The sequence below is a fragment of the Carcharodon carcharias genome, chromosome 8 (assembly GCF_017639515.1).
Source record: "Carcharodon carcharias isolate sCarCar2 chromosome 8, sCarCar2.pri, whole genome shotgun sequence".
NCBI lineage: Eukaryota > Metazoa > Chordata > Chondrichthyes > Lamniformes > Lamnidae > Carcharodon > Carcharodon carcharias.
In genome coordinates this window covers 21576867-21648955 of record NC_054474.1, presented here as the reverse complement: position 1 = coordinate 21648955, position 72089 = coordinate 21576867, and the positions used below count along the sequence as shown (strand labels likewise).

Here is a 72089-nt window from a genome sequence, read left to right as displayed (position 1 = left end):
TTCCCCTCCAAGTCACTCACCTGCCTGACTTGGAAATATATCACCGTTCCTTCACTGCCACTGGGTCAAAATCCTGGAACTCCCTTCCTAACAGCACTGTGAGTGTACCTATACCACATGGACTACTGCGGTTCAAGAAGGCAGCTCACCACCACTTCTCAAGGGCAACTAAGGATGGGCAATAAATGCTGGCCCAGCTAGCGAAGCCCACATCCCGTGAATGAATTTTTAAAAATGCGCCCCCATGCGAGATACCAGTGGCTGGGGGAACTGAAAGGGGGTGGGACAGTACAAGGGTGGGAGGGGATTAAGGCCAGAATTCTAACTTCAGGAAAGAGCACTCAAAGGAATGAGTGATGAAGATGAGACTGAACAAGTCTCAATTCTGACAACCACTTGCTAGGCTTAATGATAAACAATCCCCACTTACATGTGTTTTTTTTCTTGGGATGTGGGCATTGCTGGCAAGACCAGCATTTGTTGCCCATCCCTAACTGCCCTAGAACTGAATGGCATGCTTAGAGTCAACCATATTGCTTTTAGAGGCAACCATATTGCAGTGGGAGTCACATGTAGGTAAAGATGGCAGATTTCCTTCCATGAAGGGGGTGTTAGTGAACCAGTTGGGTTTTTGCAACAGTAGCTCTATGGTCATCATTACAGAGACTAGCTTTCAGTTCCAGCTTTCAATCAATTGAATCCAAATTCCAGCAACTGCCATGGTGGGATTTGAACCCATGTCCCCATTGGTCTGGGCCTGCTAGATTAATAATCCAGTAACATTACCACTAGGCCATCATCTCTCCCTAGTCAGGTAGTCAGGTCACTACCTAGCATTGGTACATCTGTGACCCAGCGAGTGAGTAAACAAGTTACAGAGGAGACCAATCCAAACAAAAAGTTATTTGAAAACACTTGGGTTCCAGATCTCAGCACGTCAGCCGCCCCTGTAGAGACCACACGTAGTGTTATGGGGCATTGTCCGGACTTTTAGAGCTGCATAATAATTGTCTTTAATTTCTAATGAATTTTTTATACAAGGGTTTTACTGGATTTCTTATGTCGATATGTGATGTTTTTTTAAAGGGAGAGGCAAGTCCAAGTTGATATTTATAGAGCAGGAATGTGATCGTCTCAGCAACCACAGGCTGGAATGTGACTGTGTGTGAATAGTTGGATGTAACCACCAGTATTAATCATGTTCGAGATTGTGGTGGAATTTCAGAATAGGTGGCCATGTTTAGAGCATAGTTTGTGTGTCCTGGGGCTGCAGGTGTTGTAAAGGAATTTCCTGCTGTGTTTAAACATTAAACTTTCTGCTGGCGCTGGTGATTCTATAAAGTGCCCAACTTCAGCCATTAAATCAGACATCTCCTTGATAACAAAGCTTTCCACATTTTGTGAACAAGTTTATTTGGCTTAAAAAAATAGGTGCTCAGGTTCTCGTGACTGCTCAGGCAAAGGTAAGGGAACCGTTCAAGTCCCAAGGTTGTTTTACTCTGAGCAAAGTGATCTCAGTCCTGTTCCTCTACTGATAATAACCAGAGAACACTGCAGGGAGTATTTGCATATAGGCATTGCACAAGAACAGCTCCAAAATCAAATGTGATGGTCCTAATGGTTGAATACCACGCCAGTATTCAACGACTAGGCTTACATTTGAGGAATAGCCACTTGGGGTGAGGTAGAACAAAGCAGCCAGCTCCAACGGGACAGCAAATGTTCAGCAAATTCAGGAAAGGAGTGGAGAGACTGGAACAAAATCTAACTGCCAGCCAGTTTTGGAATACAGTAGAATTTTTGATACATGCCTGTACATATATTTTAGAAACTCGGTAAGATCTGGAAATTCAGCTCTAAATATTTCAAAAGAATCAAGACAGGGGCACATCTATCAAAAGTTCAATTAGATTGGTCCCTGGAATGAGAGGGCTATCCTACGATGGGATGCTGAGTAAATTGAGACTATACTCTCTGTAGTTTAGAAGAATAAGAGATGATCTCATTGAAACATATAAGCTTCTGAAGGTAGCTTGATAGGGTAGGCACTGAGAATTTTTTTTCCCCTGGCTAGGGACACCAGGATAAGGGCCTGATCATTTAAAACCAAGATGAGGAGAAATTTCTTCACTCAAAGGGTTGTGAATCATTGGAATTCTCCATCCCATAGGGTTGTGGATGCTCCATGTTGATTACATTCAAAGCTGGGATAGATGGATTCTGACTTCTCAGGGAATCAAGGGATATGGGGAGTGGGCGGAAAAGCAGCAGAAGATCAGCGCTGATCATATTGAGTGGCGGAGCAGCCTTGAGGGACCCGATGGTCTACCCCAGCACTTATTTCTTATGGGCAGGAATTTACGGGACCATCGCGGCACGAGCCGAGTCATAAAATACGGCGAGCTGCTCAAAAGTCCATTAACTTCGGCAAGACCATAAAGTCCCACCAGTGTAAAATTCCGCCTTATGTTCTTATTGTAGCTGCCTGATAAAAACAGAAGTGGAAATCAAGGCGTGCACAGAATTAACCAAAACGAACTTCAAATTCTGATATTTATGAATGTAAGAGGTTTAAATGGGCCAGCTCAGAAAGAGACTATATTTGTTGGCGAAACAGTACTAAGATAAATACTAAGCACTAAGATGGCCTTGTTCTCAAATATTTGGCTGACAGAAACAGCTTAAGAATAAATGTTTTATTTTCATCTGCTTTTTTTTCTTCGTTGTCTAAAATATTGTCCTGAATGAACAGACTGGATGTGGTAACCAATGTTCCCTCCCATCATTCTTTATTTTGCCTGACCCGCTCATTGCACTGCGCAGTACATTCGAAACTGCTGCACAGTCACACATTCACATGTCAGAAAAGGAATGTTGGTTGTACATGGCCTTTTTATTATACTACATGGTACATTCCTGATTACTGTGGGCTGCACTCCCGTACAGCTTAGAGGGAACCTTGATTGTAAAACGTTTCTCCTAAATGCTCATGCCCCTTGTGAGAGCCCATAGTACAACTGTCAACACATTGTTCATTCATGGGAAGCCATTATCTAAAAGAGATATAATTGTGTTAGAAGCGGTACAGAGAAGATTCACTCGACTCATTTCTGGTATGAAGGCCTTATCCTATGAAGAAAGGTTGAATAGGTTGGGCCCATTGGAGTTTAGAAGAATGAGAGGTGATCTTATTGAAGGGTAAGATCCTGTGGGATTTGATAGCATAGATACTGACAGGATGTTTCCACTTGTGGGAGAGAATAGAACTAGCACACACAGTTTAAGAATAAGAAATCTCCCTTTTAAGGCTGAGATGAGGAGAATTTTTTTCTCTCAGAGGGTCATTAGTGTGTGGAATTCTCCTCCCCAGAAAGCATTGGAGGCTGGTTCATTGACTTTATTCAAGGCAGAGTTAAGCAGATTTTGATAGTTTAATGGAGTCAATGGGTTGTGGGGGGCAAATAGCAAATGAGAGCTGAGAACACTACCAGATCGGCCATGATCTTATTGAATGGCGGAGCAGGCTCAAAGGTCCAAAAGGCCTACTCCTTTTCCTATGTTCCTATGTTCTTCCCCTACCTCTGTCCTCACCTGATAACCACATTCCAGCAAAGGACACTTGCCTACAGACAGGGTCCTAGCTCGCTCTTAAATCATTTGCAGCAACTTCACAGTGAACATTGACACAAGCATGTCAGCCAATGAGTTGAAGGCAGGGTTGGGGGGGAGAACTTGGGGTTTTAATTGACAAAGTCTCAGAAGTTGCAGCAGAGTCTCCTGCTTACAGAAGGATTATTTCACCAGCACAATGAAGTGAGTGAATGATTGTTACATAATACAATATGCTGATATCAAACCCAGTTACTTAGTCTCCAGGCATTACCCAATATCTTCATTCTGGTGATGTCACTGTATGCAGTCATTACATAATTGCTGAAAATCCTGGTAAAATTCGGCAGGTCTGACAGCATCTGTGGAGAGAGAAACAGAGTTAATGTGTCGAGTCCGTATGACTCTTCCTCAGGGCTAAAGAGAAGTAGAACTGTGATGTGATGGATTTTATACTGTTTAAGAGCGGGTGAAGTACACCTGCTCCACCTCCCCTTAAACAGTATAAAATACATCACATTTCTACTTCTCTTTAGCTCTGAAGAAGGCATTTACCAGCATTTTCCATTTTTATTTCAGATTTCCAGCAACTGCAGCATTTTGCTTTTGTATTATATAATTGCCTATTGATAACCAAACACTGAAGCATAGGTAACTTCATATTGGAGAATGAAATCCTCTGTTAACACACCATGGTTTGAAGCTAGTAATCTTTGCTATAATTACTGAAAACTAATCAGTACCAATAGATTTTAGTCCAGTTACACATTCTTAGAACCTTAAATACAGTTCTTCATGGGACATTTTTTTGGCCTGCATTGCACACCGAATGCAGTTGAACTCCTAACACTATACACTGTTTAGTATTTTATTTATTATATCTGGAGTAAAGTATATTTTCATTTTATTCTACTATAGAAAAAAATAGTTACTATCGCACCGGTCATGTGATTTCACATAGTTGCAGCTCCTGTTTGGCGATCACCTTGATTACCCTTTCACCTACATCACATTCGTACCATTCTCAGCACGCTTGGCACTTAAGTTTAAAACCATTAAAAGAAAGACATTAAATAAAATAAACTATAGATTGTATATTCTAAAAAGTAATAAAAAGTCCGACAGTGATTTCAAAGTAGTAATTCAATCTTGTGGTCTATGATTTTCATGAACTGTTCAAATTCTGTTCCTGTGGTTAAGGATATGAATTACTACCTTATAACTGATTATTGGACATATATCATCTTACTTATAAAACACCTGCTTTATGTTTAAGCTTAAGAATCTCATTACAGTTCAGCTGAAGGATTGGAGTGGCAGGTAATGCTGGGAATGAGGAATGGGGTTATCACACGATTAATTGACAACCAACTCAGCAAGGCCAACACTTAAGAGAGGCAAACTATACTGAGCAGTTCCCAGGCTTGATTTGGGCCTACAATGAGTTACTCAGCTCTGCTCTAAGGCTGCATCATATTGGTTCCCTCCCACACTGTGAACTTGCCTACTAAGCACCCCGAAGGCTGTTAAAGTGCCCTGAAGACGCAGTTGAACATTGGACAGATTGGCTCTGTTTTACCCATTTTTAAGTTGTGTAGTAAGTAAATGTCTGACTCTGTTTCTTCTGGTTCTTCCATTATATGAATTTCATGATTTCTGCCTTTTTATTTGAAAGTTTGTCTCAAGCTGTCTTTGCAATACTGCAAAATGTGCTCCTTGCGATGGCAGCGGAAACATTCGGATCATTTAAATTGTCATTCGTTTGCAGGCTGTCTGGTTCCATTTCTGCCATTATTAATGTGGGTTTTATCCGTTAATCCATTGTTTTTTGCTGGTCTGTTAATGGTGGCTGTTTCCTGTCTTTCCATGGAGGCCTGAGCACCCATGCCATTTCTAACCGGTGCCTCCCTCCCAATGTGAAGGACAGCGCCATTTTATGCTCCATTGATTGCTCCTGAACCCTTGACTGTGCTTTCCATTGCAAGCGCCAACTCCAGGGCCTTATTGAAGTCTAAATTTGTGTCTGACAACTACCTTTTTTCAATGGCACCTTCGTTAGCCCCACATACTAATCGGTCTCTTAACATGCCATTAATCAACATCCCAAATTCACAGTATTCTGCTAGTTATTTTAAGGCTGTTACATAGCAAGCAACTGTCTCGCCGGGGGTGCAAAACCTCGAATTGAATTTAAAACACTGCGTTGTTACCGAGGGATCCGGCTGAAAGTGACATTTCATAAGGTTCACCAACTCATCAAAGCTCTTGGAATCTGAAACGTTGGGTGCTGGAAGACCACGAATTAGGCCGTATTTTTACTGCCACATGTCGATAAGAGGATCGCCCACCTCTTCTCCTCGCCCGATATGTCATTGGCCAAAAAGAAAAACGTGAGGCGTTCAATATAATGTGACCAGTCATCAGTTGTCTGATCAAATGGTTCGATGAGGTCAAGTTGTGTGGCATAGTGGAGGGAAGTAACTTTGACCACTATGGTGAGGGCTGTACTTACAATCGGCCTGCAAGGCTTGGCTTGTTCACCTCAATGGAGTTTTCGCGGCTTTCCTTGCTGTTGTCGACTGGTTGTGTTTTTCCTCATCGCCAGTTGTTATATTCTACAGTGGGGTTGCAATTGCTTGCAAACTGGTTGCACGCTTATCTGTTAGCAGGTGAGTGGACAACAATATACTGCAGGCACAGAAACTACGCGCTATTTATTTACACAGACAACAGAGCTGTGCGTTACTAACATGAGGTGTGCTTTTCCAATCAGGCCCTACTCTAGGCTAACATTAATATTGTAGCCCGCGCTACACAGCTATTGGGTCATACAGTCATGTGGTCAATCAGCTCACATTTCTTAAAGGTGTATTGCACCTCAGATTACCACAATCTTCAAAAATGGGTGCCATTGATGTCAAGTTCATCACTTCAACAAGATGACCACTCGGGTTCTGATAAATTGTTCCCTGAGATACATTTAATTAACATTAAGAAAGCAACAACTAATATTTACACAGCACTTTTGATGCAAGAAAACATCCTACACTTCAGGCGAGCATAAACAGACAAAACCTGACACCAAGCCAAAGAAGAAAATGTTAGGGTGGGTAGCTAAAATCCCATTTCAGTGGAGTCTAAGGAAAAAAAGAAAGGTGGAGAGGCAGGATTATTTAAAGAGGGAATTCAAGAGCATAGGGCCTCTTGAATTGTCCAGGGCTTTGCCTAAATTTGCTGACAGGCTGGGTTATGTCTAGTTATTCCTAGAGTCAGATTATTGCATTGTTCCTTAGTGTTAAACACTCATGATGACTGACATCTTAATCGTAATTTTTTTTTTAACCTTGATGGATATATGGATCTGTTACACCATCAACTCTTAAGAAGTTTATATAGCTGTCCTTTTGTTTCAGTATAGAATGGAACCATGCAGACCAGAAGGCCTGAAGTGTGCTTAGTTTGGTTGCATTATCATTGACCACAGTGCTCCCTGCCTAAGGAGAAGGAAACCAGCTAGCATTCCAGATCAATGGTTCATTCTGGAAATTGTGCATGTCAGGATCTCAATGAGGACAGGATTGTGATGACCTACATATTGGAATAACATGAATCCCAATATTCTAGACTCAAATATTAATGATGAGGTACAGAGGATCAGCAGTGCCCATGCAACCATACCCCAGCAAGAGTTAACATTTTTAGAAAATGACAAGGGAAAACTAGAATATAAGAAGGTTTGAGGATACCTCTTAAAGCAGGGATATTCCTTGATCTAGTCATTTACCCGCAGGTGCCACGACATGTTCTCATACCTGAACTTAATCCCTATTCAAAACGGTCTGTGGGACACTTCGCAAATATCACACACAAGGAAGACCACACACACTGGTTTAGGGGTGTACTAAACCTAGAACACCACTCAAAGCTCAACATAATCCAAGGCAAAGCAATCACTTTATCAGCAGCCCATCCACCTCCTTAAACATCTACCCCCTCTACCACTGGCCTAACATGGCTGCAGGGTGTATCATCCATAGGATGCACTGCAACAACGTGCCAAGGCTGCACCAGTGCCACGTTCCAAACCCATGAACTCCGTCACCTAAAAGGACAAGGGCAGCAGATGCATGCAACATCTCTAAGTTCCCCTCCAAGTCACATGCTATCCCAACTTGGACGTACCGTCATTCCTTCATCGTCGCTTCGTCAAAATTCTGGAATTACCTATCTAACAACATTGTTGGAGGACCTTTAACCTCTATTAAACAGACTGTAGTATTTCAAAAAGAAGGTCCACCACCACCTTCTTAACAGGTAACTAGTGTCACAATGATGTGACTTGTGATGGTGATATGACTCTTTAATTTCATCAGCTGGTGAAAGATATATATTGAATTGCTTTAAAAGGTGTTATGTTTCTTCTCTGTCAGGTCACTTTGCTCAGTGAACATGGTTGCATGCATATCTACTGGTTAGTGAGTTGGTAAACAAGATACTGCAGACGCAGAGGCCAATGTAAGATGAAGCACATGCTGTCTATTAACACAAGTCACAGAGCACTAACACATGTGTGCTTCTCCGACCAGACCCTATTCTAAACTACTGATTAACATTGTAGCCCGTGCTACACAGCAATTGGGTAATACAGTCACATGGTCAATCTGCTCACATTCTCTTAAAGGTGTATTGCACCTCAGATTACCACATCCCTCCCCCTTTACTCAAAAGTACAAATTACAATCTTTACAATATATCAACTATTTACATAAATAAACTATTTACAAATTCAGCCTTTCCGGAGGCTTCTTCAAACGTGTCGAACGCGTAGTCCTATGACTTTGGATGATTTATCTGGGCCTCCTCTCAGAAATCATCTGTCCACTAGGCTCTCCAGTAGGAACCTGTAAATTTGTTCCTTTGACTCTCTCAGGCTCGATGGATCCTGCAGGCACTTCCAAACCAAGTAGAGTTCCTTCCACATGTAGAGTCCAACAGGAATGCTTGGCACATCCTTTCTTGTAGATCTGTTTCCCTTTTCCTAAGGCGATCTACGTATCTCCTAATTATCCAACTTTCGACCGATATGTGATAGGGAAGAGGTCCTGTCACTGCACCATATTCACCTGATAGCCATTTGGGCCCATCTCCAAAGTTCTTTGCAAAAACTGTGCCTCCAACAGTGAAATTTCTTTCAATACTGTGGTAATCATGTCCATTTTTCTGGGACCTGACTTCTCTCTACCCTCCCCGCTAAATTCGGCCTTATGAGACTCAAATGTGTCCCGAGACGTCTCTTCATCAATAACTCTGCAGGTGCAATGCCAGTGGTCGTGTGTGGCATAGCCCCATAGCTGAGCAGGAAACGTGATAATTTAGTTACAATAGAGTCTCCATCCAGTTTTTTCATTCCAGACTTTGAAGGCCTGGACTGCCCTTTCGGCCATATCATTGGACGCAGGATGGTATGGCGAGGTCTTAACATGTATTATGCCATTGAGGTTTGTAAATCTTTGGAATTCCCGGCTGGTGAATGTCATTCCATTATTAGACACTATTTTCTCTGGTAACCTGCGTATCGCTAAATCCTGATGCAATCTGTATATGGTGGTGGCAGATGTGGGTGATCTCACCTCGTATACATCCATCCACTTCAAGTTAGTATCTATAATCAAGAGGGCCATTGTGCCCAAAAAAGGACCCACGTAGTCAATGTGGAGGCAGACCCATGGCCTTCCTGGCCATTCCCAGGGATGCAATAGAGTAGAAGGGGGCAACTTCTGTACCTGTTGGCACTGTATGCAGCTCTTGACTAAGTTTTCGATTTCTGTATCCATCCCTGGCCACCATAAGTAGCTGTGCGCCAATGTTTTCATTCTAGAGATGCTGGGGTGAGCACCATGCAATTTAGTAAATAATGGCTCTCTACCTATCAGAGGCACAATGAGTCTCACTCCCCACAGCAAGATGCCATCCTGGCAGGTGAGCTTGTATCTTCTATTAAAATTGGGCTTCATTTTGTCAGAATTTGGCTGGTTAGACCATCCCTCTAAGACTTGTTCCCTTAGATAAAAGTTGATCGTGGTCTGTCCGCTCTCTTATTTGTCTGGCATGTACTGGTGACGAATCCGGAAAGTTTAATAACAAGACAAGTTCTTGAGGAATTGGGATGTTCACATTGCTGTCTTTCGGATAGGTAATCGGCTCAGTGCGTCTGCATTTGCAATCTGGCTTCCCGGCCAGTGGATAAAAGTATATTCATAAGCGGCTCGAATCAGTGCCCACCATTGGATGTGTGCAGAGGCAATTGGGCTGTTGCCTTATCTTCTCCGAACAAGCCTAGTATTGGCTTGTGGTTGGATAAAATGGTGAAGTGGTGACCATGGATGAATTGGTGGAACTTCTTAATGCCAAATACAATGGATAAGTCTTCTTTCTCTATTTGTGAGTGCCTTCATTCTGCATCACTGAGTGTTCTTGAGACATAACCAAAGGCCATTCAAAGCCATCCACCATCCAGTGGGAGACTGTTGCCCATACTCCATAAGGGGATGCATCGCAAGTCAAAATTAATTCCTTCTTTGGGTTGAAATGTACCAACAGGGCCGATGAATATAGTCACTGCTTTACTGTCGTAAAAGCCTATCCTTGTGAAGCTTGCCAAGTCCACCTGTGGTTTTTCTTGAGCAAACTGTACAGTGGGGCCAGTCCTGTTGACAAATTTGGGAGTAAATGGCCATAATACTTAATCATCCCCAAGAAGGATTTGAGTTCTATGATGTTTTTCAGTGCTGGCGCCTCACAAGTAGCTCTCACCTTGTCTTCTACTGGGTGAAAGCCCTGCCCTGTGACCCAGGTAAACCTCTTCTTTTGCTTGGAAGATATATTCTTCTCTTTTCAAACGTACTCCGGCTTGTGAGAATCGCTTCAATACCTCTTCCAGGTTAGCCAGATGTTCTTCATCAGTTAGTCCTATTACTAGGACATCATCGAGATAAACCACAACATGGGGCAACCCTTGAAGAAAATTTTCAATTGTCCGTTGGAAAGTGGCACAAGCCAATGAGACTCCGAAGGGTAACTTGCTATGTTAGTATAACCCCTATGTGTGTTGTTAGTCACAAAATCCCAAGAGGCCTTTTCTAGCTCAACTTGCTGGTAAGTGTGGCTGATGTCGAGCTTCGTATATGCAGTTCCCCCTACCAGCTTGGAATACAATTCATCAATTTTCGGTATAGGATGCCTGTCAAGTCCGGCCACTTTGTTAATGGTCAACTTGTAGTCCCCACATATTCGCACACTCTGGTCAGGCTTTAGTACTGGAACTATGGGTGCTGCCAAGGATCTGATGGTTGCTTCAGGATCCATGTGGATTTTAACCTCCTGCCTCTGAATCTTCCCAAGCTCTTCCCTGAAAACAGAGGCATATTGCTGTAATAATTCTTGCAGGTCTTTCATTCTGAGTTGAAAAATCTCGGTCCACTCCAACTTTACTTTCTTCAGCCAGTTCCGACCAAGTAGACTTGGGCCCTCCCTGCTACCACTATCAACGGTAAATTAACAGATTGCTTTCCATGTTGTACTGGAACCTTGCATATACCTCTTACTCGTTATGTCTTCACCAGTATACGTCTTTAATTTAGCATCTGAATGTTTCAGATTTAGTGAGTAGTCTCCTCCATTCGGATATTTGAATGTATGCTCCCCTTTAACTATCGTGGATGCCCCTGTACCCACTTCCATTAGGAAGTGGGTACAGGGGCATTGACTTCCACTATCACGTGGATTGGCTCTGTTTTACCCATTTTTAAGTTGTGTAGTGAGTAAGTATCTGACTCAGTTTCTTCTGGTTCCTCTATTATGTGGATTTCATGATTTCTACCTTTCTGCTTAAAATTTTGTTTTAATCTGTCTTTAAAATATCGCATAATGTGCCCTTACGATGGTAGTAGAAACCCTCAATTCTTTTAAATTGTCTTTCACTTGCAGGCTGTCTGGTTCCATTTCTGCTGTTATTATTGTGAGTTTTCTCTATTAAACCATAGGCTTTTTGCTGGTCAGTTAATAGTGGCTGTTTCCCACCTTATCACGGAGCCCTGTGCTTCTGCGCCTTTTCTAACCAGTGTTTCCTTCCAACATGAAGGATGGCGCCATTTTGTGCTCCCTTGATTGCTTCTTAATCCCTGACTATGCTCTCCTTTGTAAGCGTCAACTCCAGCACCTTCTTGAGTATAAATTCAATTCTGACAACAACCTTTTTTGAATGGCATCTTCATTAATCCCATATTCTAATTGGTCTCTTGACATGTTGTTAATCGATATCCCAAACTCACAGTGCTCTGTCAGTTGTTTTAAGGCTGTTACATAGCAAGCGACTGTCTCTCTAGGGGCGCGACACCTCGAATTAAATTTGAAATCCTTCTTAGTTACTGAGGGATCCGGCTGAAAATGGCTTTTCACAAGGTTTACCAACTCATCAAAGCTCTTGGAATCAGGGGCGTTAGGTGCCGTTAGACTACGAATTAGGTCATATGTTTTACTGCCACATGTTGATAAGAGGGTCGCTCACCTCTGCTCCTCCCCCGATGTCATTGGCCAAAAAGAAGAATGTAAGGTGTTCAATATAATGTGACCAATCATCGGTGGTCTGATCAAATGGTTCGATATGGCCAAACTGTGACATGCTGGAGGGAGATAACTTCGACGACTATGATGAAGGCTCTACTTACAATCATCTTGCAAAGTACGACTGATTTGCTTCTGTTTAATTTTTGCAGCTTTCTTTGGTATCATTGACTGGTCATGTTTTGGCTCAGTTGTTATGCTCCTTCTCTGTCAGGTCACTTTGCTCAGCGAACACGGTTGCACACCTACTGATGAATGAGTTGGAAAATGAGATACTGCAATCGCAGAGACCAATGTAAGATGAAGGACATGCTGTTTATTAACACAAGTAACAGAGCACTAATGCATGTGTGTTTCTCAAACTAGACCCTATTCTAAACTATTGATTGACATTGTAGCCCATGCTACACAAACATTGGGTAATAGAGTCACATGGTCAATCTGCTCACATTCTCTTAAAGGTGTATTGCACCTCAGATGACCGCAAAAGGATTTTTAAAAAGCAAGCAAATACACTGACTTAAGATGGCAGTCACAGGTCACCTGATGTCTGATATCACAAGTTGGTCAGTTTCTGGAATGTTCCAATGTGGATTACAATTAAGACATACCAAGGCCAGCTCCTATGGAATTTCATACCTGCTGATGTTAAGAATTACTTTAAAGATTTACTGAAACTGTACTGGCCCTTACCATTTGTATTTCTATAAAGCTATCTTTCAAGCAGAGGCAGAAACTCTACTGGGACAATGGCTATACGGAAGGTATTCTCCCTATCTCATCAAGATGGAGGATGGATCATTCAGGAGTTAATGGCTGGACATTAAAGAAACTAATCATCTAGGCCATAACAATAACCAAGGTCTGTCCAGAAGATAACTAATCAATAACTATAGAGGGAGAGGTCATGTGACCAGAATAACCATTTTGAAATGTCTTTTAGTACAATACCCAAGATGCTAAAAACAAGAGTCTGGAAGAAATCTACCAAAGGAACAATAACACCATCTCTCTCTTAAGTGCAAGACCCTATCTCTGATACATTTTGGCAGCTACCACAGAGATGGAGAAATTCCATTGAAAGCAACATCGGGTACAATCGCATCGACTTTTGGAAAAGGTTATAGTTTCAGAGAGACTGTCTCCAGAAATTGCAGCTTATATCAGCCTCAGCTCCACTGGAATTTCAAGAACACCGTGGAAAAATTCCGCCTCAGCCACAGATACCAGTGAGGGACCCATAAACAGTGAAGTCTCTATTTTGTGTCTTTTATTAGTGAATTTTAATTTGGCCAAAGAGTAATCTCCTACTGTAAAACTTCTAATTTTGCTCGTCTGTGTGTATGTGTGTGTGTGTGTGTGTGTGTGTGTGTTGCAAAGGTCAGGACATAGGTTTACCTTTTTAAATATCTTTACATCTTTACATGGATGGGATTTTTTGCTCAATAAAAACTAACCCTTTTTGTTTAAACTCAAGAAAACCTGTTGGACTGGTTTGTTTGAAATCAGCATATAAATGGTTAAACACAGACATTGAATTAATACCTTCAACGTTATAAATTACAAAAAACTCTGTTATGATCAATCGAGGAGTGGGAAAGAAAGGACAAGTCCTGAGATATGTCAATGCACTAGGGATGGGCAATAAATGCCAATCTTGCCAGTGAGACCCACATCCCAACAATGAACAACAAAAAAACAATTCTGTCAAATGTAGCGTTCACTTCTTTGGTATGAAGATTTAACATATCCTTAAACGAAATGAATAAAACCACAGCACAGTATTATTTCAATGCATCAGCAAACATGATTTAATTTATCTACCCTTACCAGAACGATTACACCTCCAACTATACAGACTGATAGATACAAGCAAACCCTTATGTCATTCCACTTTGGTAAGATATTTAGACTGTTTAAAAAATGGACAAATTCCATGAGAAAACAGAAAAGAAAACAGAAACCAATGCCCTAATGTAACCTATTGAAAAATCTACTGGAAAAAAAGTAAAATAAACACACTATTTCCTGAATAAAGGGAAGCTTTCCTATTTATTGCCAGCTTCCGGATGGTCAAACACATCTATGTTTAAAAATGGCATTTCCCGCGGGATTGGTAGTCACTGACTGCTCCTCACTTCCTTCAATTGTTTTGTCTTTTTTTGTAGTTTCCTCGCTAATTTCACAGCACAGAAGGATGCCTGAAGCTGGAAAGCGCTTGAATCCAATGTGTCTTCAGAGTAACCCTTTGAGGACAGGGCAATAAATAGGGTTCCATTTACAATATTCCACTTGGAAGTAACCTGAACTTGTTCTGAAATTATTCTAGTGATTTTTACCACTCCTCTTATGATAATTCAATGCAGCAAAAATAAGAGTTTCTTACAGGGGGGAATTTCGATTTGACCAGCATGGACCATTACCACACTAATATTGTCAAGTCAACTCAATTAAACATGACAGTTAAAGTGAAATCTGTACAGCGGAGATACTTTTGGGAGCATAATTCCGTCACACCTGTGATCCTCTGACGAATTCCAGTGGTCGCCCTGCGTTTATAATTTTATTATAATTTCCAACCAGTGGAGATCTTCACATTTATGCTGTGGCTCTGCATAGCAAACAATATGAATTCTAAACCCGGGTGAGTTCCTAATGTCGGCTTGGCAGCGAGTGAGGGCACAAAGTGACAGTGAAGGCACAGAGCAAACATCAGGTACTTTCCCAAAGAAAGTGAGGGAGAGTCAGAGGCCTTCTTAAGCTGAGCATTTCCTCATGGACAGCCCATCGATCTGTCACGAAACCAGAGGCCCACAATCAGGTCATTGCACTTGCCCTGTGGGTAAAGAATTGCCAGTGAGGCCTGACCCATCTAACAGAGATGGATGCAAAACATGGATATACGAGAAATATATGATTTTGTTCCTGAACATAAAAATGCAACCATAATATTAAAACCAGATTTTGATTTCCATTTTGGGAAGATCCTCATCATAAAAGGTTAGGCAGATATGTAAAATTGAGTCAATTTTCCACTTATCGTCCAGGTGTAAGCCTGGCATTGCAGACTGACTGTCAGTTATAGAACCCACCCAATCGATGGCCGGAATTTTCGGGCCCCGTTGGCATTGGGTATCATGGCAGGCGGGGGACGGACAATGTGGCAAGAAGGCCAGAAAGCAGTTTTATACTTTTGTGAAACCAGTTTGCGACCATCCATCATCAATGGAGGGCTGTATTTCTCGCCACCACATGCCAGGAAAGTAATTTTAATACGTTTGCATCAAATTATAAACTCTGCTCACCGGAGCCAACCCTTCACATCAAATTAACCGCCCACATCGGTGTCACTTCAGAACGGCAAGCTTCAAAACTGCCTTTAAAAGGTGTCGCGTATCGTCATTGTTTGCTGCTCATTCCACAACCTGGCGCTGCAATGGGGGAGGACCTGGCTGAGGAGGAGATGGAGGATCTGCATGTATCCTCTGATGAAGAGGATGTTGAAGGGCATGATGCAGACGAGGATGCCGGCGATGAGGGCATCGCACTGGCCAGACGAGGCGGGCGCGCTGGGGAGATTTATGATGGATGATGATGGGATGCAATGAGGGGCAGTCCTGACATCTACACCTTGCATCTGTGAACATTTGATTCCTGTGTGGCTGATGGAAATGCACATCTGCTCAGCACTCAAGCTCCTGTCATGGAGACACAGCAGAGGACCTAATAGTCGCTAGATTCCAGGAGGATGATGATGACATTCAGTGAGGACACACCATAGATCTTCACATTGTCTTTGTGAATGTCTGACTCCTGTCTGGCCAAGCCAGCACACTTACTGTGCCTGATCAGGGTCATGTCATGGAGATGCAGCCATGAAACTTTAAATACACCTGATCCTTTGTCAGCCTTCAGCACTTGATCTGTTCAGGAGCACAGCATCACCGGTCACAGATGCTGAAGAGATGGAGGCCAGCCCCACCTCAGAGGTGCTGAGAGCGCACAGAGACGATGGTGGAACTCTGTGACGTCTGCCCACAACATTCTGGCAGCAATGGCAAGCACCACTGAGGTGCAGGCATCAGTAATGTGCCCAGTGAGTGTGAAGCCAGACCATCATTTTGCTCTGACGCTTACACACTGCACAGGGAAGAGGCCCAGGACTGAGACACCTGCCTTTATCTTGTGCAGGAACCAAGGTTTCAACATCTGAGTGACAAGAACAATGTTCATCATAACAAGGAACCATAGGCAAGGAGACAATCCTGGGAGTTTATTTAAAATAGTGAACATTAAGTGCAAGTGATTAACACCCGTGTCCAGGCTGTGCAACCACATGTTCTTATCCTTCCTAACCCTGCCGCTACGTCTAGGTGCTCGCCCGACATCCACAGCGGAGTCGGAGGTGTCTTGCTGATTGCTACACCCTGTTTCTGATGACCTTGGTGGGCATGCTCCAGAGGGCCAAAACCTGTAGGCCCCCATCCTGCTTTCGGGCTCCTGCTGTGTGGCAGTGGCACCCTCCACGGATGTGGAGATGAAGCTGCTGGAGTCACAGGGAGAGGGGATTCGAATGGGCCAGACATTCAAGGGGTCACCTGGGTGGATGGCCCCGGGGCATGCAAGTGTTGATCCTCCTTCCTATGGGTGCCGGAGGGCCCCTGACTGACTCCTTGAGGAGAAGAGGAATCTGGAGTGAGATTGGTAAGCAGCCGAGGGGGGTCCGTGAGCCAGGTCCTTGAACTCAAGCCCTGAAGACACCTCAGCAGAAGAACCTGATGTTACCTTAATTGAAGACCCATCACAGCACTCACACACGCCCTCCACAGCACACACCTCAGTAGGACCTAGTTCTAAAACAATCTATCAGGCTAGTAAAACACAATGAGGTGGCTATATGTAACTGTGGTTGAATTAATCAGATAATAGGAGCTTGGATTGTCTACATTCTGCATTGACCAGCCTGTGATTTTCCTTTGAGTGAAACAAAAAGGAAGAGAGCAAGGACTGAAGAGCACAGGAGCAGAAGATCTCGCCCGGGCATAAACATTTGCAAGTTTCGAAATGTTATACAGCAGCTGCTGGTTTCCCCTCTATTCAGCTGAATACTGTTGTGTAATAAACTATAGTAATAATATTAAAATTGTTCATCTTTCAGGGTAAATGGGTTCAGGCATTAATGGAATGAGAGTCTGACAATTGATGCCTACTGATTCTGGCACAAAAAGAGTGGTCTGAAACCATCCCATAAACCAAACAATGAACATTATAAAACTACAAAACAGATACTTGAAGAGGTTTCACAGCAGTAATCTAATCTCAGGGTTCAGGCGATGGTTATAAACAGCTCAAATTTGCTCTTGTGATTTATGGTTAATCTGATTTCCTTAATTAGAATATCACTGCGTAATCACTCCCAGTTGACCAATGCTCCCGTTTCATGTATACAGAAATGTTATACCTCTGTAAAACAGTGTGATATTTCTCGGTAAAAGTCTGTTCCTGTCAGCCAGCCTCATTATATTCTTGGTGTTGTACTTCCTGTCAAATAATGAAGGACAGTCTCTCTGCCCATCTCTCTTAGTTGAAAAGGGTGAAATTGGTTTGCAATGGTAACACAAAGCAGAGATAGCAAATCAGCAGCAAGTTTTACACCCTGCTTGAATTTCTTTTGCACTATCATCAAAGTCCAATTTCACTTTCAAAACATTGAGTCTGGGTCTTCCTCTAGCCATCCGAATGGTCCTGCAGGCTCTGTAAGCTTTGAGCAATCTGATTGGTTGCAGCCCATGATTTGAGCCATACAGCCATTAGCCTTTCACCACCTTCAGTCCATGAGTACAAGAAATCGATCATGAAAATAATTTTTTTTAAAAAATGAAACAGGAAGAATGTATTTTTTATGGAGCAAGTTGTTATGGTTTGGCATGTACTGCCTGAAAGGCTGGCAGGAGTACATTCAGTCGTTACATTCAAAGTGAAATTGAATAAATACTTTAAAGGGAGAAATTTATGGGAACATGGGACTAATTGGACAGCTCTTTCAAAAAGCTGACACAGACACGATGGGTGAATGGCCACCTGCGCTGTAGGATTTTGTCTATATTGCATAAAAAGCAAAATGTCAAAATGAACTATTGACAATTCCATAGAATTGGCCAATCTGCAGACCAAAAAAAGGCATTGCAAAATAATTTTACCCTCACTTTCTCTACCACACCCTCCACCACTTTGTTTTGTCAATGGGTTTTATTTTTTTCCGATATTGAGTTGGTTTCTGTCTTCATGTATGTCCTAAACAAACAGGTTAACTACTCTCCAAAGTCCTTCACTTCACTGTCACCTCACAAATTTACAGCCATTAATCCACAAGTCCTCATTTCAGTCCTTCTAATCAGGTTTAAGTCTTCCAAGAGCACTGAAATGGCACTAACTAAGGACACTATGAAGTTGTCTATGACTGTAACCACGGTGCAATATCCCTTCTCAAACTCCTCAATCTCTCTCTGCAGTCTCCTCTAACGTCTCTCGTTCATTGCCCAAATAAGCTGGGGATTCCTTGTCTTAACTCCATTCACAGCGACCAATCATAACCAGAGCCCTATCCACAGCTTTTCTTCCTACCATTTTTTCATTCATTCATGGGATGTGGGCTTCGCTGGCTGGGCCAGCATTTATTTCCCATCCCTACTTGCCCTTGAGAAGGTGGTGGTGAGCTGCTTTCTTGAACCGCTGCAGTCCATGTGGTGTAGGTACATCCATAGTGCTGTTAGGAAGGGAGTTCCAGAATTTTGACCCAGCAACAGTGAAGGAACGGCAATATATTTCCAAATCAGGATAGTGAGAGACTTGGAGGGGAGCTCCCAGTAGGTGGTGTTCCCATCTATCTGCTGCCCTTGTCCTTCTAGATGGTAGTGGTTGTGGGTTTGGAAGGTGCTGTCTGAGGAGCCTTGGTGAATTCCTGCACGGCATCTTGTAGATGGTACATACAGCAGTGGTCAGTGGTGGAGAGAATGAATATTTGTGGATGTGGTGCCAATCAAGTGGGCTGCTTTGTCCTGAACAGTATCCAGCTTCTTCAGTGTTGTGGGAGCTGTACTCATCCAGGCACATGGGGAGTATTCCATCAAACTCCTGACTTGTAAAGCCTTGTAGGACAGGCTTTGGGGAGTCAGGAGGTGAATTACTCATCGCACGATTCCTAGCCTCTGACCTGCTCTTGCAGCCACAGTATTTATATGACTAGTCCAGTTCAGTTTCTGGTCAATGGTAACCTCCAAGATGTTGATAGTGGGGCATTCAGTTCTGGTAATGCCATTGAACATCAAGGGACGATGGTTGGATTCTCTTTTGTTGGAGATGGTCATTGCCTGACACTTGTGTGGTGCAAATCTTGCTTGCCACTTGTCCGCACAAGCTCGGATATTGTCCAGGGCTTGCTGCAGTTGGACGTGGACTGCTTCACTATCTGAGGAGTCGCGAATGTTGCTGAACATTGTGCAATCATCAGCAAACATCCCCACTTCTGACCTTTTGATTGAAGGAAAGAAATTGATGAAGCAGCTGAAGATGGTTGGGCCTAGGACACTACCCTGAGGAACTCCTGCAGTGATGTCCTGGAGCTGAGATGACTGACCTCCAATAGAAACAAACACCTTCCTTTGCGCTGGGTATGACTCCAACCAGCGAAGAGTTTTCCCCCTGATTCCCATTGATTCCAGTTTTGCTAGGACTCCTTGGTCAAATGCTGCCTTGATGTCAAGGACAGTCAGTCTCACCTCACCTCTGGAGTTCAGCTCTTTTGTCCATGTTTGAACCAAGGCTGTAATGATGTCAGGAGCTGAGTGACCCCGTCGGAACCAAAACTGGGCATCAGTGAATAGGTTATTGCTAAGCAAGTGCCGCTTGATAGCATTGTTGATGACTCCTTCTATTACTTTACTGATGATCGAGAGTAGATTGATGAGGCGGTAATTGGCCGGGTTGGATTTGTCTGCTTTTTGAGTACAGGACATACCTGGGCAATTTTCCACATAGCCGGGAAGATGCCAGTGTTGTAGCTATACTGGAACAGCTTGGCTAGGGGCTCGGCAAGCTCTGGAGCACAAGTCTTCAGTGCTATTGTCGGAATATTGTCAGGCCCTATAGCCTTTGCAGTATCCAATGCCTTCGGCCGCTTCGTGATATCACATGGAGTGAATCGAATTGGCTGAAGACTGGCAGCTGTGATGCTGGTGACCTCTGGAGGAGGCCAAGATGGACCATCCACTTGGCACTTCTGGCTGAAGATTGTTGCAAATGCTTCAGCATTATTATTTGCACTGCTGTGCTGAGCTCCTCCATCAGTGAGGATGAGAGTATTTGTGGAGTCTCCTCCTCCAGTGAGTTGATTAATTGTCCACCACCATTCACAACAGGATGTGGCAGGACCTGCAGAGTTAAGAGTTGATTGTGGATCACTTAGCTCAGTTTATCATTTGTTGCTTATGCTGTTTGGCACGCAAGTAGTCCTGTGTTGTAGCTTCACCAGGTTGACATCTCGTTGTTAGGTATGCCTGGTGCTGTTCCTGGCATGCCCTCCTACACGCTTTATTGAACCAGGATTGATCACCTGGTTTGATAGTAATGGTAAAGTGGGGGATATATTGGGCTATGATGTTACAGATTGTGCTCGTGTACAATTCTGCTGCTGTTGATGGCCCACAGCACCTCATGGATGCTCAGTCTTAAGTTGCTAGATCTGTTCGAAATCTAACCCATTAAGCACGGTGAAGTTGCCTCATAGTTATCATCTTTGGAATACCGCTAGAGTGTTTTTTGGACCTTTACTCTTTCTTTACATGCTGCCCCTTAGGTGATGTCAATTGCAGGCATGGGGTGCACTGATGACACTCACTTTCACCTCTCCACCGATTTTCTCGATCCTTCATTACCTCTGTACTGTCAGCTTTCTGGCCCGATATCCAGCTTCGGGTGAGCCTCGATTTCATCCAGTTAAAGATTTGGAAAAGTAGTATCATCATTGGCCGCCCCCCCTATAAAATCTGTACCCTCACTGTCAACTCTAACCAGCTCCCTAACTATCTCAGGCTGAACATTGCCCTTCCCTGCCTCTATCAATGCCCCTCTGTCACTGCAACCCATATCCATATGTCTGTTGCTGATTTCTTTCTTATGGTCATTTTAGTCCACAGTCAATGAAACAACATGCAGCACTTGTCAGGAAGATATAATAATTTTCATAATGCTATTGGAATTTATTGTAAAGTAGAGTAATAGTGGAGTTTGTGTCTGTGGGCCTGTGTGTGTGTGTGGGTTTGTGTGTGGAACTTAGTTGAAATAAATACAGCTGGTCTGAAGGCTTTCATGTAAGAAGAGAAACTAGGTTTGAAATGCCAAATAGGCAAACATCGGTGAAGTTTTAGAATGTGAGGTATAAAGGGAGCATTTGCATTTTTAAATAAACCAAAGTAGTGAATTAAAAAGGCGGGTGGGGGGATGAAATGTTACGCCTAGCCAGAAGAAGTTAAGAAACTGTGTGTTTATTCTTCCCAAAGAGCACTGGGGAAATTAGTACTATGATAGGTTTTTATTATTAGAGAGATAAAGTCCAAAGATATAGCGAACAATAGGAATTTGCATTCAAAGGGGAAAGTATTTATAAAGGAGAGAATGCTGTGTGTAAGGGCAGGCATTTTAAGATCTAACAAATGTGAAAAGCCTCCAGCATCTAAGCCTCAAGCTGTTGTCTACAAAGAACTGAAGTCAAGAAAACTGACTTTGAATTCGACTATTCAGGGTCTTATGTTATTTTGTCTGGGTTTGTTGAAATCTGTGTAGTTTTATTATTGCTGTAATAGAGGTGTAACTGGGAGTCAGATTAACTAGGGGATTTAGAAGTTATTATTGTAGTAATTTGTAAACCTATGTATGTGCTTAAAATCATTTTTTATTTAATAAAGTTTTAATTTAGTTTTGTAAGAAACCTATAAGACTCAGTGGTCTTATTACTACTGAATTCAAGGCATGTATCTCGAAATAAATAAAAATTGTAAAATAGTTGTGGCAGTTGTTTCAAGTTTCCCTCTGGGATTTGAACATCTCAACATTTATCATCCACTGGGCCATAACACACTCCAACTATTGCCCTGGCTGAAGTCAACTAACTCAATCCATAATGGAACCTAACTTGAGATATTGATGGTCTATATACACCACCAATTAGATCTATCCTTCATTTCTCATGATGTGTCCATTTCTCCAACCCTCCTCACTTTGAGGAAAACTGGCCTGCTTCACTTTGCTAAGAGGTTTTAAAATATCCTCTATAGAATAAATAGATTGTCGCACCAGTGCTGATGGAAATTCATTGTTCTTCCACTGTGACTTAAATGGAGTTGAGTCATCACTGGGATATCCTATACATCCTGTATCAGCTTGTACCCTGGATGTGTTTTACGTAGTCTGAGATATTCTTGCTTTATGCAGTTTATTCCTGTTTAAGAGGAAATTAACATAAATAATCCTGTGAGATGCGAACTTCCTTGGCAGCTATAAAAATACACACATACGAGCATGTTCCAATATTTGACAGCTGCAAAACTCAAAAGGATAATCCAAGTCTACAGCTTACAGTCTCAGCGGTTCCGACGTCTGAGTTAAGAGAGTCTTCTGAGGATTACTTCCTGCCCTATGAATCATCAACCCACATACTCTACATTGCTGAGTTTTTTGCATATAATTTTGGCTTAAACTGCAGTTTAAGTTTTGGCTTATGCAGTGATTTACACCAATCAAAAATGATTTGTATTCTTCTAATATCTTCCCTTTTCTCCTCTCCTCTGCCAAAGACAGTAACTTATGCTGAGGCGCAATCCCTGAGTTACTGCCAGATGTTGCCCAGATGGTCATGTTTCTTGTATTGGCAGTGGCTGTCCTCAAGCCAATCAGTCCTGGACGACACCAAGACAAAGACCAATCTGGTTCTCACTTGTTATCCATTCGCAAGCACTTTCCACCAGGGATTATTAATACACCAATCTGCAGATGGAACCATGACCAACTTTTCCTGTTCTCAATGCAGGGGCACTAAGTCCGTTATGGGAGCATCTAATTCTGCTCCCACTGGCTCAGTACAGATCAGGTACTGAACCACTGATCCTGTACAATTCAATGGGTCATTTATTAAATTGCTTGTAATTGCAGCAATGTATTACTGCATATCATTAAATGATATAACTTTGAGGAAGGGAGGAGAAAATACTTTGTGGTATTTAGAACAGAGGTAGCAATGGAAGCTTCATTGGAATTTCACCAAGTGTCCAACGTTTGGAATGTTACAGTAACAGTTGCTTGGTTGCCTTAGATCTGTAACTCTGCTGTCAGTTTACATTTTGTAGACTTTCAAAAGCGGTGTTGTTAGAGACACTTGAATTGGCAGTGGCCAATGGGCTTCCTGTGAATCCCAATACAACCTGGAGGAACACCACCTCATCTTCCAATTAGGCACTTTGCAGTCTCCTGGATTTAACATTGAGTTCAACATCATCAGACCATGAACTCTCTCCTCCATACTTTCTCCCTTTTTTTTAATCCCCTTTTCTCTATATTCATTTTTATTTTTTATCCACTTGTTTTTATTTTTATTTTTATTCATTTATCCGTGGGTTTATCCCCCTTTTGATCCCCCTCTTCTATCCCATATTTTTTCTCTACCACCAACCCTCCCCCAACCCCATACCCTACAGCCTATTTGCTACTTGTTCCATGTTGTTCTTTCACACAATGCTACCCTTTTTCTGCTATTATCACATTCTGCTTTCTTACCTTTATGCCACTATCAGCACCTTTTTAGCACTAACCACTACCGTTAACACTCCCTTTGTCCTTTAGTTCAACCCCTCCTTTGTCCCCACCTATCGCTGGGCTTCTATCCAGCTCCATCTACCCCACCCACCTTAAACAGTATAAATTTCATCACATTTCCACCTATCTTCAGCTCTGAAGAAAGGTCAAACAGACTCGAAACGTTAACTCTGTTTCTCTCTCCACAGATGCTGCTAGGCCTGCTGAGTTTTTCCAGCATTTTCTGCTTTTCCTGCAATTTGACAGGGTTGGCACCCTGACTAATTTTACTCTCCATTGAAGTGGAACTGGAAAAACTAATTGGAATTCGCATGATGCACCCTCCACTTAGTATTTTCATGCGTTTTACAGAACGATGTGAAACAGGTGGCTGACCCAATGCCAGTGGCATGCACATCCCATGACTTAATAAAAAAATTACATTAGCCCAACGCTGATTTCAGGCAGTTGGCTGGTACACCTATAAACATTGAGGACCAGCAGGACTGACGGTGTGAGGTGGTGGCATAGTGGTTTTGTCACTGCACCAGCATTCCAGACAGCCAGGTTAGTGCTCCAGGAACCTGGGTTTGAATCCCATCATACTAGATGGTGAAATCTGTATCCCATTAAAAAAAATCTGAAATTTCCTTTTTGATTCATTCGCAGGATGTGGGCTTCGCTGGCTGGGCCAGCACTTATTGCTCACCCTAGTTGCTTTTGAGAAGGTGGTGGTGAGCTGCCTTCTTGAACCGCTGCAGTCCATATGGTGTAGGCACACCCACAGTGCTGTTAGGAAGAGATTTCCAGGATTTTGACCTAGCGACAGTGAAGGAACGGCAATGTATTTCCAAGTCAGGACAGTGAGTGACTTGGAGGGGAACTTCCAAGTGGTGGTGTTCCCATGTATCTGCTGCTCTCGTCCTTGTAGTGGTGGTGGTCGTTGTTTTGAAAGGTGCTGTCTAAGGAGCCTTGGTGAATTCCAGCAGTGGAACTTGTAGATGGTACACATTGCTGCTACTGTGCATTGGTAGGGAGTGAATGTTTGTGGACGTGGTGCCAATCAAGCGGACTGCTTTGTCCTGGACATGTGTCAAGCTTCTTGAGTATTGTGCAAGCTGCACACATCCAGGTAAGTGAGAAGTACTCCATCACACTCCTGACTTGTGTCTTGTAGATGATGGACAGGCTTTGGGGAGTTAGGAGGTGAGTTACTCATCGCAGGATTCCGAGCCTCTGACCTGCTCATGTAGCCACAGTATTTATATGACTAGTCCAGTTCAGTTTCTGGTCAATGGTAACCCCAGGATGTTGATTGTGGGGGACTCAGTGATGGTAATGCCATTGAACATCAAGGGGCGATGGTTAGATTCTGTCTTGTTGGAGACGGTCTTTGCCTGACACTTGTGTGGTGTGAATGTCACTTGCCACTTGTCAGTTCAAGCCTGCATATTATCCAGGTTTGCTGCATTTAGACATGGACTGCTTCAGTATCTGAGGAGTCGTGAATGGTTCTGGACATTGTACAATCAGCAGTGAATACTCCCACTTCTGACGTTATGGTGGAAGGAAGGTCATTGATGAAGCAGCTGAAAATGGTTGAACCGAGGACAAAGCCCTGAGGAACTCCTGCAGTGATGTCCAGGAGCTGAGATGACTGACAACAACCATAGCCATCTTCCTTTGTGCTAAGTATGACTCCAACCGGTGGAGAGTTTTCCTCCTGATTCCCATTGACTCCAGTTTTGCTAGGGCTCCTTGATGCCACACTTGATCAAATGCGGCCTTAATGTCAAGGGCAGTCACTCTCACCTCACCTCAGGAGTTCAGCGTTTTTTGTCCATGTTTGAACCAGGGCTGTAATGAGGTCAGGAGCTGAGTGGTCCTGGTAGAACGCAAATTGGACTTCAGCGTGTCAGCGTGCAGGTTATTGCTAAGCAAATGCTGCTTGATAGCACTGTTGATGACCCCTTCCATTACTTTACTGATGATCAAGAGTACTCTGATGGGGTGGTAGTTGCCGGGTTGGATTTGTCCCACACTTTGTGCACAGGACATACCGAGACAATTTTTCACGTAGCCAGGTAGATGCCAGTAGCTGTACTGGAACTGCTTGGCTAGGGGTGCGGCAAGTTCTGGAGCACAAGTATTCAGTACTATTGCCAGAATTTTGTCAGGGCCCATTGCCTTTGCAGTATCCTGTGCCTTCAGCTATTTCTTGATATCACATGGAGTGAATCGAATTGGCTGAAGACTGGCATCTGCAACGCTGGGAATCTCCAGAGGATGCAGAGATGGATCATCCACTCGACACTTCTGGCTGAAGATTGTAGCAAATGCTTCAGCCTTATTTTTTGCACTGATATGCTGCCACCCCCTGACCCCCCAACACCCCCACACCCCCACCCCCCACCCCACCGCTCCCCCCACACCCCCACCCCACACCCCACCCCCACACCCAAACCCCCGCTCCCTCCACACCCCACTCCACCCTCCCCCCCCAACATACCCCCCACGCCACCCCCCCCCCCTCATCATTAGAGATATTTGTGGAGTTGTTTATTATCCACCACCATTCATGACTAGATGTCCCAGGATTGCAGAGCTTAGATCTGATCAGTTGGCTATGGGATCGCTTAGCTCTCTCTATCACTTGCTGTTTATGCTGTTTGGCATGCAAGTAGTCCTGTGTTATAGCTTCACCAGGTTGACACCTCATTTTTAGGTATGCCTGGTGCTGCTCCTGGCATGCCCTGCTACACTCTTCATTAAACCAGGGTTGATCCCCTGGCTTGATGGTAATGGTAGAGTGGGGGATATGCCAGGCCATGAGATTACAGATTGTGTTTGAGTACAATTCTGCTGCTGCTGAGCCACAGCACCTCATGGATGCTCAGTCTCAAGTTGCTAGATTTGTTTGAAATCAAACCCATTTAGCACGGTGGTTGTGCCACACAACACGATGGAGGGTATCCTCAGTGTGAAGGTGGGGCTTTGTTTCCTCAAGGACTGTACAGCGGTCACTCGTACTGATACTGTCATGGACAAATGCATCTGTGGCAGGTAGGTTGGTGAGGATGAGGTCAAGTATGTTTTTCCCTCTTGTTGGTTCCTTGACCACCTGCCACAGACCCAATCTAGCAGCTATGTCATTTAGGACTCAGCCAGCTCGGTCAGTAGTGGTGCTACCAAGTCACACTTGCTGGACATTGAAGTCCCCACCCAGAGTACGTTCTGCACCATTGCCACCCTCAGTGCTTGCTCCAAGTGGCGTTCAACATGGAGGAGTATTGATTCATCAGCTGAGGGACGGCGGTACGTGGTAATCAACAGGAGGTTTTCTTGCCCATATTTGACCTGATGCCATGAGACTTCGTGGGGTCCGGAGTCAATGTTGAGGACTCCCAGGGCCACATCCCTTAATAAAAATCTGATGATGACCACAAATCCATTGCTGATTATCATAAAAACCCATCTGGCTCACTAATGTCCTTTAGGGAAGGAAAACTGCTGTCCTTACCTGGTCTGGCCTACATGTGACTCCAGAACCACAGCAAAGTGATTGACTCCTAAATGCCCTCTGAACAAGGGCAATCAGGGATGGACAATGAATGATGGCCTACTCAGCAATGCCAACATCCCATGAATGAATAATTTTTTAAAAATTAGGTGCAGGGTCTCAGCCCAGAAATTGGTACAAATTAAACCCATCTTACACTCAAAAGATGCAATTTGCAACCCCAAAGTGAACCTGCCACATTCACCATGTTAAACCGTTGGGAGCACCTAGTTAAAAAAAAACAGCTTTTCAATAAGCCATGACCAAGCCTCACTGAGATTTTCATTCATTTCTTGGCCTCAATATACCCTTTAGAGTAACTCTGTATTTACAAATGATGATGAACACAACCATGCCTCCAACTACTCAAGTACATTTTACTATTTTAGACTCCCTTATAATCTTGGCCTACGCATTGGCCCCCATGTTTATATTAACAAAACTCTCCTCTTTAAGCACAGTGAGGATTTACAATTGTGGCTTTGATTTTGGTTACAGGTACGGAGAGAGCCAGAATACAATCATCCGTCTCTCACTGCCTAGACTATAGAAATGCTAATATATAATATAAACCAGCTCTGAAGAAGTGTCATACAGACTCAAAACGTTAACCCTGTTTCTCTGTCCACAGGTGCTGCCAGACCCCTGGGTTTTTCCAGCATTTTTTGTTATTATAGAATTTGCTACATTTATTTTGCAGACCTGTCCTCTCCCTGCAAACGCAGGCTCAATTCTTTTGGTAGTACTCCTTGACCAAATTTATTCATTTTTTTTATTTAGAAACAGAATAGGTACATGTGTTATGCAAAGTCATTGTACTCAACAATGCAGGAGGAGGGCATATTAGAATTGTCAACACAGTTGAATGCACACGGGGGCAATGGGAGTTCAGGGCTCCGAAGGCAGGGTTCTGGAGATCTTATTGCGTTATGTGGGTCTTCGGAAACCCAATCAAGAAAACTTCCTCAGTGTGGTTACAATCAAATTTGGCCATTTCTTACCAACTTGAGGGAGAGGGGACATTGTAAAGAGTGTAATTGTGTTTGGACTTCCAGTAAAGGATTCCAACTGGTATATGTCCCATAGATGTTTGACTCACAGATTTGTTTTGGGATAATCTCATTTCACCATGGAAAAGAATGTACCTTTCTGCAACCAGCAATGATAGACCCAGTACCCCCATGAAAGAGGTAGAAACAGGACTGGGTTAGCAAGAAATACAAGCCCCATTACGCAAAAGCATGACCACAGCACCATGTCAGTATTTCCGTTCTGATCTTCAGGAAGTGGTTTAAAAAGATGTATTTATATAGCATCTTTCACAACCAATTAAATATAGTTATTGTTGAATGTAGGAAACTCAGCTCCCAAAACAACAATGTGACCATGACCTTTATGATGTTGATTGAGGGATAAATAGTGCCAGGACACCAAGGATAACTCTACTGCTCTTCTTTTATATAGTGCCATGGGATCTTTTACATCCACTTAAGAGATGGGGCCTTACCTTAAAGTCTCATCTGAAAGACCATACCTCCAACAATGCTGCACTCTCTTAGTACTGCACTGAGCGTCAGCTTTGATTTTTCTGCTCAAGTCCTGGAGTGGTACTTGAACCCACAGTCTTATGCCTCATAGGTGGGAGTGCTACCGACTAAGTCGTGGTTGACACCTGAAGCACTTGTGCAGTGCAACTTTTTTTTGTTAAATCTAAATTAGTATTGGAATCCCTTATTTTACAGAATTAGAGATTTCTTAGAAATTGCTGTTCGACTGTAGAAACTTGCACTGTAGTTCAAAAACCCAGACATATTATTGATCAGTTTCAAGGAGTTTAAAGAATACGAGATGTTTTCTACATTTTTTGGCATCTCTCTCACCCACTGACGAACATACAAGATTGATGGACAGCAAAGACCAGCTGGTTCATGAATTCTGCCCCTCCTCTCCTGAACTCACTGATTCATGTTGGGGTGTTGCTTCACTTGCACATGCAGCCATTCATTATTGGTGAGCCTGAAGGGTGAGTTGTTACAGGCAATGTGTTATGGAGGATATTACTGCTCTATCTGATCCTGTCTTTCCCAGGTATCCACATGCATGCACTTACACTGAAACAAGACATTGAGTAATGGTCATTCTTAGGCACTGGGGACAATGCAGATTCTCCACTACTGCAGCAAGGGGTAAAAGTTAAAAAATGTTGCTCCTGGACTAGTAATCCAGAGGCCTGGACTTGTGATCTGGAGACATGAGTTCATAACCTCACCCTGGGGAATTTAAACTTATTTAACTAAATAAAGCTAGAATAAAAAGCTAGTTTCTGTAATGGTGATCATGAAATTATCAGATTGCCGCAAAAATCCACCTGGTTCACTAAAATCCTTTAGGGAAGTAAATTTGCTGTTCTTACCCAGCCTGGTCTATATTTGACTCCAGATCCAAAGTAATGTGGTTGACTCTTAACTGCCCTATGAAATGGCCTAGCAAGCCACGTATTTTAAGGATGGACAATAAATGCTGGCCTTGCCTGCATCCCATGAATGAATGGTGAAAAAATACTGAAAAAATTTCAGTTTAGAGGATTTTGCACCTCATAGACCATAACAGCAAAGGCCTATCCCTACCCTCATCCAACATTTCATCCTGGCCAATTTCTATTTTCTAACCTCAGAGTGTAACGGGCTTTCGTTGTGTGCCTATTACCAATCAAGCCGAGCTCATGAACTCAGGAGGGTCAGGATGGAGCCTGAGGCTAATATTTCCCCTGGGCAGCACATCGGATCAACAGTGCCATTCAGAAAAGCTCAGACTAATACAAGATTATTCCAAAGTATAGGTTCTGTGGAAGAACAAAAAAAAATCCTTGCAAGACCAGAGCATTTTTTTTTATCATCAATATATTTTTTTCTGATTCATACATACATCACTTTTTCCCCTCATTTTACACAATCAAGGAAATCTCACAACAGGAGAAATTCTAAAATAAATACTATAAAATAGAACCTTCAAATAAATATTCTTACAAGAACCCTTTTCCAACAGAATCAGAAACAGAACTCTACACAGCTTTTCATGTTAACACAAAGGTGCCAAGTTAAACATGAACAGGAAATTGTAATGACTGGTACTGATAGCATGAATTTCAATGAAGTTCACAATTACTCAAGTTGTGTCTTAAAGAGTACCACACAAATGGAGATTCTGGTAGGTGCCAACTTGGTTGAAATTTCTGGAATTCAGCAGGGATATACAATAATTCTTCCCCTCTCTCTCTCTCTTGCCCTCATGCAATTGGATTATTTTGGTGGTACAGTAAAGGTTTAGGAAAAGAATCCTCACAAATATTGATCACGATATTACAGAAGAAAATTAGGTCAATTTTCTACTGCTTTCTTTACAACCTGCTTAAGCCATCTCTCCTTCTCTTATACTGAGGTATGGATCCATGGGCACTGGTAGCCTTCTAGTACCTCTCCCAAGTGGTCATGTTTAAGCCTAGACAGAGGGTTGAGTAGGATCTTTGATGAGGTGAGGGGCATCTTAAGGTGATCCCAACCCTGCTTCCAATCAATATCCACACATGAGCATTTCCAGCATGAGTCTTTAGCAATCAATCAGGAAAGTTGTTTTCACACTGCCTCAGTAGGGCTCCTACCATTGTCCATCAAACCCGTTTTCCTATGAACTAATCACAACTGACATGGTTGGGGAAGCCTGTGGATGGTAGTACATATATCCTTTACATATCAAGAGTCTGGCGCAGGCACACCACCCCTCTCATTTATTTGTTGATAGAAAGGTCATGATCAAATGACCCAAGTTTTGCCCTCAATGTCTAATGATGTTGGTGTGACAAAAGCATACCAAAATACATCAAGCTTCTAGCTGGTTTTACTTGGGTCAGTTTCAATCAATTCCTTCTCTTGGAGAATTTTATACATATAGAAAGTGCCTTATTCGAATCACTGTACCAAGAAAACAGCCACTACACTGCAGGACTTAGGAGCAGAAGAACTTCTCAGCCAACGGGATGGATTTAAAACAAAGTTACCAGTCTTTAGAACTACTGCATTTACACATATGGAACTTGCACAGGGTCCACAGCTGCATGTTACATTCAACAGAATGGAGCAATACTTACAAGGCTGAATTGGCCTTATATGCACATGTACAAACAGCGACACATATCAGGGAACAGCAATACCAAACTGAGCTAGGCAGATGAGAAAAATACAATTCAACACAAGTGCCTACATTCAATTTCCACTTTACATTAAACAGAAATCCAGAAACAACATGTATTTATATAGCGCCTTTAACAGAGTAAAATGGCTCAAAGCGCTTCACAGGAGCGTTGTCAAACAAAATTTGATGCAGAGCCACTTAAGGAGATATTAGGACAGATGACCAAAAGCTTGGTCAAAGAGGTAGGTTTTAAGGAGCATCTTAAAGAAGGAAAGAATAGTAGAGATGTAGAGGTTTCTAGAGGAAACTTCAGAGTTTTAGTCCTTGGCAGTTAAAGGCACAGCCATCAATGGTGGAGCAATTAAAATCAGGGATGCTTAAGAGGGTGGAATTGAAGGAGCACAGGTATCTCTGAGGGTTACAGGACTGGAAAAGATTACAGAAGTAGTGAGGGGCAAAGCCATGGAGAGATTGAAAACAAGGATGAGAATTGTGAAATCAAGACTTGGTTAAACTATGTGTAACCTACATTGCTTGTAGGCACCTGTACAAATAGCACACCAGTCTGGTTCAATTTGAGTTTGAATTATCATTGTGCATACATATTAGGGATGACTGAGACAGAAGGGGAGTGTGTATGAGGAGGATAAGATAAAGGACAAACAGATCCTTGGACCTCTCCCCCCTGTACTCGTGTCAAAGAAAACATCACACAATACACATTTATCCTTTGCGAATGGAATTACAACAGGCCGGCAGTTTTGGATAAACTGAATCAGCAACAAAGAGGCAAAACACTTGTCTGTGACTTGTCTATGGAATACCAGGCTAGTGAAACTGTCATTCCATATCCTCCATTCAGACTAGCTGCTTTGTTCTTTCAACATTCATGTTCAGCACTGCGATACTGCACTATCTCTCCTTTGAATGCGTGGTAGAACCCAGCTCTTACTAACACTGCAACTGCAGGCTGCCCTTGCTGAGTGAGAAGAGCAGTAAGTGCAGCATCACTGGAGACATATTCTATCCTCTTTTGCTGATCACTATTCTGGTTGGCCCTGAACATCCTGTTTCCATTAGTCATGCTGGACTGGAAACTGGAGTTCCGTCCCCTGTGGGCAATCACATCAGATATTGTGAATGTTGGGTTTGCTTCAGTTGCCAGCAATATTTAGAGGAGAATTGGAAGGAGGGCTGCAATGCTCACGAGTTAACCAGCTTCATTAACATTTTAAGCTGCATTTGTAGAGCTTCTCAATAAATAATTATTAAAGATATGATGGTAAGATCATTAAAAGTATGTATATGCAATTCTCTAAAAAACATCTGTACTCCAATCCCTGTGTACTACATGATCTAAGTTCCATGATCCAGTAATATTATCAGCATCAAGTCATTGTTCAGTTTAGTCCCAATTTATTTCTAGTTTTCTAAGCAGAATAAATATTGGCATGAGTTGCTAATATGATTATTTCTCAATAATTGTTCTCACTTATCGTTTTCGTTCAGTAGATGTTAAAATGGCAAGAGTTTCAAATGATAAACTAAAGTTTTTTTTAAAAAATCTCATTTTACTAACTAGTATATTTTTAAAATTTCATTCAAAAATGTTCGATTTTATTATTTAGGAACAACAGTGGCATGAAGATCTTGTGGATATTACATAAATATGGAAATGACTGAAGTGAATTCTATAGAGACAGGCTTGGGTAGAAATATTTTCCTTGTCTTTGTCATAAGCATTGCAATTGTTGCTTTTCTGCTTCTTAGTTTCCTTTTATTATAAGACATTCCAATCACCCTCCTTAGCCTGTTTACTACAAGGTCTTACACAGCTTTCCTAGTTTAACAGGTGCAAATATTGCCAATTCTTGCTACCGTGCACAGTACTCCTTTAAAGCTGCATGGTTAAACTATAGGGCTACACATACCTTTGAACATGCAACTTCAAGGGCTAAACTCATATATTGTTGGGCAATTGTAATTTTTTAAAATAATGCAAAGACATCATATCATGTGCCTTTACTCCCTCCTTATATATGTTTATAGTCAGGGTAATAATTGTAAATTATTATTACTTTTATATAGTAATAACTTTTTAATTGCATTGTTAGCGGTTACTTTTGTAGTTTATTTTAGTTTGAAAAAAGCCATTGTCATCTACTCATGCCTGCAGTTCTTGTGAAACAAAAATCTCTCACACCTAATGAAATAATCCCGTTAACCAGTGGCACTGCTGATGTGTTAAGAAACTCTCATGACACAGAGACCAAGAAATCAGGCTTCATCGGGACTAAAAAGGAAGTGTGAAGTTTTGTTGCAGGCATATGACGCACGCAAAAATATTTTTTCAAACACATAAACCATGGAGCCTTTCTAGCATTCAGGAAATAACATTCTGTTGTATAAAATCAAAAAGAGTTAACACATCAAAAGCTTAAATAGCCCATTGGGTAGAGAGTGGGAAATCTTACCTAAAGACACAAAAAAATTCTTTACTGTATTGCTTCAAGATTCTAATCTAAAGCGTCTAGTAAGATTTTATTATGACTTCATCCAGTCTGCAAACTAGTACACTGAATTTTGCAGCGAATATAATTTGGCTTATTTTGCTTTCAATGCTATTTTCTCAGACTCCTTTGGCACAAGATGGAGCAAGATTTTAGATCTCACCTAATGGGTAATGCACGTGATCTAAGAAGTTTAGAGGAATATTTGCTATCGATCATATTGCAAAAAAAAAGACCTGATGTGTGCAGTTACTGCCACGAGGTTTCCGTAACCCTAGAACATATAGAAATGCATCTCATCAAATTCTGTGTGGCATGTCAAAAAAAAGCAGAGCAGACTGTAAGAAATGTTGGCATTAGCAATCGGCCTGAAGTCCACCAGGATGATCTCAGCCAACATATTACATGGTGAGAATTCAAGGTGGTTACTTAACCTGTTTAGGATTTATATTTCTGCCCATTTCACTCCTCAAAAAAAAAACGTTCAGTTTTTGAATGGAACACCCTCCAAATATCAACAATAAAAGGTATGAATTTCTAAACAACTTTGCAAAACCCCCATGCTTAACTGCTTCTTAAAAGTTTCCTCTAATTATGTATTATGTCCATTTCAGAAAGATGGGTAGGATTTACCCACTCACTACTGAACAGACCATGTCATTTTTTGAAAGCAGGGACTTGCAAAGGGCTGAACTAGAAAAGTACGGGTGTGAATTATAGTTCCATTAACCACATCACACACTCCCCACATCAGGACGGCTTCTCCCCACTGCAGGATGACACCTCTGGAACCTTGCAGTACACACTGTTGGAATTCTTGCAGCGGCATCCTGGACGGCTTACAGTATCGTAAAACTTCTGGGAGAGTTTGACACATCCAGTAGCAGGCAAGTAGCAGAGCAAACAAGGCAGAAACACAGACATGGCACCCATGCAACACCAGCGGGCACAACAGTTAGATTGGGAACAGGAGCAAGGGTGATCGGCACAGGATCTTTCATCATCGTCATTGGTGCAATGGTAGAAAATCCCTGTTACCAGACACATGCAGGTGGCATAGTTGACAACTTTCTGGGGGGAGCACAGGCACCTCTGACTGCAGACCCAGCAGAAGGGCAGAGTTCTGGGTGAGGTGCACTGGCTGCACTTACACTTCCCGCAGCCCTCGCACAGCAACATATGCTTGCCAGTCTCCTGGCCGTGGGTGGAGGTCTCTTTAAGGTCGATGGTTTCGGAGGCGGATGATTTGGGCTGCGTTCGAACGGCCCTCTGGCAGTCCTGCTGATCGGCCACCGGTGGCGGCACCGCGTGGTCCAAGAGCCTCTGGTCCGAGGAGGTGCTGCTGCTGCTGCTGATGGAGCTGGGTCTGCCCGTCAGGGAGTTCCAGGACAGGGCAGGGTGCTGGGGGAGTTCATGGTGCTCACACCCCTGGTCGCGGTGACTGAGGGCTGTCGGTTCCTGCTGGGACGCCCGGCTGTGGGGGTTGGCGTTCCTGCCGGGTTGGGCGGCAATAGGGTTTTCCACATAATCGTTTTCCAGCCGGTTGGGCTTCATTTGGTCCATGGGGAGGATGGTGGTGTGCTGCAATCTGCCGTAGGGTAGCCGGCCGTCCAGAAAGGGTTGGAAGACGGAAGCGGGACTTCCAGCATTCCGGCCGAGTGAGACCCGGCGCTCCATTGGACTCAATCCCCTCGATCCTCAATCAGATTTCCAGCGCCTGGCACAAAGAAAATCAGATATTTATATACATGTATATAAAACAAAACACACACACACACACACACACACAGGTGCTGCAACATTGAAACAAAACATTACTCAACATCATTCTGTAAAAACCCTGTGTGCACCTGACCAGGGCAAGGGTTCAAGTTGCTGTAATTCTCACAGCGGAATCCGCAGGTTTGGGGGCTGGAAGCGATCCCGACATTCGGGACAGGGTCACAGTTTTATAATGTTCCTTTTCTCACGCTTGAAGATTTATTTACCAACTCGGCCGGGTTCTCATCTATTTGTTGCCGAGGTCACATGTCCTTCAAGGTGGAAACCTCCATCGCGTCAATCAAACCAAAGTCGCCAGTCCTGGATATTAATCCACAGAATCCACGCTGCAGTTTCTTTAGCCGCCGTTTCCCCCCACCCCCCACCCCCCCACCCCTCGCTGACCGACCAAGTTGTGACAAAAGGAAACGAAACCAGGGCTGAGAAAGCGAGAACTTTGTGCCACTAACTCAAGGCCCTTAAGGGAGGTTGAATGTTTTCTTTTTTGTTTAAAAAAAAGAGAAATAATCCTCCCCCTCCCCCAAACTCAACGATTTTTTTCGTTCCACTTCAGTTGTATCGATCTGACATCTCAGCCCGGGGTTCTGTCCTGTATTTTCATTTTTCCTTCACTCTTGCCCTTTCATTCGCACTGAAGGTGCTGACTGTCATTCATGAACCCGAGTTGCTGCAGTAACCCAGGGAAGAGGGGAAAGCTGTTGTACATTAAAAACCGTGCAATAATCTCCACCAATGTTTGCATTGCAGACAGGCGTGTGAATGCATGTACAAAGAGAAAGGTTGGAAATTACCAGCAAGCCAGACTGATGGACGGAGAGACAGGTAAAAAATAATTTTCAAGCCACGATCAAAACGCCCCAGTTTAAACAGGTCTCCTGCACAGGAAGAGATTATATTTCCTCCTGAATTATTCAGACAATATTCCATGAATTAAAGTGCCTCTTTTCTCCATGACTAACATATAAAGAGCAGATATGTATCCATCTATTTACTGTCAAAAAATACAACGGGCTATGTTTTAAATGGGACAATATTATGTGTTCTAAATAATACATTGAACAGGCACACCATGAGATGGAAGGATGAATCACTGTTGTAATTTTAACTATGAAGACGGGAGTCTGCATCTCGGGCGCAGTCAATAATGGAATTTCATTCATAAAATTGCCGATTAATGAATGGACCCATTTGGCAGCACTCCGGGTGGCCAGAATGTGTTTTGAATAATCGATTCAAGCCATTGAAAGATACAATGAAGCATATTATCATAATAACCCTCATTTGTAATTGCGGGAGCCGGGTTTACACAATAAATTCAGCCTCCACTATTTAAAACATTAACTCTGAAATGTCTTTTAAAACCCGCTATAGTTTGAGAACCGGATTCCCTGTTTTCCATTTTACTTTAATACGAACAAGACACCGAAAAACATATTATCACGATTAACAGCCCCGAGTACGTGTTTAGACTGCGGGTTATTTCGCCCTGTCGAAATGTTTAACATAGATTTAAATACGTTTAAAGAGAATTCGGTGCTTTTGTAAATTCAGACAGCCGCTTTCTGCGAGCAAGATTTAAGCTGACAGCTTGAAATCTATTCAAAAGTATTAATTTAGCAAATTAATTTTAAGATAAATAATTCTGATGCTATCCGTGCGCGATTGAAGATGCGCTCCTTAGTTTAATTTACAGGAGGAAAGAGGATCAGAATCGCATAATTGCAATATTTAACTAATAAATCAACATGTGCATCTGTGATAAATAAAACATACTTACTTTAAACGTCCCCAGAATGATAACTAGCCTCGCTAACACCCAGGTGCAATGGGGGATGCTCTGCTTTGTAGATGCAGTGTTGCTTGGCGTGAGGGCGCACAGTGGCGGATTCTGCGTAATTTTGTGAATGAAAACGGCTGGCAGTGGATGGGAGGGTAGTAATTTCCTTAATTTTGTTTTAAATCAATACCGAATAAACAAAGAATGCATCAGTAAACTTAGTAACTCCCCATATCGCACCAGTAACCGTCAGGGGACATTGCAGATGCAATCCTTGCTTTTGCAGCTTCACATTGGAGATTGTGGATGAATCATTGATAAACTGCAGAGACTCCAGCTCAGCCCCGTCCATCAGCCCCACTGCCAGTGAAATGCAATTTTTTTTTCTCTTTTTTTTCGCCCTCATGAATGGGAAGGCACAGCTAACGCACTGCGCATGCGGCACCCTCGCAGTGCGCCATGGGAGTTGTAGTCCGCTCACTGCTTCACCCTCCCAGTGGCAGGTGCTCGGCGAACTACAACTCCCGTCGGCCCGCGCGACCCGCCTCCGCTTCCCACGGCTTCATTTGCATGCCGGCTTGCTATAGGGCGCGGGGCAGCCGCCCAAGCGCCGATTGGCCAATTGAAGAGGAAATGCCGCATCCGGTGACGGCCGATTGGATGGGTGATGGTGGGCTTGTAAAGTCGGTGCCATGATTGGTCGGAACGGCGTTCATTGAGATATTCTCTGAGGTTGCTGTGCCTTGGAGAATGGAGACAGTGAGAGCGAACAGTGGCTGTGACTTACAGCGACACCCTTCACAGTTTTAATACACCCTTTATTGGAGGTTTAACGCAGCATTCACAATTTGTATCTGAGCACTTATTGCTGCGGTCCTAACATGTCCCCGTCAAGAGAGCGGGTCTTTGGGGATCCCTTTTAAAGCTGAGCCAATAATGTTGTCTCTCGAATTGCAATGCAGCAAAGTCAACTTGATTGAATGCGGAAACCCCAGTACTTCACAACTTGCATTGATATAGAGCATTTAACATAATAAAACGTGCCGAGGTGCTTCAAAGGAGCGCTATAAAGCAAAAGTTGACACCAAGCCACATTAGGCTAGTTGACCTAAAGTTCAAAGGGATGGGTTTTAAGGAGTGTCTTAAAGAAGGATAGAGAAGCAGAGAGAATTTCAGAGAAGCTGAAGGCATTGCGGCTCTCAGGAGTGTGATTAAAATCTGGAAAGCCCAAGGCCAGAACTAGAAGAGTGCCCATATCTCAGTTGACTGTAAAACTCAGGGCAGGAAATAAAGAGGGGGAAGACCATGGAGGGATTTGAAACCAAGGATAAAAATTTCAAAATCAAGGTGTTGCTTAACTGGGAGCCAAAGGTAGGTTGGCAAGCACAAGGGAGTTAGGCGAGTGGGACTTGGTGCAAGTAAACATGGGTGACAAAAGTTTCGAATGTCCTCAAGTTTATAGAAGATAAAACTAGGGAGGACAGCCATGAGTACTTTCGAATAGTCAGGTCTAGAGGTAACAAAGGCATGGATGTGGGTTTTAGCAGCAGATGAGCAGAAAGTGATGGGGTGATACATGTTATGGAAGTTCATCTCCGAGTCAAATAAAACAGCAAGATTGCAAACAGTCTGATTCAGCTTCAGAGAGTTGCTAGGGAGATGGACAGGGTCAGTGGCTAGGGAGCCAGAGTTTGAAGCAGTTACAAACACAATGGCTTCTATCTTCCTGGTAATTATGTGAAGGAAATTTCTACTCACCTGGTACAAGCAGTCTGATAGTTTAAAGACTGCTACTCTAATGTGCTCTATGAATACATCAGCACTGTGATTTGATTGTGCTTATTTTTAATAAATACCAGCTGGTTCAGGAGTAATGCCAAACTAACACTGTTGGATTTTATGTCTAATAATATGTAAGTATCAAGCATGAAACAAACCTGCCTAAAATGAGACTTACCTGTAGCAACAAACATATATGTGGTCTACAACACTACTCAACTGCTAACAAACAGATTTGTTTGTGCTAAGCATCCCACAAACTCTGACCATGTGCATCAAAACAGTTTTGCAATAGTTTAACATTGGGTGCATTGATTTTTCTAAATGAAGGACATGAGCACTGGGTATTTGTACATTTTTCCACTTTGGGAAAATAATGTCATTATCAAGCTTCATCTAAAATGTAACAAACATAATTTCAAAAGAGCACCCTGCTGTCAGGCCCAGCACTAAGGCTTGGTTGGCCTGAGAGCAAGCCTTACTTTCCCTGTTGCACTCAGCTCCATTCCTGGGATTCTGTAATGAATACATTACAGCAGAACATTTTCACCTCCAGATATCAACTAAAAAACAAAACCAGTAGGGTACATTTTACAAAGAATTATCAACTTAACTAATTACTGCGCAAAACAAAATGAACACTGATTACCAATTTTCCAAATGACAATTAAGTTTAGCAAAACAACAAAATCTGAAACTGATACAAAATTTGTTGCTTCCCTCTCCATCACACTCCTTGGCACTTTGTACTATATGTCCACATTCTACTAAAGTTCAAGTTAGCCCATATTTCACAATATCATTACGTTGCCAGGGACACCTCCAGTTCTCAAAATGCTCCTATTGTGCAACTGAGAATGATCACGTTTCCAACATTAGCCATCCTTATGATCTTTGAGTAAATTTGCCTATACTTACTGACTTAGGAAGAGTGCCTTGCTCTGTGCATGGTTTCACTGAGCTGAACCTTTCTCTTTGTTTTTGTTCTGAGAAAGGAAAGTCTATGTACCACTCTCCCCCATTTGGCTGGTCTCTGTAAGTCAGCTCAGCTGCATGGTGTAGTTCAGAGATTTGATTACACAAGGGTACAGCTACCCAGACCAGCTCTTAAGAGCAGATTTGTAGATACCTAGATAAAAACAAAAAAACTGCGGATGCTGGAAATCCAAAACAAAAAGATGCAACACCTGCCCCTTCACTTCCTCTCTCCTCACCATCCAAGGACCCAAACACTCCTTTCGAGTGAAGCAGCATTTCACTTGCATTTCCCCCAACTTAGTCTATTGCATTCGTTGCTCCCAATGTGGTCTCCTCTACATTGGAGAGACCAAACGTAAACTGGGCGACCGCTTTGCAGAACGCCTGCGGTCTGTCTGCAAGAATGACCCAAACCTCCCTGTCGCTTGCCATTTTAACACTCCACCCTGCTCTCTTGCCCACATGTCTGTCCTTGGCCTGCTGCATTGTTCCAGTGAAGCCCAACGTAAACTGGAGGAACAACACCTCATCTTCCAACTAGGGACTTTACAGCCTTCCGGACTGAATATTGAATTCAACAACTTTAGGTCGTGAGCTCCCTCCCCCATCCCCACCCCCTTTCTGTTTCCCCCTTCCTTTTTTTTCCAATAAATTATAAAGATTTTCCTTTTCCCACCTATTTCCATTATATATAAAAAAAACCCCACTAGAGCTATACCTTGAGTGCCCTACCATCCATTCTTAATTAGCACATTCGTTTAGATAATATCACCAACTTTAACTTTAACACCTATGTGTTCTATTGTACTACTGTCGTTGACATCTTTTGATGATCTGCTTCTATCACTGCTTGTTTGTCCCTACAACCACACCCCCCCCACCTCTCTCTCTCTCTATCTCTCCGCCCCCCACACACACACCTTAAACCAGCTTATATTTCAACTCTTTCTTGGACTCGAACTCAAGTTCTGTCGAAGGGTCATGAGGACGCGAAACGTCAACTCTTTTCTTCTCCGCCGATGCTGCCAGACCTGCTGAGTTTTTCCAGGTAATTCTGTTTTTGTTTTGTAGATACCTAGTTTTGTGGTGCCATTGGTTCCCTGCAGGTTGAATCATTTATACATAGCAGTATAGCCAATGTCAGCCATCAGCCACATATTAAAGTGAAAATGCCTATAGGATCTAGGCAGAGGAAGGAGATTCTTATCCCACCAGCACCGGCTTGATTTAAATCCAGGTCCCAGAGGTGAAAGGGCTTTGTTCTTAAGCCACACCATTACCCACAATCTTTTTCAATTAAGAGTTATGCAGACGTTCAACTATCAATCAGTGGTTCCACTCAATTGGAGCACAGACATGGATTGTGATACTAGAACACAGAATATGCACAACATGAGTGATAAGCAGAGAAACCCACCAATAAATTTACTGAAGTGTAACACAATGAAGCACACTCCAACAGAGGCAAGAACAATAGATGGCAGAAAGTGTGTTGCATGGGCATAGCACAATTCAAGGAGTTCAAAGGACATCAAAAATAACAAGTAAAGTTTAGTAAATCAACCGAACCACAAGATGTGTATGATTATGCTCATAGATTTTGCATAGGTTGAATGGAGAGTTGAGAGCTGACAGAGCCTTTCTGAGCCTGTCTTTTATTGCACTAAGGCAGAATGCACATACAACTGGTCAGATCTAATAATTGACAATGAAGGCTAATAAGGCAAATTACTGGAGAGTTATAAAGTTTCATGTTTTTACAGTTTGTTTTTTTATACAGTAACCTGTATAATTACAGTCACATCTCATCTTAGCAAGCTACAGTCAACCAGTTTAACACAAATGCACCAATTTAAAATACTCCAACATGCATTCAGTTAAAATATTCAAAATGGATTGCTTTTCTTTACTGTATATTTTCAAGTCTGGATTTCACTGGCAGCTTAAACTACATATTATGATTTATAGTTTACATTATAAGCAATATACATAGCGCTGCACAAGTTTCAGGAGGCAATAATTTCTTCCTGAGGCACCTTAGAAACTCACAGAATGAAACCATTAAAGTTCCAAAGTTTATCCTTCAGCATCCTCTCAGGTCCCTGAGGTAGTGTAAAATTCCTGTGAGATTTACAAGTCTTGCTATAATGTACTACAATATTGGGCTCAAAATAAAGGAAGATTCAATAGTTGCTTACTAGCATCAACAGACATGTAAAAACAGGACATCCTTCATATTCGATTTGTTTTTAATAATAGAATCACACAATAAGTGCAAGTACTAATCTATCCCTGCAGCCGGTACTTCACATGAAAGCAATTTACACTTACGTGCCCCCTTAATCCACACACACTTTCCTCTCTACAGACCAGCTCAAGTGACAGATGCCACCGGGAGCCTATGCTTCTGCCTCTACCACGCAGCGGCAGGGACATAGAATGAGGATGCAGGTGGGCGGGAACGTGCAGATTGAGCTCACACAGCCCACCCACATCAAACAATGCCAGTCCCTTGCTATGCAGCAGGGGTGCTGTGCTGCTTGGCATCAATTGAATGTGTATTTTTAATTAAAAATATATTTGAAGTGGCAGATTGTTTACGGTGGAACTGCAATATGAATGTTTCTACCTGCAATGGTTGAGTTTCAGGCACATTTATCTTTAAAGGTTCCGTTTAAATCACATACGAAGTTTACTGTAAAAAATTTGTTTGCCACTTCAGGTTCTAACTCGAACCCAACCTGACCTACTTAGGCAACGTTAGGAGTGAATCTTTTGGTCTCACAAGACCAGTAAGAAAATTATTAGTTATCATAATTTAGGAAATTCGGTAATGGCGGCGAAGGTTCCATCACTGATCTATATTTAATTAAGTAACACTTTAAATCAGTATATATTCATGGGATTAGATGAAGAGGAATGAGATATGGCTTGGGTGGAGCATAAACAACAGCATGGATCTGTAGGGCCTAATGATCTGTCTTTGTGCTGTAAATACTTCTTAATATTTTGTAAAGCTAGGGTTGTTCACCTTAGAGCAGAGAAGGTAAAGGAAAGATTTGATGGGGCCTTCAAACCCATGAAGCATTTTGACAGCGTGAATAAGGGAAACTGTTTCCAGTGACATAACGGTCACTAGCCAGCAGACAGAGATTTAACATGATTGGCAAAAGAATCGGCAACATGAGAAAACATTATTTTACACACTGAGTTGTTGTGATCTGGAATGCGCTGCCTGAAAGAGTGGTGGAAGCAGATTCAATAGTAACTTCCAAAAAAGAATGGATAAATATGTGAAGGAAAAAATTGTACAGGGCTATGGGGGAATAGCAGGGGAGCGAGATTAATTGGATAGCTCTACCAAAGTGCTAGCATGGGCATACAGGCTAAATGGCCTCTTTCTGTGTTGTATCAGTCTATAAATCTAAACCAAGTGGCATCAGATGTGAATTTACACTGTCCAAAATCATTCATTGTTTATCATCAATTCAGTTTCACCCTCTTAAAGATGTAAATTTAAGTTTCCTTCTACAAACACGGTTTATTTTGCCTTGAAAGCCCTATTAGGAATAGTAATTTTACAGTCCTTGTATGAAACAAAATGTCCAATTCTCATGGTCAGAATAAACAAAGATCTGAAAATATCAAATTCACTCACTGGCCATTTCAACCATGCATAATCTGGAAAATGTTACAACTCCACTCATTGGGTTAAATCTAAGCTCCTAAGAAGTACATGGTATTGATCAGGGTTGCAACTGATGCCATAAAAACAGGTCATTTGAAAACAGTTGTGCAAAGTCTATTTAATCTTTTGTTGAGCAATTCCAATCAAACAACAGAAACTATCTTACACTAAAATGCACTGTTGTTTCCTGGAGATTATTTTTAGCTTGCTACGCATTAATATAAGTGCAAATGAGGTCAAGTAGGGCAACATCATGGTTGGATTAAAATTCTATAACAATCAGAAAATCAAGTGCACATACTGCACCTTTTCTTCATTTGAATGTACACACTTCATTTACCCAGGTAATTCTAACCAAATAAAACTATTCTTATGTATTTAATTGTATAAATCTGCATTTATAGCATGTTATCATGCCTCTCAGAAATGACATTGAGCCCTAAAATAGTCATAATATTGATATGCAGTGGCTGTTGTTACCCAGCAAATACAGTGATCATTTTGCATTCAACACAATTTGGCGGACAGTAATTCAACTCCTGACTCCCCAAAGCCTGTCCACCATCTACAAGGCGCAAGTCAGGAGTGCGATGGAATACCCCCCACTTGTCTGGATGAATACAGCTCCAGCAACACTCAAGAAGCTCAACACCATCCAAGTCAAAGCAGCCTGCTTGAATGGCACCCCATCCAACACAATAAACATTCACTCCCTCCACCAGCAACACACAGTGGCAGCAGTCTGTACCAAGTACAAGATGCACTACAAGGCTCCTTCGACAGCACCTTCCAAACCCGTGACCTCTACCACCTAGAAAAACAAGAGCAACAGATGCACTGTCACCTGCAAGTTCCCCTCCAAGTCACACACCTTCCTGACTTGGAAATATATCCCTGTTCCTTCACTGTCGCTGGGTCAAAACCCTGGAACACCCTTCCTGACAGTACTGTGGGTGTTCTTACAACACATGGACTACAGTTCAAGAAAGCTGCATCACTTTCCCAAAGGCAATTAGGGGTGGGCAACAAAAAAAAAGTTCAGAAACAATAATGAGACAAATAACCAGTCAATCTGGTTTTTTTTTTAGTAGCGATGGCTGAGAGAAAAATGCTGGCTAAGACTCATAGCCCCTCTTTGAATAATGCCATGTGATATTTAACATCCATTTAGTGCATCAGACAGTTTAACATGTCCTAGAAAGGCAGCACCTCTGACAGTGCACCACTCAGTCAGTATTGCACTGGACATTGTTGATCCCAGTCTGAGATGCCAGTAACCTTAACAACCCCAAATTAGAGAGGTTTGCTCGCCGGTGACCCTTGGGGAAAATATTTTAGATATTGGGCGCAGCCAAAATTAGGCTTGGTTGCGATGCCAACCACAGTCAAATAGCCAACCAACAATATGCAGCTAGTGAGATTCGAGTTCGCATTAGTGTTTTGCTCTTGGGGACAGGAGTGATTACCCACAAATAATCAGTATTTGGGTGCAGTGTTGAGGGTGCTTGTTACTTTTGGAATCACATCACAGTAAGGAGCCGATGCCTTCAGGCAATAGAGGAAGGAAGGAAATTGGAAGAGAAAATTGGTGAGAAAAAAATTGTTAACCTGTCAGCCGACTGCCACAGTAGAGGTTTTGTGTATAAAGCACATTTGGGAAGCATTAGCTTTTGCCTAGATGTCACTGTGACACTGTGATCTTTGAAGTTTAGGATCTATAATTAAGAAAACAGAATAGAACAAACATCTTGAGTGTAGGAGTTTAATTTTTTGCCTAAGATGCAACTTTGTGCAATTATAAACACATACGTCTATTTTCTTTAAATAGTGAAACTTACTGCAATGTACTTATATTAATGGTAAATGGGAATGATGAGCTAATTTATTTCCTATAGCCAGAATATCGTGTGCAGCAAATGAATGCATCAGTGTTTATTAAAGAAGTCTTCCGTCCTCCCTCTTCACTATTATCAAGCTACCTGCCATAACACACACAGCCTGACTCAATCACACCAATAGTGATTGCAGGAATCATATTGAGGCCATTCAGCCTACTGTGCCTGTGTCTGCTCTTTGTTTCCATTGCTAGCACAGAACCGTGGTAAATTAAATTAAATGCTACTCTTTATTCATTATGAATCTTAAATAACAAATGACTGGGTGCTGCAGCAGCTATTTGCAAACAGTCCTAAGCTGGGACCTAAGCTCAGCTAAGGTTCAGACTGATGAACAGAAGTTCTCTTCTCTGCTGACTGTGAGGATGCAAAATGTAACAGTTTGGGCTAGCCTTGATTCAGTTCCAAACAGACACATGGCCTGAGTACAAAAGTGTCCACAGTCTAACACAAAAGATGTGGCAATCTCAAAAGAAGCCACAAAGATTTGAGCAAGGATGCATTACTAAGGGGTGTGTGACTGAGGCCGAGATTGAGGAAAGGGAGCATTTTTGTATAGACTAGAGAGAGATTTATTCAACATCTGTCCACAATATAATCTGAACTGACAGTAATTGATGGTAACCCAGTGTGCCGAGAGTGGAAAAGTACTCAATTTCACAGTATCTTCAAAAGTCCAAAGATGACATTGAAATAAAGTTTGAGGGACTTCAGAGAACTGTTCAAACTAATACTAAATTGTATTAACCAGAAGACAAGAAACTTTCAAATCAATTCTATCTTTAATAAATGAGCTGTTGAAACTGGTGAAACTATTACAGAAATGATGATATACAGATACAGTTCAGATCAGCAGGCAGTTAACACCACTAGAAATGAGAATACAACAATTTATATGCCAAATGAATTAATTAATTGCATTTTATTGCTTGCACACAACTCTCAAAATCAGGAACATAGCTAAACTCATGAAAAAAAGGAAAAATAGAACTCTTTACCCACACTTAAAAGACACACATGGCAACCTACAGTATTTTTTAAAGTTTCTTGAAGTTCCACTGAGCAGATACAAGAATGCTGAGGCAAGGAGCCTGGCCAGACCTATTTTACAACAATTGCTTATCGCTAAAACAGATTATCTGGTCATTTATCCCATTGATGCTTATGGGACCCTGCTCTGTACAAATTGGGTGTCATGTTTCACTACATAACAACAGTGACGGCACTTCAGAAGTACTTCACAGGCTGTGAATGCTTTGTGACGCCCTGAGATTGTGAAAGGTGTTGCATAAATCCAAACTCCCTTGCCTCCTCGCTGTTTGAAATAGGAAGAGCTTTGACAGCAGCTGCTCTGATGGAACACAGAGCTCAACCCATCAAATGAAGGAGCTTCACATTATTTGGAAAGCACTGTGCAACTAAGGAAAGCAAAGAGGGAAAGACACCCCTGAGAGTCCCAAGCTAAGTAATTGTTATAACATTCAAAATCAATTGTAGTATGGTTCAAAGCTTTGTACAAAGTCTTATTGAAGCACAGCATGTTATTTATTTACATCTTTGTATATATTAAAAAAAAACTTCTCTGGTCTCTTCTCCTGCTATTAAATGAGTTGGAGCTTGTCAGCAACACAATGGTTGTTTGATTCTGGTGGAATGCTAGGACAGTAGAGAAATAATCCATGTTTATGAATTAAGTTTACAAACTCCAACAAAATCCCAGGGCTCAAACACCCTCAAAGTAAACAGATTATCTCAGTAGTGGAAGTGACCTCAAGGTGTTTCTTCACTTGTGTGAAAGACTGTCAAATTTATCTTAATCCACCCTGAAAGATTTGAGTATCCTGAAAAATATGGACAGAAAGGCCATGGAGTTAAAAAGAAATCCATGAAGCTCAGAATTCCACCTGCCCAGCCTTGAGAGTCCAGTTTTTAATGGGCTGGTCATCAAATTCACAAAATCTAATGCACACCAAAAATATGAAAGCAGCATTGAAGCGCCAACTTCTGAAATCCATCATATGGAGGCATTGATGAGTAAGGTTTTCACTGAAATTTCATCAGAAACACTGTGATTCTCTGAACTCAACCTAACGGTGACATGAGGAACCTTTTTTTCACACAGCGAGTGATTAGGATCTGGAATTTGCTGTTTGAGAGTGTGGTGGAGGCAGATACAATCAGGACTTTCAAGAGGAAATTGGATAAGCTCCTGAAGAGAAAAAAATGCAGGCCATGGGGAAAGGGCAGGGCAATCGGGCGAACTTAGTTGCTTTTACAGGGAGCTGGCACTGACGATAGGGGCTGAATGGCCTCCTCTTGTGCTGATGACGTTACCTGTCCTGATTTAGTTTTGGCAGAAGGGACAATTCTAATCCCGGTAGTTTTTGCGAGGTCCTTTGTAGTGAAAGATGTGAGAGAGAGCCTATTGAGTTTGTGTGTGTGTATACAACACAATGGCACAGCAGTGGAGGGTTGGGGTGGTGGGGGCTGGGAAATCAAGCACAGTCATTTTACAAGGGGTCAGAATGCACATCTGCAGCTGTCCAAGATGGCATTTGCTCAATAATGGCAAACCTGGTAGAGCCGTGGGAACATGTCTAAAAGATTTATATAAATTTTTACTTTTTAACTTTAAAGCACTGGTTTCTGTTTATTCATTAACTGGAGCATCACTACATTAACAATGCCCCATTACCAACAACTTCAGCAATAATGGCTCCTTTAATTTAGGATGATAACCAAGGATTCAAATAAACTAACCAGAGATCCTTAATGCATAAATTATAAAGTAAAAATAATGTTAAGTGTTATGAAAATGTGATCCAAATAATTATGACAGGTATATTTTGCTCAACTCTCCCCCAGAAAATCCTTTGTATTTTATAAACAGTGTTATTGTGGCCTATATGGTCAATGGCACTAGTTTGGGGAGGTTTAATGGGAAAATAAAACCATCACAGAATTGAAAATCCCCAAAACACTAATAAAAAAAAACCTGGGGATCCCATGTAATAAAAATGGTATTTGATTTATTGGATCACCATAAAACCAGTGGCCCTTATGATAAACAACAGAATCAGGAAATGCAGCAAGCAATTCCCAAAGCATCTGTAAAATAAAAACCCCGAAATCCCGTGTTACTTGAAAAAAAAGGAATGCGATTGAGAACAACTGTAAACTAGAAATCCCAGCTACGGGGCCTGATTTAGCACATACAGAACAGTCAGCCAGTCCCTTCCAGTAAATGAAAAGAACACACCACCTCAAGGCCTCCTGTCTCAACCGTGTACATCTGTGAAGTTCAGGGCACGGACTGCGGGTTGGGGGCGGGGGGGGGGGTGGGTGGAATAAAAGTGGGAGTATTTTTAAACTCAAATTCTGACAGAGTTTGGCATTAGTTTACTAAAGGAGACATGCAATAAAGCATTCCATTTTTTCACAATAGACAAACGAGGTAAGGGTATTTTTTTTTCCCCCCCGTTGTTCTGTGAACCCAAAGAATATATTGCAACTTGACCCTTAATCTCGCAACATGTTAAAAGAGGCGAGGGACAATAATCTTTGGAGATTGTTGAACAATTGCGGTGGGTAAACAATGATTAACATGCTCAGCCTCTACACTAGGAAGAATGAATAAGGCGAACAGCCTTGAGCGCATGAGAGGGAACGCCAAAAGATTTTAGTTGGACGATGCAAATTAATAAAATGGTCGGCTTCATCTATTTAACCAGATCAGAATACAGACTGTGGCATTGGGGGGCCAATATTTAGGTAGCGGTGCGGGAGAGTAAGGCTGAATGGGCTGAGTTTGTGTGTGTTGGGAGGGGAAGGCAGAATTCTTTCTTTAAGCAGTGCTGGTGCAGACGGCCCGCCTGGCAGGCGCCCTGAGCCTCACAAAAGGACAGGATGTGTTCATTTGTAAGTAAACCGCAGAACGGAAATTATTGTAATTTTCTCTAAAGTATCCTACTGTCTGCTCTCCGCCCCCCCACCACCCCCCTCTCACTCCCCTCCTCCCTCTCCTGCACACAGGCAAAAAGGAAGAGAGAGAGAAAAAGGATCAGTTTGAACGTGCAGTGAAGTTTGTCCATGAGCCAAAGTCCAAAGTTTTAAAAATAGAGAAATAAAACTTTAAGAAATGCTAAGTGGACCAGTTTTTTTTTAAAAAAAGAAAACATTATTGGCTGATTAGGAAAAAATGCAAACAGTGTCCATGAAAATGCGACAAATCGGAACTTTATGTGTGATTGAACGCTACGAACTCATTTTCTGGTTAATATGGTTTGAGTTAAGGCAGTATTTTGACATTTAAAATAACACTCCCCTTTTTTCACGCACCCCTCCAAGTTAGAGGTTCCGATTTGCTTTACAAACGCGCGTTCCTTTCTCCAGCTGAGAATAAAATTATATGTAATACCACAGACAAGCTGAGTAAATGATCGCACTGCGGCGAGTTTCAGGTGAAATCTTTGATTGTTAGCGAGGGAGAAACATTCCTTCATAATCTCCAATGCTGAGTCCAGGTTTGTCGGGGTGGGGAGGGGGAACTAGAGAGGTAACAATGCTGGCGAGACGAGTACACCAGAAAGTTGGTTTTACAAGTTAAACATGAATTAAACATGGTGGGTGGGAGGGAAATTCCTACTTTTAGTGTTAATAATAAAAAAATCTATTCTGGAATATCAAACCACTTGAGTGACACGTTTTAAAGGTGGTGGTTTGCACACATATTTTTTTAAAAATATACAGTTCAAGACAGGTTAGATTTTAACAATAAACATTGCACCCAGCGATATTAATGCTCCTCCTTCCCAGGATCCGAAGAAGGGGCATTTAGTTCAGAAGTCAAGACACTCACCGTGAAACAGAACCAGGGAGCCTGGCGGGTGGATCCTGGGAGTTTCTCCCTTATTATTTCGATTGGTCTTTGTGCGCTTTTCCAACTGATAAGAGTCTCTCCATGTATCGTTCGCTGCTGTTTATTGTTCGCGTGCTGTTCCTGTCAATCATCCTTTTGACAGCCCGGAAGGATCGGGGACTATACAAACAAGAGGGGTGGGAGGAGAGGCTACACGCCGTCCAATAACAACAAATACACCATTCTACTACTTAGCAACGATGAATTCTATCAGCCAGCTCTTATTCCCTGAATGGTTTGGTTTTGTGCCAGTTGTCATGAATTTTGTTTCAAGCCCGTTGTAAAGTTAAGTTGGGAGGCGGGGGGGTGGGGAGCCGAACTAAGAAAATTCGGAGAGGGAAGGTTTCAGCTGAAGTTTTCTTCGCTCTGATTGATTATGAAGTTTATTCTAGTGGAAAGTGGAGAATTGATTCGCGCGCCATGAGTTACTGTTCTGGTCACAGGGCAGCCTGGGTCCAAATGAATGGCGGATCAGGGACTGAATGGTTTACTCCTGTTCCTGTGCTCATTGTGAGGTTGACACTTTAGTGCGATGGTAAGGGAGTGCAGCACTGTCAGAGAGACGTTAAATGGAAGATCCAAAAGCCTGCTTGATTAATGGATGTAAAATATCCTATAGCACTGTTCAGAAAAAGTAGAGAGTTCCCATGCTTCCCTGGCCAACATTCATCCCTCTATGTAATCAAATATCCCAAGGCTCTTGGCAGGAGCATCATAAAGCAAAGTATGACACCAAGCCTCAGAAGGAGTTTGTTCAGTTGACCAAAAGCTTGGTCAAAGTGTTAGGTTTGAGGGGAGTACCTTAAAGAAGGAAATTGCATCGGATAGGTGTAGAGGGTATTCCAGAGCCTGGGACTAAACAACTGAAGATATGGCCACCAATGGTGGAGCAATTAAAATTGAGGATGCACTTGAGCAGAGAATTAGAGGAGCACAGATGTGAGTCCAGGGCTAGAGCTGGGGACCATTAAAGGAAGGCTGGCTAGATGGGCTAGTGAAAGGGAGGGATGTGGCAGAGGCAGCTGACCAGATTGTCTCAATTTTAGTGACATCATGAGCTCCTCACAATTGTTGATGGAGGGGGCAGGGTGATGGGTTTAAAAAGGGGGTCACCTTTGGTTTCCAGAGTGTTCCAGTTTGAAGATTTTACTTAGCACTGTTGTCTCAGTTGCCTGAATATAAAGCTAGCCTTAGTAATGGTGGCCATGAAACTATCATCAATTGTCGTAAAAAAAAAATCCATCTGGTTCACCAATGTCCTTTAGAGAAGGAAATCTGCCATCGTTACCTGGTCTGGTCTACTTGTGACTCCAGACCCACAGCAATTGTGATCCAAGGGATAATAGGGATGGGCAACAAATGCTGGTCTTGTTGGTGATGCCCAAATCCCATGAAAGAACAAAAAAAAAAGAAAGGAGGGAGGAGAAGGAAGAACAAAAGGAAAGGCCTGTGAAGTATGGAAGGCAGGAGAGAGCAAATGACAAAAGAGATAATGGTGTAAGGTGAAAGGAGATATTAATGGGACACAAAACAAATGAATCTGGAGGAGGTATAAATGGGGATAGCAGAGTCATCACGACAGGCTGCTGTCTGGAAAAAATGGGGTTAATAATCTGAAATTGTTAAACGTAAGTCCAGAAGGCTGTGAAGTACCTGATCCAAAGATGAGAGTGTTGTTCTTCAAGGTTACATTGAGCTTCATTTGAACAGTGTTGGAGGTTGAGGGTGGGGAAGACAAAATAAGAGTGTGGCAGAGAATTAAAATTACAGGTGACCGGAAACTTGGGGTCATGCTTATGGATTGAAAGATGTTCTGCAAAACCATAACGCAATCAGCATTTAGTATCATTGTCGTGGAGACCACATCGTGGATGGAGAATATAATATTTTAAGTTAAAAGAAGTACAGGTAAATCGCTGTTTCACCAGGAAGGAGTGTTTGGGGACTTCTGTGGTGGGAAGCCAGGAGGTAAAACTGCACTTTCAAAATCCCAACAGTCCAGCTTTTGGTCCTCTGTTCACCACAACATTTCTGCAGTTACTTATTTGCTCAACTGCACTCCCACCTCCTCCATTGATGCCCTGAACCACAATAAAACAATCACTGTTTCAGCTCCTGGCCATTCCCCCTGGTACTGCCTTCCCTCCGATCCCTTAGGTCCAAGGGATGCAGGCTTGAATAAACATGGTGGACAACTGGCTTAGTCATTCACTGCAAGATCTGGCTGTGCACACATATAGTACTATTGGGTCCTGCTCTCAAATACTATAACTGCTCTGTTGTCCAGGATCATTCCGCAATACAAGGATAACACCTGACTTCTTTATTGCCAACCGCCTTGCTAAACCCCTCTTCCCTGTTTTGTCCGCTCTCAGAGTTCATGGGACTCCTTTGTCACTAAGATTAAGACCAACTGATTAGCTGCCCCTTCCATTACCCTCCTTTTCTTAGCACACTGCACCATCTAAATCTCCCCCCACCCTAGCCATGAGCTTGCAGCTTTCTCTAGTTTCATTCCTATCTCCCTTCTTGTTCTTTCTAAGCCCATCTTATCCATAGAACAATCTCCTGCTCCCTTGACCCGACTCCCATGAAACAGCTGACCAAATAACTTTTCTTCCTGACTTACAAGTTTGTTGATATTGGTAACAGTTCTCTCTTCAGGCACTGTGCCTCTCTCATTTAAAACTATCACTATCACCTCTCCTCAAAATACCACCCCTGACCCCATAGGCCTTGCAAATGACCATCTCCAACTTCCTTTCCTCTCCAAAGTCCTTGAATAAGTCTATCTTTCCCAAAACTCTAGGTTTGAATCCCTCCAATCAGGTTTCCAACCCTGCCACAGTCCTGAAACACCTCTTATCAAAGTCATAAATTATATCCTATGTGGCTGTGACCAAGATAAGCTATCACCCATCATCCTCCTCGACCTGTCTGCAGCCTTTGACACGGCTGACCACACCATCCTTCTCCAATGCCAATCCACTGTCATCCAACTGGGTAGGGCTACACTTGTCTGGCCCCATTCTTGGCTATCCAATTGTAGCTAGAGTATCACCTGCAATGGTTTATCTTCCCACTCCCTCAGGTGCCCCCCAAAGGCCCTATTCTTGGCCCCTGCTATTTCTTAGCTACATGACATTACCCAAAGCACAGCATTAGTTGCATATATCTGATACCCAGCTCTACCTCACCACCTCTCTCAATTCCTCCACTATTGCTAAATTATTAGACTGCTTATCCAACATCCAGTACTGGATATGCAGAAATTTCTTCCAATTAAATATTGGGAAGACTGAAGCCAATGTCTTTGGTTCACGCCCCAAACTCCATTCCCTAGTGACCAACTCCATCCCTCTGCTTGGCCAGTGTCTGAGGCTGAAACAGACTGTTTGCAAACATGATGTCATATCTGATCCCATGATGAGCTTCTGACCACATATCCACACCATCACTAAGATTGCCTATTTCTGTGACAGGTTTAGATTAGATAGACAAAGAAAAGCTGTTCTCATTAGTTGGTGGTACAAAGACTGGGGGAGACAGATTTAAGGTTTTGAGCAAGAGATGCAGCGGGAATGTGAGGCGGTGACTGGTCGTGAGCTGGAACTCACTGCCCACCAGGATGGTGGAAGTGGAAACGATGAATGATTTCAAAAGAAAATTGGGTAGCCACCTAAGGGAAATAAACTTGTAGGTCTACAGGCATAAAGCAGGGGAATAGGACTGACTGGATTGCTCTATATAGCAATATGGACTCGATGGACCAAATGGTTTCCTTCTGAGCTGTAATGACTCTATAACTATAAAAGGGCAAGTATTGCATTTCCTCCTCTTGCATGGAAAGTTGGGAGTGACCAAGGGATGGATCAGGGTATTTAAAATCGAATGTTCCCTTCGAAATGTTGAAAGGCAATGAAATAAGAGTCCTTACAGGAAGCTGGGTGGGAGGAAATGTAATCAAGGTAGCTGTGGAAATCAGTGGGTTGAGAGATGGGAACTTCGCTCTGCTTCTCAATGCGCTGCTCTACCTGACCTGGGAGGGCTACATGCTGCCACTGGGCACTCAAAGTGAGAAGAGTCTCAGCACTAATATCCCTCACCTCAATGTGCACAAAAGAAAATATTAACCAAAAATGTTTCAGTAAATCTTCTAGATCAAACTAAGCTGTGACATTAGAGACAATAAGATAAGGGGATACAATTTTAAAAAGCAATAAGAGGCAAATTTAGGACTGGTATCAGAAATTCTTACCAAATGAGTGATCAACACATGGGGCTGAATTTTTCTCTGATGGAGGGAAACAGAGATCATGACTGTTCCTGGGTCCAGAAACTATCCCGGGGCACAGTCACTCATTAGGATTTTCATGGAGGCGCCCCCTTAATTGGCCTAGAGATGGACCAGCTCTCGAAGATGGCAGGCAAATCAGAGGCCCTCCACTTTGAAAGGAGCAGCAGGCTGTGCTAGCAGCTAAGTAAGGGTGCTTCAAAATGGGGACGTCCTCAATCCAAATTTTAAAAAATGGAACTTGCAACAGGACATCACAGTTTTGTGGGCGCTGGGGGCCAGGGGAAGCCCCTCTGCATGATGGCTCATCGTGCCTGCTCCTGTACCCAAGCGGGCAGGGAGGACCTCCAGGTCTGCCTGGAGTTCTAGCTCCCCCAGCCTGCTACCAGGCACCTAAACTGGCGCCCCCATCTGGCAGAACCTGGAGGCCTACTGGCAAATCTCAGTCGACTTCCTCTAATTGACCTCAGTTAGCTCCTAGTGAGTCATGTCAGCTATCTGCCATGTGTGGGCAGGTAGTCCTACCATCCCTCTATGCCGCCTCCACAAAAATAGCCCAGAGGCGAAACAGAGCCAGAGAACCAGCATGTTGGCAAGTGGGGCTATTTTAGCTCCAACCCACCTACATTCCTGGTGGGGGCACAAGATCGTGCCTATGGATTGGATATGCAGGGAGTGTGGTGAAATTGAAAACCCTGTAATCATTTAACAAACAGATGGATTCCATTATGGGGGAGACTAAAAGGTCATTCTGAATGAATGCATTAAAACTGATTAAGTGACCTCTCATCTATATCTATCTTGTAATAGAACTATGTATATGAAATCTATACCCAGCGAACAGGAATAGCAGCCTCAAATTTATTACTAACTTACGAAAATACCGCCAAAAGCAGTCTCACACCAGTATAGGAATTTGATGGCCCAGGTTGAAAACTAGTAAACTATGTAAAAGTTTCTCACACTCGACCAAAATTATAGTGAAAAAATCAGCTGCATGAAATTTTTTTTTACCTTATTCTTTCATGGGATGTGGACATCTCTGGCAAAGCCAGTGTTTGTTGTCCATCCCTAATTGCCCTTGAACTGAACATTTCAGAGGACAACCACATTGCTGTGGGTCCAGAGTCACATGTAGGCCAGGCGGGGTAAGGACAGCCGATTTCCTTCCCTAAAGGACCTTACAGAACCAGATGGGTCTTTATGACATTCATGGTCACCATCACTGAGGCTAGCTTTATATTCCAGATTATTAATTGAATTTAAATTCCACCAGCTGCAGTGGTGGGATTTGAACACAGAGCTTAGCCTGGACCTCTGGATTACTGGTTCAGTGACATTACACAGTGGGCGGAATTTTCGCTGCCCGCTGGCGTTGGGCGTGTTTGGCGTGTAAGCGGACAATATGGCGAGAAGGCCAAAAATCGGTTTCACCACGTCATGAAACCGGCTTGTGATTGTCCGCTCAGCCTACAGAAACATAGAAACATAGAAAATACGCGCGGGAATATGTCATTTTGCCCTTCGAGCCTGCTGCACCCTTCAATATGATCATGGCTGATCCTCTATCTCAACGCCATACTCCCACTCTCTCCCCATACCTCTTGACACCTTTAGAGTCCAGAAATGTATCAATTTCCTTCTTTAATATATTCAGTAACTTGGCCTCATTTCTCCTCATCTTCGTCCTAAATGGTCTACCCCATATCCTGAGACTATAACCACTTGTTCTAGAAGCTCCAGCCAGGGGAAACATCATCCCTGCATCCAGTCTGTCCCGCCCTGTCAGAGTTTTATACGTTTCAATGAGACCCCTTCTCATTCTTCTAAGCTGTAGTGAACACCGGCCTAGTAGGCCCAATCTCTCCTCATTCGACAATCCTGCCATCCCAGGAATCAATCTGGTGAACCTTCACTACACTCCCTCTATGGCAAGTATATCCTTTCTTGGATAAGGAAGCCATAACTGCGCACAATACTCCAGGTGTGGCCTCACCAAGGCCCTGTACAGCTGCAGTAAGACATCCTAACTCTTGTACTCAAGTCCTCTCGCAATGAAGGCCAACATACCATTTGCCTCCTCAATTGCTTGCTGCATCTGCATACTTGCTTTCAGTGATTGGCGTACAAGGACACCCAGGTCCCTTTGCATATCAACATTACCCAATCTATTACCATTTAGGTGATACTCTGCCATTCTGTTTTTCCTACCAAAGTGGATAAATTCACACTTATCCACATTATACTGCATCTGCCATGTATTTGCCCACTCACGCAGCCTGTCTAAATCACTTTGAAGGCTCTTAACACCCTCCTCATCGCTCACATTCCCATCAAGTTTTGTGTCATCAGATAACTTGGAAATATTACATTTGGTTCCCTCATCCCATTCATTGATTTAGTGAATATTGTGAATAGCTGGAGCCCAAGCACTGATCCCTGCGGTATTCCACTAGTCACCGCCTGCCACTCCGAAAAAGACTCATTTATTCCTACTCTCTGTTTCCTGTCTGCTAACCAATTCTCAATCCATTCCTATATATTGCCCCCAATCCCATGTACTTTAATTTTGCACACTAACCTCTTACGTGGGACTTTATCAAAAGCTTTTTGAAAATCCAAATACACCACATCCACTGGTTCTCCCTTCTTTATTCTGCTAATTACGTCCTCAAAAAACTCCAGTATGTTTGTTAAACATGATTTCCCTTTCATAAATCCATGTTGACTTTGTCTAATCCCATTGATATTTTCTAAGTGTACTCCATCACATCCTTTATAACAGACTCTGGCATTTTCCCTACTACTGATGTTAGGCTAACCAGTCACTGTTTTCTCCCTCCCTCCTTTTTTTAAATAGTGGGGTTACATTTGCCACCCTCCAATCTGCCAGGACTGTTCCGGAATCTACAGAATTTTAGAAGATCACAGCCAACGCATCCATTATTTCCACAGCCACCTTCTTTAGTAACCTGGGATGTGGATTATTGGGCCCTGAGGATTTATCAGCTTTCAGTTCAATTAATTTCTCCAGCACTATTGTTCTAGTAATACTAATTTCCTTCAATTCCTCCTTCTCACTAGATCCTTGGTTCCCTAGTATTTCTGGGAAGTTATTTGTCTCTTCCTCCATGAAGACAGAACTAAAGTAGTTGTTTAATTGCTCTGCCGTTTCCTTGTTCTCTATTATAAATTCTCCTGCTTTGGACTGAAGGGACCTACATTTGTCTTCACTAATCTTTTTCTTTCAACATATTTATAGAAGCTTTTACAGTTCACTTTTATGTTCCTTCCAAGTTTACTCTCATATTCTTTTTCTTCCCCTTTTAATCAATTTTTTGGTCCTCCTTAATATAAAAGCAAAATGCTGCAGATGCAGGAAATCTGAAACAGAAACAGAAAATACTGGAAAAACTCATCACGTCTAGAAGCATCTATGGAGAGAGAAACAGAGGTAACGTTTCAAGTCCATGTGACCCTTCCTCAGAGCTCTTTGTATCAAACTGCTACGAAGTCACAAAAAGGAATGAAACCGTGCGGACCACCCGGCATCAACCTACATACTGGAAACGACAACAGCAATCTCAGCCCTGTCGACCCTGCAAAGTCCTCTTTACTAACATTTGGGAGGCTAGTGCCAAAATTGGGAGAGCTTCTCACAGACTAGTCAAGCAACAGCCTGACATAGTCATCCTCACAGAATCATATCTTACAGATAATGTCCCAGACTCCACCATCACCATCCCTGAGTATGTCCTGTCCCACTGGGAATGCAGACCCAGCAGAGGTGGTGGCACAGTGGTATACAGTCAGGGAGGGAGTTGCCCTGGAAATCTTCAACATTGACTCCGGGCCCCATGAAGTCTCATGGCATCAGGTCAAACATGGGCAAGAAAACCTCCTGCTGATTATCACGTACCACCCCCCACCCACCCACCTCCCCCCCAACCCAGCCCCCCACCCCTAACCCCCCCAAACCCCCTCAGCTGATGAATCAGTACTCCTCCATGTTGAACACCACTTCGAGGAAGCACAGGGTGGCAAGGGCACAGGATGTACTCTGGGTGGGGGACTTGAATGCCCATCACCAAGTGGCTCAGTAGCACCACTACTGACCAAACTGGCCATGTCCTAATGGATATAGCTGCTAGACTGGGTCTGCGGCAGGTAGTGAGTGAACCAAAAACAGGGATAAAATACTTGACCTCATCCTCACCAACCTGCCTGCTGCAGATGCATCTGTCCATGTCAGTATCAGTAGGAGTGACCACCACACAGTTATTGTCAAGACAAAGTCCCACTTTCACATTGAGGATACCCTCCATCATGTTGTGTGGCACTACCAATCGTGCTAAACGGGATAGATTTCGTACAGCAACTCAAGGCTGGGCATCCATGAGGCTCTGTGGCCCATCAGCAGCAGCAGGATTGTACTCGAACACAATCTGTAACCTCATGGCCTGACATATCCCCCACTTTAACATTACCATCAAGCCAGGGGATCAACCCTGGTTCAATTAAAAGTGCAGGATGCATGCCAGGAGCAGCACCAGGTATACCTAAAAATAAGTTGTTAACCTGGTGAAGCTATAACACAGGACTGCTTGCAGGCCAAACAACATAAGCAGCAAGTGATAGACAGAGCTAAGTGGCAATGGATCAGATCTAAGCTCTGCAGTCCTGCCACATCCAGTCGTGAATGGTGGTAGACAATTAAACAACTCACTGGAGGAGGATGCTCAAAAAATATCCCCATCCACAATGATGGAGGAGCCCAGCACAGCAGTGCAAAAGATAAAACTAAAGCATTCGCAACAATCTTCAGCCAGAAGTGACAAGTGGATTATCCAACTCGACCTCCTCCAGAGGTTCCCAGCATCACAGATGCCAGTCTTCAGCTAATTCAATTCACTCCACGTGATATCAAGAAACAGCTGAAGGCACTGGATACTGTAAAGGCTGTAGGTCTAGACAAGATTCCGGCAATAGTACTGAAGACTTGTGTTCCAGAACTTGCCGCGCCCCTAGCCAAGCTTTTCAGTACAGCTACAACACTGGCAACTACCCAGCTATGTGGAAAATTGCCCAAGTATTCCTGTACAGAAAAAGCAGGTCAAATCCAATCCGGCCAATTACTGCCTCATCAGCCTACTCTCGATCATCAGTAAAATAATGGAAGGAGTCAAAAACAGTGCTATCAAGCAGCACTTGCTTAGCAATAACCTGGTCACTGAGCCCAGTTTGGGTTCTGCCAGGGCCACTCAGCTCCTGACCTCATTAAAGGCTTGGTTCAAACATGGACAAACGAGCTGAACACCTGAGGTGAGGTGAGAGTGACTGCCCTCGACATCAAGGCAGCATTTGACCAAATGTGGCATCAAGGAGCCCTAGCAAAACTGGCATCAATGTGAGTCGGGGGAAAACTCTCCACTGGTTGGAGTCACACCTAGCACAAAGGAAGATGGTTGTGGTTGTTGGAATCTTATCTCCAGGACATCACTGCAGGAATTCCTCAGGGTAGTGTCCTCGGCGCAATCATCTTCAGCTGCTTCATCAATGACCTGCCTTTCATCATAAGGTCAAAAGTGGGGATGTTCGCTGATGATTGCGCAATGCTCAGCACCATTCGTGACCCCTCAGATACTGAAGCAGCCCACGTCCAAATGCAGCAAGACCTGGACAATAACATTCACGCCACACAAGTGCCAGGCAATGACCATCTCCAGCAAGAAAGAATCCAACCATCATCCCTTGACGTTCAATGGCATTACCATCACTGAATCCCCCACGATCAACATCTTAGGATTACCATTGACTAGAAACTATACTGGACTAGCCATATAAATACTGTGGTTACAAGAGCAGGTCGGAGGCCAGGAATCCTCTGCCAAGTAACTCACTTCCTGACTCCCCAAAGCCTGTCCACCATCTACAAGGCACAAGTCAGGAATGTGATGGAATACTCCCCACTTTCCTGGATGAGTGCAGCTCCCACAACACTCAAGAGGTTTGACACCGTCCAGGGAAAAGCAGCCAGGAAAATGCAGTGATTGGCACCACATCCAAAAACATTCACCCCCTCCACCACCGACACACAGTAGCAGCAGTATGTACCATTTAAAAGGTGCACTGCAGGAATTCACAAAGGCTCTTTCGACAGCACCTTCCAAACCCATGATCACTACCATCTAGAAGGACAAGGGCAACAGTTAGATGGGAATACCACCACCTGGAAGTTCCCCTTCAAGTTACTCACCATCCTGACTTAGAAATATATTGCAGTTGCTTCACTGTTGCTCAGTCAAAATCCTGGAACTCCCTTCCTAACAGCACTGTGTGTGTACGTACACCACATGGACTGCTGAGATTCAAGAAGGCAGCTCACCATCACCTTCTCAAGGGCAACTAGGGATGGGCAATAAATGCTGGCCCAGTAAATGAATAAAAAATTTATTTTTGTAGTTTCCTTAATTATGTCCCTAGTTTCAGAGCAGACTACTTCACTTTCAATTCTAATGAAGAATTCTATCATGTTATGGTCACTGTGGCCTAAAGGACTCACACAACAAGATTATTAGTTAACCCCTTGTCATTGGACAATACCAAATCTAGGATGGCCTGTTCCTAGTCAGTTCGTGGACATACTGATTTAAAAAAAACCACCTCATACACACTCCAGGAATTCACCCACCACAGAATTATTGCTAATTTGGTTTGCCCAGTCTATATATAGATTAAAGTCACCTATGATTATTGTAGCACCCTTGTTACATGCATCTCTAATTACCTGTTTATACCACTTTTTATAAGGTACATTATCACCACTGTTTGGAGGCCTGTTTGGATGGCATTTTCCGCCATTGGACATCCGGAACTTCATTGTAATACAGCTGCATATCATTATAACCCCCCCTTCTGCTGGATCATCCACCCAAGTCGACGTGATTACATGCTGATGTGTTTCACAACAGCATATATAAGGTGTGCACTTGGCGGGCTGCAGTTTGAGGCAAACTCAGAGGTGAGTGTACAGTAATGTTGAGCAGCGCTCACTCAGGTCGCCTGTTGGACTTCAAAGTTGAGGCGCGTTAGTGCACGCCCAGCAAGGGCTGCCCTATGGTTGAAGGTAGTGCACAGTCATGTGCGGGGTGCCGGGTTGCGGGGAGCAGCCACAAATCAGGGAAACCTTATATAAAGTGACCATTCCTCTGCAGCTGAGACAGTTCAGACGCAGCTACATTGATTTCATTGGAGTCGGGCCTTGAGCTTCCCTGCCCAATCAAGCAACGCAGAGGCATCGAAGTGCCCCAGAGCTTTTCACCCCTCACGCACAGGCTGCAAACTAATGAGTGTTTTGGTGGACTGCAGAGAAGCTGAACGACTGGGCCCGTTGTACAATCTCCTTGCTAAAGCTGGCCATGGATCAGTTGCTGGTGGAGGCGCTCACAGCCCCTTGCAACACCATCATCCCAATTTGGGCCAGTCTCCCCCATGGTTCAAGCTAACAGGAGAATGCCTGTGCCTGAGCTGAGAGCACACCATGCAGTCCAGTGGGCAAGGCTGTCGCCAATTGGTCAGGTGGGGATGTTCGCTGATGATTGCACAATGTTCAGCACCATTCGCGACCCCTCAGATACTGAAGCAGCCCACATCCAAATGCAGCAAGACCTGGACAATATCCAGGCTTAGCTGGCAGGTAGTAAGTAACATTCACGCCACACAAGTGCCAGGCAATGACCATCTCCAGCAAGAGAGAATCCAACCATCGTCCCTTGATGTTCAATGGCATTACCATCACTGAATCCCCCACGATCAACACCTTAGGATTACCATTGACTAGAAACTGAACTGGACTAGCCATATAAATACTGTGGTTACAAGAGCAGATCAGAGGCCAGGAATCCTCTGCCAAGTAACTCATTTCCTCACTCCACAAAGCCTGTCCACCATCCACAAGGCACAAGGCAGGAATGTGATGGAATACTCCCCACTTTCCTGGATGAGTGCAGCTCCCACAACACTCAAGAAGCTTGACACCGTCCAGGAAAAAGCAGCCAGGAAAATGCAGTGATTGGCACCACATCTGTGACCATTCCTCTGCAGCTAAGACAGTTCAGACGCAGCCACATTAATTTCATTGGAGTCGGGCCTTGAGCTTCCCTGCCCAATCAAGCAACATAGAGACATCAAAGTGCCATCAAGTGCTCCAGATCTTTGCACCCGTCACGCACAGGCTGCAAACTAATGAGTGTTTTGGTGGACTGCAGAGAAGCTGAACGACTGGGCACATTGTACAATCTCCTTGCTAGAGCTGGCCATGGATCAGTTGCTGGTGGAGGTGCTCACAGCCCCTTGCAATGCCATCATCCCAATTTGGGCCAGTCTCCCCCATGGTTCAAGCTAATAGTGCAGCCTCGCAGTGCAGGTTAGGAGAATGCCTGTGCCTGAGCTGAGAGCACACCATGCAGTCCAGTGGGCAAGGCTGTCGCCAATTGGTCAGGTGGAGTGGGGCAGAGGGTGGGTTTCGGGCAGTGCACTAAACTCTGGCCATCCAAGTGGTGGCCAGCACTCTCCAGGATGCATTAAGGGACGTTCAGACTTAACCAAGAAAGGTTCTTAGAACACCCAAGCTAACCCAGGCATCTCTCTCTTTCATCCTGCAGGAGGAGTACATCAGGACCACGGAGCCTGGTAAGCTAGCTGTATGTCTCGTGGCGTACAGAGAATTAAGACAACGGAGAAGAGAGCAACAGAGGCACCTGACTGTGCAGATGGAGGAGCAGCACCTTCAAGAAAATGGGGTAATTGGGGCTCCCACACATGCCACTGAAGAGCCACAGCGAGCTGTCACTGTTCAGCACCTAGCTAGACCTAGGGTCTGTAGATGCTGCTTTTCATTCCTGCAGGTTCTGCATTCCTGCACCGAGAACCAGTGTCGCTGAAGACTGGGCATGTCTAGGGAACTGGTCGGTCAGATCTGCCAGCTGCTGCAGGATTTGGCGCCTCGGGGACATGGAGGGCATCCGCTGCCAGTGGCCATGAAAGTGACCACGGCACTCAATTTTTACACCAGTCACTCCTTTCATAGATCCACAGGTGACCTGTGCACAATATTACAAGCCTCCACCCACAAATACATCCATGAGGTCACGGATGCCACCTTTACAAGGGCACATAACTTTGTGCATTTCGCCTGGGTCCAGGAGAGCCAGGACATAATAGTCATTGGATTTGCCCAGATCTCTGGCTTCCCTCAGGTGCAGAGTGCAATTGACTGCACTCATGTGGCGCTCAGATCTCAGTAGCAACAAGTGGTTGACTGTGTCAACCGCAAGGGCTTCCATTCACTGAATGTGCAGCTGGTGTGAGACCACCAAAAACGCATCCTGCAGATCTGCACACGATTTCCAGGGAGCTTGCATGACTCCTTCATTCTCAGTCAGTCACCGATCCCTGACGTCTCCCAGGGTCCGCAGAGGCTGCAGGTTTGACTCCTCAGGAACAAGGGCTACCCACAGAGGCCATGGCTGATGACACCTGTGCAGCAGCCTCAGACTGCAGCAGAATTAAGGTATAATGAGGTATAAGGTATAATGCTGCAACTCGCAACTTGGTGGAGCAAACCATCGGGATGCTGAAAATGAGGCTCACAGTGAGGACACTCCATAGATCTTCACATAGCCTCTGAGAATGTCTGACTCCTGCCTGGCTGACACTTAGTGATCAGGGTCATATCATGGGATTCTTGGGAGTTTATTTACAATAGTAAACATTATGTACAAGTGATTAACAGCTGTGCAACTACATCTTCTTAACTTTCCTAACCCTGCAGCTACGTCTTGGTGCTTCCCGGAATCCACAGCAGAGGTGGAGGCAGCCTGCTGACTGCTGTGCTCTGTTGTCTGTGTTGACCTTGGTGGATATTCTCTGGAGGGCGGAGACTTGGAGGGCCACGGCCTGCTTTTGCGGTCCTGCTGTGTGGCAGTGACACCCTCCGAAGCTGCTGAGGTCATAAGAAGAGGGATTTCAGATGGGCCAGACACTCCCGGAGTCACCTGGATGGATGGCCCTAGGGGGGAATCACCTGCTGATCCTCCTCCCTATGGGTGCTCTAGGGCCCCTTCTTGACTCCTTATGGTGAAAGGGTAGCTGGAGTGAGATCGGGCTGCCCAGAACCCCTCTCACGTACGCACTGTTGAGGCCAACAATGGCATAGGGTGATGGAGTTCAATCTGCGCAGCAGTGCAGGAGCGATGTCCTGAACCCAGGGCTCCATGGTAGTCGCCATCCTACCAGTGTTGACCTCGGTGCATTGACACTTTCACTTCAGCCTGAAGGCAGATGGACTCCTCCATCGTGCCTTGCAATCTGAGTGCAGCGGACATCCTTTCCTGATGTTCCCAAGCTTGCCTTTGCAGCTCCAGCAACTGTGACATGACTGAGTCCAGAGGCTCATCATCAGCAAATTTCTGGCCTCCAAAAGTCCTCCAACTGCCGAGGACCTGGGAAGTCCCTGCTGCCACTTGCTGTGGATCGGAAAGTGCGATGTGCTCACCAGGTTCTGATCATGAGGTTGCTCTAAAGCTAGATCCCACCAAGATGCATGTCTCTGCATTGGTGGAGGGTGTGTGTGGGTGCTGTGATAGGTCTTCAGGAAGGGTTTCAGTGGATTCCTCCTCTAAGCTTCCCTTGGGGTTTGATTGGAGACCCTGGGTCGTGGACTCTCTTGGCTGTTTGGCAGATGTGCTGACGAAAGGAAGGAGAGATAATTCATGCATGGCAGTGGCCTGTGAAACAGGACATATTAGTCACAGCATTGTTGTCTGATGGATGTTGCACTGCTGGGTCCTCACTTGGTAGAGAACTGCTGATCTCACCGTTAGATCAGGACCGGCCAGATAGTCTCTGGCCAGCTGAATGGCTCTGTTTTTAAAGTGCATGAGGAGCTTGATTTCAGGCATTCCTCCTCCGGTAAGTGACCCCTCCCGCTTGTGTGCCAACTTGTCCTGCCTGAATAGAGATGGAGAGAGCTTAAGCAGGATGCCTGCCAGGCCAGATGATAAGTATGTCTGGCATATGTGGGTGGTGAGTGGTCCCATAGATGGGATGAGGACAATGAAGGTATGTATCAGAGAGTGTGAATGATGATGTCCCTTGAAATGGCAGTGAGTGTTTGTGAGTGTGTGAGTTGAGAGTGTTGAGAAGAGTGACTTACCCTGGCGGAATGGAGGAGATCGTTCATCCTCTTACAGCACCGGGTGGCTGTCCTCTTTTGCAGGACGTTGAGACTGACCACCGCTGCCACGGCCTCCCAAGCTGGATTGGAGATGTTGCTGCCCATCCTGAGGCCAAAGCGGGGTAGAGGACATCCCGACGAGCCTCCACTGAGCCCAAAAGGCGCTCGAGGGATATGTCATTGAACCTGGGGGTGTTGGGGGGTGGGGGTGGGCAAGGGGGGCTGGGGGCAGTGAGAGGGGCTGCAGTCTTTGTGACTTTCAGGGCCATCCTGTCTTCCATGCAGCAGTTGTGGGCTGGAAGCGCTGAAATGTGTGCGTGTGGCTGCACATTAAATATGGCGCCTGGCGTGATGAAGTGGCGAGATGATGGCGTGGCAGGCGAATGAGAGCCTGCCCACCATGGGAATAGCCTGTTTCCCAGGAATGCATACTCAACGCGATGGGTTTGGGACGATCCAGCATGAGAAGCCGCCATTGCAGCCAGCAGCTAAAACGTCGTTTTCCAAACCTGCTACCACACTTAGTGCAAATCTGGGACGATTCCGCCTTATGCCACCATCTCCACCAAAGTTTACAGCCTGGAGATCCTGTTGACTGCGCGTTCATGAGATTTGCTTCATGGTGCATGCACTGTGGTATCAGGTTGTGGCTAAAACAGAAGATTGTTGCTTTAGAATTCCCTCCCTAACCCTCTCTGCCTCTCTTTCTTCCTTTAAGGCTCTCCTTAAAGCCTACCTCTTTCATTTTGATTACTTTCTTTAATGTCCCTTTCTTCCACTCAGCCTCAAATTTTGTCTGATGGAGACCCTGTGAAGGGCCTTGGGATGCTTTACTGTTTATATCAAAGGCACTATATAAATTCACATTTTTCTTGTTGATGACGGTTTTTGAAAGATCAATTGGTTTGCCATGCCTTTGGGTCCATTTTTCTATTTGCAGGTGCTGTCAATAACTCGAGAATGAAGTATCCACGTGGACAGCTCTCTCTTGGGATTAAACAGCTATAAAATGAGAATAAGTAGACCGTACTTAGTACTGCAGCATGCCATGGTATCATGATCACAAATGCCAAGACCCACGTTGCAGAGGACCATGGCGCACCCTCCCCTGCCCTACACCCTGAGCAGATTAGCTAGCTTGACCTTTCAACTATGCTTGTGCAAGCTTAAGAGTGCAAAACGGGCTGTGAGCTCTCGCTGTCTATATACAGGAGGCGTCTTTTGCACCACACTCCAGATACTGATCTGACATCTGAAACATTGACACGATTTACAATGACCTTAGACCTTTTAAATCCAGCTGCACAGCTGCATGGCAAGAACAACAGCACAGTAACTTTCAAGTCACAACATTGGCATCCTTTGTTCCCTGGAGACACAGGTGTAAATCAAAGGTGGTCTCTGGTCTTTAACCACGGGTCACGTGTACACTATGATGATGTGTCATAACACTATTAAATGCACGGCTGGAGGCTGAGTTTCAGTATTGGTGAGATGCTGGTACCTGGTGGGGGAGTGCAACACAATGTAAGGTTCACTCAGGAATTGAATCCAAGCTTAAAGGAAAAGCACTCTCAGTGAAATTCACAAGAGGAATTCATTGGCCAGGTTAATTTCACTTGCATTTTTACTGTGCTGAGCTGAATGCTTTCTCAAGACACCCAAGTTGCTTCTTTTCTCCCTTTCATATTAAAGTTGTTAGACTGGCACCAAGTTGTTAATAATTAGAAGCTATAACAACTGGTGAGAAATAGAAGGCCAGACCCTCCCATTTCCTGGAACATGTGGGAGGGTGTTGTTTTTAAGGTGTTAAAAGTCTTGGTGGCCTGGCGACCTATCAGCTTCCTGTGACTGACTGCAGCACCTCTGTAGGAATGTGTTCCATTTCATTCTGTTTACACTGGAAGTTGTTGCATAAAGCTCCAGTTAAAAAAAAATGCAACTTATTGCGCAGCCAGTGAGATATGGAACAATAACTACATAATACAGTAAGAAAATGGCAAAGATCCAGGGAAGGAGAAAGGATAATCATCTGGAACTTTCACGGGACTCTCCCAATCTCTCACTATAACCTTAGTGGAAAATCAGCAGATAGCCCAGAATTAAAGCATAAATGGCCATTTACATGGTCTCTCTGAGGTATCCCATCAAAGTTAAGGTCGGAGATTGGGAACATCTAGTTTCTTTTGTCATCGCTTGTATAGGGTTGCCAGCCCTCCAGGATCGCCCTGAAGACTCTGGGAATTTTAGATTAATCTCCTCAAAGGTCATTGGGACATTGCGTTTGTTGTAAGGTTGTATGTTGTTTCATGAAGAGTTCAAGAGGCTTGTATGGCTGAACAATAATCGTTTATTAATAACACAAAACTATATACATTTATGTAGAATACAGTCCTAACTAGGTGTTATCTTCATGTCAACTTCTACCACACTCACCACAACTCTCAACCACTCGCATGTGACCCTCTACAACATAATGTGGGTGGTACTGTTTCCCCAGTCCCACATTAACCATTATGGTCCCAAACACCCTAATACTCTAGTGTTGCTTTTATTTTCATTGGTCACTTGTGTATTAGCTACAAAAATATTGGAGACAGTTAAATTAATCTGCCAGCATTGGACAGTTGGAGGCAAGAGGTCAAAGAAGCATAGAATATTTACGGTACAGAAGGAGACTGGGTAGTTAAGGTGGTATGGAAGGCAAATGAGATATTTGCTTTTATTAGCCCAGGCACAGAATGTAAGAGCTGGGAGTTTAGGCTGGAACTGTGTAAAGCTCTAGTTAAGCCACAAATGGAGTACTGCATGCATCTGATCAACACACTTATAGAAAGATGTGATTGTACTAGTGAGGGTACAGATGAGATTTATGAGGATGTAGCCTGGACTGGAGAATTTTAGCGATGAGGAAAGATCAGATAGGCTTGGGTTGTCCTAACTGAAGTGTATAAAATCATGAAGGGTCTAGATGGAGAGGAAGGCCATGTTCCCCTTAGGGATTCATAACCAGGGGGCATCGATCTAAGATAAGAGGTAAGAGGCTTAGAAGGGATTCAAGGGATCCAGAGGGTAGTGAGGATCTGAAGCTCACTGCCTGAAAAGGTGGTAGAGGCTCAGAAACATTTAAAAAGTACCCCGGTATGTACCTGAAGATCCGTAACTGACAAGGCTACAGACCAAGAGCTAGAAAGTGTGAATGGGCTGGATGGCTACATGTCAACCAGCAGGGACATGATGGCCAAATGGTCTCCTTCCATGTTGTAAATTTCTGTAATTCTTTGATTCTACCATTCAGCCCACCATGCATGAAGCAGCCAAAAATAGCTAACCAACCTAACTCCATGTTCCAGCTTTTGGTCTGTAGCTATGTAGGTTACAGCACTTCATGTGCACATCCAACTATTTTAAAAATACAATGAGGGCTTTTGCCCCTACCACCAAGTCACATATCACCCTAAGTTGGTAAAATATCGCCATCCTTTCATTGTCGTTAGGTCAAAATCCTGCAACTCCCACCCTAACAGCACTGCGGATGTGCCTACATCACACGGACTGCAGCAGTTCAAGAAGGCAGCTCATTACCATCTTCTCAAGGGCAATTAGGAATGGGCAGTAAATGCTGGCCTAGCTAGCTCATGTCCCAGGAACAAATTTTTTAAAATACGTTTTCAAGCAGTGACTTCCAAACCCCACCCTTTCCCTACACTCTGGGTGAATAAACATTCTTCTCAATGCCCCTGTAATCCTGCTGCCATTTCCTTTAAATCTATCCATTGGTTATTGATCTCTCTGCTATCAGAAATAAGTCTTTCCTATCCACTCTATCTAGGCCCTCATAAATTTACACTTTGTTTCAGAGAAAACAACACCGGCCTATTCAACTTTTTATACTCTACATCCACCTGAGGGGACCAGCAATGCCTTGGTTTACATCTCATCCAAAGGACAGTGGTGCAGCACATCCTCAATACTGCAGTGACATGTCAGCATAAATTATGCATTCAAATCTTTGGATTAGGGCTTGAATCCACATCCTTTGATTTCTAGATTCATAGAAAGGTCGTGGCAATGAAGGAGGCCATTTGGCTCATAAGGTCTGTGCCATGTCTCTACACAAGCAATACACCTAGTCCCACTCATGCGCCCTTTCCCCATAGTCCTGCAAATGTTTTTCCCCTCAAGTAATTACCCAACTCTTTCTGAAAGCCTCGACTGAATCTGCCTCCACCACACTGTCAAGGAGTACATTCCAGATTTGAACTGCTAGCTGCATAAAAATGTTTTTTCTCATGTTGCCTTTGCTTCTTTTGCCAATCAGCTTAAATTGGTGCCCTCTAGTTCCAGAATCTTTCACCAACAGGAACTGTTCGTCCTTATCTACTCTCTTCAGACCCCTCATGATTTTGAACATCTCAATCAAATCTCCTCTTAATCTTCTCTTCTCAAAGGAGAACAGCCCCAGTTTCACCAATCTATTAACTAAAGCTCCTCATTCCTTTCTCATGTATCTTGTTATGAACCTTGGACCTTACATGACAGTTATATTTTAAAATGTATCCTTTAGTTTAAGGTGAAACAGAATGTTCTGGATAGGAGGATGGTGGTCATACAAAACCTCTGCCTGGAGACAGGCCCATGTGATCATAGTACTGAAGATTGAACAAGGAACCTTCTTACCCATCTCAGTTGCAGTGTTGATTGCTGGATATGTGTTTGAGTAGACATCAGATGAGGGAAGGCTTGGTTGTGATGCCTGCACAGTCAAATATCCTGTGAATATGCAGTGTCCTAGCTGAGACATGAATAGTGACCAGTTGAGCAGGAGAGGTTAGTCATGACCTTGGGAATATATTATAACATAAGCCAGTACTTCAGTGCAGAAGATCATTGAAAATTGATAGTTTCTTTCCATGCAAGGCTCTTTAATGTACCTTGTTATGTTATGTTAGCAACCTCTTGTATTTTGTTTTACAATATATTTTTAACGGAAAATGTTTCAGAATGAACATCGACAAAGGAAAGAATTTGACTTGGTTCCCCTGCATTTGAATAATTTGCTGCCGTATGCTGTTTCATTTTAAGTATAAAAAATAGCCAGTTGGTTAAGGTGATGGAACAGTACCACAGCAAGAGTCAACACGTTCAGGAGAAAAAGGAAGAAAACAATGTAAAATTAACTATTTTTCTGTTGTCGTCAGTATGGAGACCACTTTGATTGGTTAACTCCATCTCTTTATACATTATTGGCTGTGTGGGAGCACCAGCTGTTAGTTTGGTAGTATAAGAGAATCACTTGCTGAAATTTAGACTCTCAGCACATTCTACTCAGTTAGTGTAATGAGTGGAAATAGTTCTATGGCAGTATCACTTAAGTGTTATCACATAGGCTGAATATCTTTCCATAAGC

At 43.4% G+C, this 72089-nt stretch overlaps 1 protein-coding gene across 4 annotated transcripts; it reads right to left on the bottom strand.

The window, feature by feature from the left end:
* Positions 1-30507: 30507 nt before the first annotated feature.
* Positions 30508-51231, bottom strand: spry4 (sprouty homolog 4 (Drosophila)). Of its 4 annotated transcripts, none has more exons than XM_041194110.1 (2): positions 51090-51231; positions 30508-36049 (listed from the first exon to the last, which is right to left on the bottom strand). In XM_041194110.1, exon 2 carries the CDS (start codon positions 36007-36009, stop codon positions 35083-35085), a length of 927 nt encoding a protein of 308 aa, XP_041050044.1. In that variant the 5' UTR covers positions 36010-36049; positions 51090-51231; the 3' UTR covers positions 30508-35082. The 4 variants fall into 4 exon arrangements, 3 of the variants coding, with proteins under 3 accessions (XP_041050044.1, XP_041050043.1, XP_041050046.1); XM_041194109.1 differs by lacking the exon at positions 51090-51231 and adding an exon at positions 37892-38242; XM_041194112.1 differs by lacking the exon at positions 51090-51231 and adding an exon at positions 36321-36410.
* Between the last annotated feature and the right edge of the window lie 20858 nt (positions 51232-72089).

Bases quoted from the DNA above. Each gene is read 5' to 3' on its own strand.
- spry4 (XM_041194110.1), bottom strand. From the start codon at position 36,009: ATGGAGCGCCGGGTCTCACTCGGCCGGAATGCTGGAAGTCCCGCTTCC.